Consider the following 72089-nt stretch of genomic DNA (forward strand, 5'->3'; position numbering starts at 1 on the left):
AAAAGAGGCGAACGGAAAAAGAGGGCGGATAAAACGGCAAGGGTGAAGTGGGGGAGAGGAAAACGAGAGGCAAATGGCAAATATGAAGGAAATATGCCCTAGAGGCAATAATAAAGTTATTATTTATTTCCTTATATCACGATAAATTTTTATTATTCATGCTAGAATTGTATTAACCAGAAACATATGTGAATACATAGACAAACAGAGTGTCACTAGTATGCCTCTACTTGACTAGCTCGTTGATCAAAGATGGTTATGTTTCCTAGCCATAGACAAAGAGTTGTCATTTGATTAACGAGAGCACATCATTAGGAGAATGATGCGATTGACTTGACCCATTCTGTTAGCTTAGTACTTGATCGTTTAGTATGTTGCTATTACTTTCTTCATGACTTATACATGTTCCTATGACTATGAGATTATGCAACTCCCGTTTACCGGAGGAACACTTTGTGTTCTACCAAACGTCACAATGTAACTGGGTGATTATAAAGCTGCTCTACAGGTGTCTCCGAAGGTACCTGTTGGGTTGGCGTATTTCGAGATTAGGATTTGTCACTCCGATTGTCGGAGAGGTATCTCTGGGCCCACTCGGTAATGCACATCACTTAAGCCTTGCAAGCATTGCAACTAATGAGTTAGTTGCGGGATGATGTATTACGGAACGAGTAAAGAGACTTGCCGGTAACGAGATTGAACTAGGTATTGAGATACCGACGATCGAATCTCGGGCAAGTAACATACCGATGACAAAGGGAACAACGTATGTTGTTATGCGGTTTGACCGATAAAGATCTTCGTAGAATATGTGGGAGCCAATATGAGCATCCAGGTTCCGCTATTGGTTATTGACCGGAGACGTGTCTCGGTCATGTCTACATAGTTCTCGAACCCGTAGGGTCCGCACGCTTAAAGTTCGATTACGGTTATATTATGAGTTTATGTGTTTTGATGTACCGAAGATAGTTCGGAGTCCCGGATGTGATCACGGACATGACGAGGAGTCTCGAAATGGTCGAGACGTAAAGATCGATATATTGGACGACTATATTTGGATACTGGAATGGTTCCGGGTGAGATCGGGATAATACCGGAGCACCGGGAGGTTATCGGAACCCCCCGGGAGGTATATGGGCCTTAATGGGCTTTAGTGGAAAGGAGGGGAAAGGAGAAAGGGAGGGGGCGCCCCCCCCCCAAGCCCAATCCGAATTGGGAAGGGGGCCGGGCCCCCCTTTCCTTCCTCCCTCCTTCCTCTTCCTTCCCTCTCCCTCTCCAAATAGGAAAAGGAGGGGTCCTACTCCCGGTGGGAGTAGGACTCCCCCCTTGGGCGCGCCTCCTCCCCTTGGCCGGCCCTCTCCTCCCCCCTTTATATACGGAGGAGAGGGGCACCCCATAGACAGAACAATTGATCTCTTGGATCTTTTAGCCGTGTGCGGTGCCCCTCTCCACCATAGTCCACCTCGATAATATCGTAGCGGTGCTTAGGCGAAGCCCTGCGTCGGTGGAACATCATCATCGTCACCACGCCGTCGTGCTGACGGAACTCTCCCTCAAAGCTCGGCTGGATCGGAGTTCGAGGGACGTCATCGAGTTCAACGTGTGCTGAACTCGGAGGTGCCGTGCGTTTGGTACTTGATCGGTCGGATCGTGAAGACGTACGACTACATCAACCGCGTTGTGCTAACGCTTCCGCTTTTGGTCTACGAGGGTACGTGGACACACTCTCCCCTCTCGTTGCTATGCATCACCATGATCTTGCGTGTGCGTAGGAAATTTTTTGAAATTACTACGTTCCCCAACCGTGGTATCAGAGCCTGGTTTTATGCGTTGATGTTATATGCACGAGTAGAACACAAATGAGTTGTGGGCGATACAAGTCATACTGCTTACCAGCATGTCACACTTTGGTTCGGCGGTATTGTTGGATGAAGCGGCCCGGACCGACATTACGCGTACGCTTACGCGAGACTGGTTCTACCGACGTGCTTTGCACACAGGTGGCTGGCGGGTGTTAGTTTCTCCAACTTTAGTTGAACCGAGTGTGGCTACGCCCGGTCCTTGAGAAGGTTAAAACAACACTAACTTGATGAACTATCGTTGTGGTTTTGATGCGTAGGTAAGAACGGTTCTTGCTCAGCCCGTAGCAGCCACGTAAAACTTGCAACAACAAAGTAGAGGACGTCTAACTTGTTTTTGCAGGGCATGTTGTGATGTGATATGGTCAAGACGTGATGCTATATTTTATTGTATGAGATGATCATGTTTTGTAACCGAGTTATCGGCAACTGGCAGGAGCCATATGGTTGTCGCTTTATTGTATGCAATGCAATCGCCCTGTAATTGCTTTACTTTATCACTAAGCGGTAGCGATAGTCGTAGAAGCAATAGTTGGCGAGACGACAACGATGCTACGATGGAGATCAAGGTGTCGCGCCGGTGACGATGGTGATCATGACGGTGCTTCGGAGATGGAGATCACAAGCACAAGATGATGATGGCCATATCATATCACTTATATTGATTGCATGTGATGTTTATCTTTTATGCATCTTATTTTGCTTTGATTGACGGTAGCATTATAAGATGATCTCTCACTAAATTTCAAGATAAAAGTGTTCTCCCTGAGTATGCACCGTTGCCAAAGTTCGTCGTGCCCAGACACCACGTGATGATCGGGTGTGATAAGCTCTACGTCCATCTACAACGGGTGCAAGCCAGTTTTGCACACGCAGAATACTCAGGTTAAACTTGACGAGCCTAGCATATGCAGATATGGCCTCGGAACACTGAGACCGAAAGGCCGAGCGTGAATCATATAGTAGATATGATCAACATAGTGATGTTCACCATTGATAAGTACTCCATTTCACGTGATGATCGGTTATGGTTTAGTTGATTTGGATCACGTGATCACTTAGATGATTAGAGGGATGTCTATCTAAGTGGGAGTTCTTAAGTAATATGATTAATTGAACTTAAATTTATCATGAACTTAGTACCTGATAGTATTTTGCATGTCTATGTTGTTGTAGATAGATGGCTCGTGCTGTTGTTCCGTTGAATTTTAATGCGTTCCTTGAGAAAGCAAAGTTGAAAGATGATGGTAGCAATTAACACGGACTGGGTCCGTAACTTGAGGATTATCCTCATTGCTGCACAGAAGAATTACGTCCTGGAAGCACCGCTAGGTGCCAAACCTGCTGCAGGAGCAACACCAGATGTTATGAACGTCTGGCAGAGCAAAGCTGATGACTACTCGATAGTTCAGTGTGCCATGCTTTACGGCTTAGAACCGGGACTTCAACGACGTTTTGAACGTCATGGAGCATATGAGATGTTCCAGGAGTTGAAGTTAATATTTCAAGCAAATGCCCGGATTGAGAGATATGAAGTCTCCAATAAGTTCTACAGCTGCAAGATGGAGGAGAATAGTTCTGTCAGTGAGCATATACTCAGAATGTCTGGGTATAACAATCACTTGATTCAACTGGGAGTTAATCTTCCGAATGATAGCGTCATTGACAGAATTCTTCAATCACTGCCACCAAGCTACAAGAGCTTCGTGATGAACTATAACATGCAAGGGATGGATAAGACGATTCCCGAGCTCTTCGCAATGCTAAAGGCCGCGGAGGTAGAAATCAAGAAGGAGCATCAAGTGTTGATGGTCAATAAGACCACCAGTTTCAAGAAAAAGGGCAAAGGGAAGAAGAAGGGGAACTTCAAGAAGAAGCAAACAAGTTGCTGCTCAAGAGAAGAAACCCAAGTCTGGACCTAAGCCTGAGACTGAGTGCTTCTACTGCAAGCAGACTGGTCACTGGAAGCGGAACTGCCCCAAGTATTTGGCGGATAAGAAGGATGGCAAGGTGAACAAAGGTATATGTGATATACATGTTATTGATGTGTACCTTACCAGAGCTCGCAGTAGCACCTGGGTATTTGATACTGGTTCTGTTGCTAATATTTGCAACTCAAAACAGGGACTACAGATTAAGCAAACACTGGCTAAGGACGAGGTGACGATGCGCGTGGGAAATGGTTCCAAAGTCGATGTGATCGCCGTCGGCACGCTACCTCTACATCTACCTTCGGGATTAGTTTTAGACCTAAATAATTGTTATTTGGTGCCAGCGTTGAGCATGAGCATTATATCTGGATCTTGTTTGATGCGAGACGGTTATTCATTAAAATCTGAGAATAATGGTTGTTCTATTTATATGAGTAATATCTTTTATGGTCATGCACCCTTGAAGAGTTGTCTATTTTTGATGAATCTCGATAGTAGTGATACACATATTCATAATGTTGAAGCCAAAAGATGCAGAGTTGATAATGATAGTGCAACTTATTTGTGGCACTGCCGTTTGGTCATATTGGTGTAAAGCGCATGAAGAAACTCCATACTGATGGACTTTTGGAAACACTTGATTATGAATCACTTGGTACTTGCGAACCATGCCTCATGGGCAAGATGACTAAAACGCCGTTCTCCGGAACTATGGAGCGAGCAACTGATTTGTTGGAAATCATACATACTAATGTATGTGGTCCAATGAATATTAAGGCTCGCGGCAGGTATCGTTATTTTCTCACCTTCACAGATGATTTAAGCAGATATGGGTATATCTACTTGATGAAACATAAGTCTGAAACATTTGAAAAGTTCAAAGAATTTCAGAGTGAAGTTGAAAATCATCGTAACAAGAAAATAAAGTTTCTACGATCTGATCGTGGAGGAGAATATTTGAGTTACGAGTTTGGTCTACATTTGAAACAATGCGGAATAGTTTCGCAACTCACGCCACCCGGAACACCACAGCGTAATGGTGTGTCCGAACGTCGTAATCATACTTTACTAGATATGGTGCGATCTATGATGTCTCTTACTGATTTACCGCTATCGTTTTGGGGTTATGCTTTAGAGACGACCGCATTCACGTTAAATAGGGCACCATCAAAATCCGTTGAGACGACGCCTTATGAACTGTGGTTTGGCAAGAAACCAAAGTTGTCGTTTCTTAAAGTTTGGGGCTGCGATGCTTATGTGAAAAAGCTTCAACCTGATAAGCTCGAACCCAAATCGGAGAAATGTGTCTTCATAGGATACCCAAAGGAAACTGTTGGGTACACCTTCTATCACAGATCCGAAGGCAAGACATTCATTGCCAAGAATGGATCCTTTCTAGAGAAGGAGTTTCTCTCGAAAGAAGTGAGTGGGAGGAAAGTAGAACTTGATGAGGTAACAGTACCTGCTCCCTTATTGGAAAGTAGTTCATCACAGAAACCGGTTCCTGTGACGTCTACACCAATTAGTGAGGAAGTTAATGATGATGATCATGAAACTTCAGATCAAGTTGTTACTGAACCGCGTAGGTCAACCAGAGTAAGATCCGCACCAGAGTGGTACGGTAATCCTGTTCTGGAGGTTATGTTACTAGACCATGATGAACCTACGAACTATGAAGAAGCGATGGTGAGCCCAGATTCCACAAAATGGCTTGAGGCCATGAAATCTGAGATGGGATCCATGTATGAGAACAAAGTATGGACTTTGGTTGACTTGCCCGATGATCGGCAAGCCATCGAGAATAAATGGATCTTCAAGAAGAAGACTGACGCTGACGGAAATGTTACTGTCTATAAATCTTGACTTGTTGCAGAAGGTTTTCGACAAGTTCAAGGGATTGACTACGATGAGACCTTCTCACCCGTAGCGATGCTTAAGTCTGTCCGAATCATGTTAGCAATTGCCGCATTTTATGATTATGAAATTTGGCAAATGGATGTCAAAACTGCATTCCTGAATGGATTTCTGGAAGAAGAGTTGTATATGATGCAACCGGAAGGTTTTGTCGATCCAAAGGGAGCTAACAAAGTGTGCAAGCTCCAGCGATCCATTTATGGACTGGTGCAAGCCTCTCGGAGTTGGAATAAACATTTTGATAGTGTGATCAAAGCATATGGTTTTATACAGACTTTTGGAGAAGCCTGTATTTACAAGAAAGTGAGTGGGAGCTCTGTAGCATTTCTGATATTATATGTGGATGACATATTGTTGATTGGAAATGATATAGAATTTCTGGATAGCATAAAAGGATATTTGAATAAGAGTTTTTCAATGAAGGACCTCGGTGAAGCTGCTTATATATTGGGCATCAAGATCTATAGAGATAGATCAAGACGCTTAATTGGACTTTCACAAAGCACATACCTTGACAAAGTTTTGAAGAAGTTCAAAATGGATCAAGCAAAGAAAGGGTTCTTGCCTGTGTTACAAGGTGTGAAGTTGAGTAAGACTCAATGCCCGACCACTGCAGAAGATAGAGAGAAAATGAAAGATGTTCCCTATGCTTCAGCCATAGGCTCTATCATGTATGCAATGCTGTGTACCAGACCTGATGTGTGCCTTGCTATTAGTTTAGCAGGGAGGTACCAAAGTAATCCAGGAGTGGATCACTGGACAGCGGTCAAGAACATCCTGAAATACCTGAAAAGGACTAAGGATATGTTTCTCATTTATGGAGGTGACAAAGAGCTCGTCGTAAATGGTTACGTCGATGCAAGCTTTGACACTGATCCGGACGATTCTAAATCGCAAACCGGATACGTGTTTATATTGAACGGTGGAGCTGTCAGTTGGTGCAGTTCTAAACAAAGTGTCATAGCGGGATCTACATGTGAAGCGGAGTACATAGCTGCTTCGGAAGCAGCAAATGAAGGAGTCTGGATGAAGGAGTTCATATCCGATCTAGGTGTCATACCTAGTGCATCGGGTCCAATGAAAATCTTTTGTGACAATACTGGTGCAATTGCTTTGGCAAAGGAATCTAGATTTCACAAGAGAACCAATCACATCAAGAGACGCTTCAACTCCATCCGGGATAAAGTCCAGGTGGGAGACATAGAGATTTGCAAGATACATACGCATCTGAATGTTGCAGACCCATTGACTAAGCCTCTTCCACGAGCAAAACATGATCAGCACCAAGGCTCCATGGGTGTTAGAATCATTACTATGTAATTAGATTATTGACTCTAGTGCAGGTGTGAGACTGAAGGAAATATGCCCTAGAGGCAATAATAAAGTTATTATTTATTTCCTTATATCATGATAAATTTTTAGTATTCATGCTAGAATTGTATTAACCGGAAACATGATACATGTGTGAATACATAGACAAACAGCGTGTCACTAGTATGCCTCTACTTGACTAGCTCGTTGATCAAAGATGGTTATGTTTCCTAGCCATAGACAAAGAGTTGTCATTTGATTAACGGGATCACATCATTAGGAGAATGATGTGATTGACTTGACCCATTCCGTTAGCTTAGCACTTGATCGTTTAGTATGTTACTATTGCTTTCTTCATGACTTATACATGTTCCTATGACTATGAGATTATGCAACTCCCGTTTACCGGAGGAACACTTTGTGTGCTACCAAACGTCACAACGTAACTGGGTGATTATAAAGGTGCTCTACAGGTGTCTCCGAAGGTACTTGTTGGGTTGGCGTATTTCGAGATTAGGATTTGTCACTCCGATTGTCGGAGAGGTATCTCTGGGCCCACTCGGTAATGCACATCACTTAAGCCTTGCAAGCATTGCAACTAATGAGTTAGTTGCGGGATGATGTATTACGGAACGAGTAAAGAGACTTGCCGGTAACGAGATTGAACTAGGTATTGAGATACCAACGATCGAATCTCGGGCAAGTAACATACCGATGACAAAGGGAACAACGTATGTTGTTATGCGGTTTGACCGATAAAGATCTTCGTAGAATATGTGGGAGACAATATGAGCATCCGGGTTCCGCTATTGGTTATTGACCGGAGACGTGTCTCGGTCATGTCTACATAGTTCTCGAACCCGTAGGGTCCGCACGCTTAAAGTTCGATGACGGTTATATTATGAGTTTATGTGTTTTGATGTACCGAAGGTAGTTCGGAGTCTCGGATGTGACCACGGACATGACGAGGAATCTCGAAATGGTCGAGATGTAAAGATCGATATATTGGACGACTATATTTGGATACCGGAATGGTTCCGGGTGAGATCGGGATAATACCGGAGCAGCGGGAGGTTATCGGAACCCCCCGGGAGGTATATGGGCCTTAATGGGCTTTAGTGGAAAGGAGGGGAAAGGAGCAAGGGAGGGGGGCGCCCCCCCCCCCCAAGCCCAATCCGAATTGGGAAGGGGGCCGGGCCCCCCTTTCCTTCCTCCCTCCTTCCTCTTCCTTCCCTCTCCCTCTCCAAATAGGAAAAGGAGGAGTCCTACTCCCGATGGGAGTAGGACTCCCCCCTTGGGCGTGCCTCCTCCCCTTGGCCAATGTGACGCCCCCGATTTGACCGTACACTAATCATGCACGCAAATGTGTACGATCGAGATCAGGGACTCACGTGAAGATATCACAACACAACTCTACAATATAAATAAGTCATACAAGCATCATAATACAAGCCAGGGGCCTCGAGGGCTCGAATACAAGTGCTCGATCACAGACGAGTCAGCGGAAGCAACAATATCTGAGTACAGACATAAGTTAAACAAGTTTGCCTTAAGAAGGCTAGCACAAACTGGGATACAGATCGAACGAGGCGCAGGCCTCCTGCCTGGGATCCTCCTAACTACTCCTGGTCGTCGTCAGCGGGCTGCACGTAGTAGTAGGCACCTCCAGTGTCGTAGGTGTCGTCGTCGACGGTGGCGTCTGGCTCCTGGACTCCAGCATCTGGTTGCGACAACCAGATAGAAAGGAAAGGGGGAAAAGAGGGAGAGAAGCAACCGTGAGTACTCATCCAAAGTACTCGCAAGCAAGGAGCTACACTACATATGCATGGGTATATGTGTAAAGGGGCATATCAGTGGACTGAACTGCAGAATGCCAGAATAAAAGGGGGATAGCTAGTCCTGTCGAAGACTACGCTTCTGGCCATCTCCATCTTGCAGCATGTAGAAGAGAGTAGATTGAAGTCCTCCAAGTAGCATCGCATAGCATAATCCTACCCGGCGATCCCCTCCTCGTCGCCCTGTTAGAGAGCGATCACCGGGTTGTATCTGGCACTTGGAAGGGTGTATTTTATTCAGTATCCAGTTCTAGTTGTCATAAGGTCAAGGTACAACTCCGGGTCGTCCTTTTACCGAGGGACACGGCTATTCGAATAGATAAACTTCCCTGCAGGGGTGCACCACATAACCCAACACGCTCGATCCCATTTGGCCGGACACACTTTTCTGGGTCATGCCCGGCCTCGGAAGATCAACACGTCGCAGCCCCACCTAGGCTCAACCGAGAGGTCAACACGCCGGTCTAATCCTATGCGCGCAGGGGTCTGGGCCCATCGCCCATTGCACACCTGCACGTTGCGAGGGCGGCCGGAAGCAGACCTAGCCTAGTGGCGTTCCAGTCCAATCCGGCGCGCGCCGCTCCGTCGCTGACGTCAAAAAGAGCTTCGGCTGATACCACGACGCCGGGATACCCATAACTACTCCCGCGTAGATGGCTAGTGCGTATAGACCAAATGGCCAGACTCAGATCAAATACCAAGATCTCGTTAAGCGTTTTAAGTAACCGCGAACGTCGACCAGGGCCAGGCCCTCCTCTCACCTAGGCGGTCTCAACCTGCCCTGTCGCTCCGCCACAAAGATCCACTTGCGGGTACTCCTACGAGCCGACCCGACTTTAGTCATCACATGTGTCATGTATATAGTATATAAGTATATACCCGTGATCACCGCCCAAGTGATCACGGCCCGATAGTATAGCACAGCAGACGGACAAGAATGTAGGGCCACTGATGGAAACTAGCATCCTATACTAAGCATGTAGGATTGCAGGTAAAGGTAACAACAGTAGAAGCAAGGGCAGGCTATGCATCAGTATAGGATTAACGGAAAGCAGTAACATGCTACACTACTCTAATGCAAGCAGTATAGAGAAGAATAGGCGATATCTGGTGATCAAGGGGGGGGGCTTGCCTGGTTGCTCTGGCAAGTAGGAGGGGTCGTCAACTCCGTAGTCGAACTGGGCAGCAGCAGTGTCGGTCTCGTAGTCTACCGGAGAGAAGAGGGGGGAAGAAACAGTAAATACAATGCAAACATAAGCATGACGATGCGTGACATGACAATGAGCAGTGCGAGGTGTGTCCTAACGCGACAGTAGGTGGTACCGGCGAAGGGGGGCACATCCGGGAAAGTATTCCCGCTGTTTCGCGTCTCGGACAGACGGACCGGAGGGGGAAAGTTGCGAGTTCGATAGGTTAGGGAGGTGTGGTGGATGAACGGACTGCGAAACCGGATTCGTCTCGTCGTTCTGAGCAACTTTCATGTACAAAGTTTTTCCATCCGAGTTACGGTTTAAAAGATATGAATTTTTAAAGATTATTTGAATTTCTAGAATTATTTGAATTTAGCAAAAATGAATTATGACATCAGCATGAGGTAACGCTGATGTCAGCAGGTCAACGGGTCGGCTGACCAGTCAAACCAGACAGGTGGGTCCAGTGGGACCCACATGTCATTGACAGGGCACTAACAGAGGATTAAACTAACTAAATTTAGATTAGTTAACTACTGGACCCCACCTGTCATTGTCTAATCATCTAAACTAATTAGTTTTAATTATTAAAATGTTTTAATTACCGGATTAAGCGGTGGGGCCCGCACATCAGTGGCTGGGGCCTGCCTAGTCAGCAGTTGACTGGGTCAACCCAGTCAACTGGGACCCACGGGGCCCACTGGCAGTGGCACTGGGGTGACCCCAAGCCAGCCACGTCGGCGGCCGGCGCCGGAGCGACTCCGGCGAGCCAAATCGCGGCGGCGCGCGGCGGGCTCGGCTCGGGTTTAGCGCACAGGGGGTTCCAGGGGCCGCGGTTGCTTGCGTTCGACGCGGCTCGACGCCGCGCGTCGAACGGTGGCGGTGCGGGGTGCTGGGGAGGTCGGAGCGGAGCGCCAGGAGCTCGCCGGCGGCGGGGTGGTTCGGGCGTGCGGCAGAGGCGGGGCTACGGTGCGAACTGGGGCAAACCGAAGAGCGGGGCGAGGCCTACACGATGCGGCCAAGGCAACGGAGGCACGAACGGGACCAAAAGGTCGCCGTGGCCACGCCGGCGACGAGGCCAGGCGGCGGAGGGTGCGGCCTAACGCGGCGCGGTGGCTACGGTAAGCTAGCGAGCTAATGGAGAGGGGGGAGGAGGAGCAAGAGCTCACAGCGGGGCGTAGCCGTTTAGAGCGGGCGCGGGGAAGGCGTGGTGCAGTCGGAACCGACGGCGAACGGCGGCGGGGATCCGACGAGGAAGAAGATGGCGCGGGGTCGATGCAGGGTTCCCGGGGCTCGGGCCCGTGGTCGAGGAGGACGGGCTCGACGCGGCGGAGCTCGTGGACACGTCGGGGAGGAGAACGGGGCTCGGTGGCCGCGGCTATGGCGCAGCCATGGCGACGGCGGCGCTCGGTTGCGGTGGGGAACGAGGTGGAGCTGAGGGAGGAGGGAGAGGCGCAGGAACCGAGGGCGAGAGTGGGGGCGAGTGGGAGGCGCGATCGAGGAGGCGGGGCGTGGCGGCCTTATCCTCCCCCGTCGCCGGCGAGGGGGTGCGGCGGGGACCTGCCCCTGTTCCGACCCCGGTCGGGGGAACAGGGAAGGGGAGGGAGCGACCGAGCGAGGTGGGCCAGGCCGGCTGGGCCTGGGGGTCGGCCCAGTTGGGCCAGGGTCCAGTGGGGGGGGTTCCTTCCCTTTTTTTCTGTTTGTTTTCTCTTTTGTATTTTCTTTTCTTTTATTTATTTTCTTTTCTGTTTTATTTCATTTAAAATATTTAGGCATTTTCTAAAAATATGTTTTCTCCACAATAATTATCAGTGCAATATCTGGCACCCACCGAACATTTTTGTTTAAATTTTTGAAAACTTTTATTATTGACATTAATTTGAATTTAAATTTTGAAACGGTTTCGAATCATCGCGAGGTTAACAACAGTAACCGTGGTGACGTGGCATCATTAGCGTGGGATTACTGTAGCTTAATTATCCGGGCGTTACAAATCTCCTCCACTACAAGAAATCTCGTCCCGAGATTTAGGAGGTAGAAGGAAACAGTGCGGGGTATTCATCACGCAGGCGATCCTCGCGTTCCCAAGTGGCCTCATCTTCAGAATGGTGCGACCACTGGACCTTGAGAAACTTGATCGCCTTCTGACGTGTGCGGCGTTCAGCTTGGTCGAGAATGCGGACCGGATGCTCCTTATAGGAGAGGTCCTGCTGCAATTCGAGCACTTCATGATCCACAGCTCGGATTGGGTCCTTGAAGCAACGGCGGAGCTGTGACACATGGAACACATCGTGAACCTGAGAAAGGTTCGGCGGTAGCTCCAGTTGGTATGCCACTTTTCCACGCCTTTCGAGAATAGTGAATGGGCCAATATAGCGAGGAGCTAGTTTGCCCTTGATTCCGAAGCGGTGGGCACCCTTCATTGGTGTGACTCGAAGATAAGCCTTTTCGCCAGGTTGATAGACCATGTCTTTATGATGACGGTCATACTGACTCTTCTGACGTGACTGAGCAGTCTTGAGATTCTCACGAATAATGCGGACTTGTTCTTCGGCATCTTGGATAATATCCGGACCGAAGAGTGGACGTTCCCCAGTTTCTGACCAGTTCAGAGGGGTTCGGCACTTTCGTCCATATAACACTTCGAAGGGGGCCATCTTCAGACTAGCTTGATAGCTATTATTATAAGAGAACTCAGCATACGGGAGAGATTCCTCCCATTTCTTGCCGAAGGAAATAACACAAGCTCGAAGCATGTCTTCGAGAACTTGGTTGACGCGTTCAACTTGCCCTTGCGACTGAGGATGAAATGCAGTACTGAATGACAGATGAGTTCCCATAGCTTCTTGGAAACTTGCCCAGAATCTTGAAGTGAATAAGCTGCCACGGTCTGAGCTGATAACCAATGGAATACCGTGGAGTGAAACAATCCTGGACATATAGAGCGTTGCCAGCTGACTAGCAGTGATCGTTTCTTTGACCGCCAGAAAATGTGCAACTTTGGAAAGCCGGTCAATGACGACAAGAATAGCATCATTACCTTTCTGTGATTTGGGAAATCCAGTGACGAAGTCCATCTCAACATGGTCCCATTTCCATTCAGGAATAGAGATAGGTTGCAGAGTTCCAGCAGGCCTTTGATGTTCTGCTTTGATACGACGGCAAACGTCACACTCAGCAACATAACGAGCAATGTCTTGCTTCATATTAGACCACCAGAATCTCTGACGGATGTCTTGGTACATCTTTGTACTACCAGGATGGATACACAGGGGCGTATCATGAGCTTCTTTCATAACTTCCTGTGTCATATCCAGGTTTTTCTCTGCACATGGCACCACTAGGCGGCCCTTGAAGTATAAGGTGCCATCTTCAGCAATAGTGAAGAATGAGGGCTTTCCTTCTGCGAGGTAGCGCTTAATCTTGTGGGCTTCAGAGTCATACTTCTGTAGCCTTTTGATGCTGTCCACGAGATCTGGTTTAGCAACTAGGGTATTGAGGGAACCCTGGGTAACAACGTGGAGGTTCACCTTGCCAAACTCCTTAGGAGGGGGAGCGAGTGCACCCGGAGGAACAATATGGAGGTTCAGCTTCCTGAATTCTTCAACAAGCGAGGGCTGAACTTTGTGAACCTGGAGGTGGTTGCAGTAAGACTTGCGGCTCAAGGCATCAGCCATTACATTAGCCTTGCCTGGCGTATAGGAAATACCCAAGTCAAAGTCTGCAACAAGCTCCATCCATCTCTGCTGACGGAGGTTCAGATCTGGCTGAGTAAACAGATACTTCAGACTTTGGTGGTCAGTGAAGATCTCGCAACGATTACCGAGAAGGTAATGTCGCCACTGCTTCAGCGCATGAATGACAGCAGCAAGTTCGAGGTCGTGAACTGGGTAGTTCTCTTCGTGAGGGCGCAATTGCCGAGAGGCATAAGCAATCACTTTGCGGTCTTGCATTAGGACACAGCCTAATCCTTGACGGGAAGCGTCGCAGTAAATGACGAAGTCCTTCTTAGTATCAGGTGGAGCTAGAACTGGGGCAGAAGTCAACTTGTCTTTGAGTGCCTGGAAACTTTCCTGACATTTGTCTGTCCATTGGAACTTGACGCCCTTATGCAACAGGTTAGTCAGAGGCCTGGCGATCTTGGAGAAGTTCTCGACGAATCGACGGCAATAGCTGGCGAGACCGAGAAAACTTCTGACTTGCTTAACGTTCTTGGGAGGAGTCCAATCAAGGATAGCCTGGACTCGTTCAGGGTTGACGGCAATACCATCCTTAGAGATGACATGCCCAAGATAGGTTACTTCCGGTAGCCAGAATTCACATTTGGAGAACTTGGCATATAGTTGATGCTCTCGTAGCTTTTCCAGCACAAGTCGAAGATGTTCAGCATGTTCTTCTTCGTTCTTGGAAAATACCAGGATATCATCCAGATAAACCACGACGAACTTGTCGAGGTAATCCATGAATATATAGTTCATCAGACGAGAGAAGGTGGCTGGAGCATTGGTTAAACCGAAAGACATGACGGTGTACTCGTATGAACCATATCGAGTCACGAAGGCGGTCTTTGGGATATCCTCTTCGCGAACACGGATCTGGTGGTAACCCAACCTCAAGTCGAGCTTAGAGAACACTGACGAACCCGCCAGTTGATCATACAGATCATTGATCCGAGGAAGAGGGTATTTATTCTGAATGGTAGCTTGGTTTATAGGACGGTAGTCTTGAACCAATCGGTTAGTCCCATCCTTCTTCTTGACAAAGAGAGAAGGTGCTCCCCAAGGAGAGCAACTTGGGCGAATGAATCCTTTGCGAAGAGAATTGTCGATTTCCTCCTTAAGCTCAAGGAGTTCATGCGGCGGCATCTTGTAGGGTCGCTTGGCTATAGGAGTGGTGCCTGGTTTCAAGTCGATGATGAATTCGACAGCTCTAGCAGGGGGAATCCCTGGAAGTTCTTCAGGAAAGACGTCGAGGAATTCACGCACGACGGGAATGTTTTCAATGCCCTCGAGTGGTGCAGCGTTCAATGCATTCAATGCATAGAGCCTTGCCTCGGCATTTTGCACCAGATGGGCTTGGTAAGTAACTATCTCATCTGAAGGGTGTAGCAGATGGACGGTCTTAGTGGTGCAAACGATTGAAGCAGTATGCGCTTTTAACCAATTCATTCCCAGAATGAGATCAATGCTACAAGACTTCAGTACGATGGGAGAGACAAGAAATTCCAGTCCTTCGATTTCAACGGGGACGTCGTTGCAAATCATGGAGGTTCGACATTGGCCCGCAGGGGTGTGTACTAATAGTGAAGCATTCATGTCTTCGCTTCTAATGCCATGCATGAATGCAAAATCTTCTGACATGAATGAATGTGATGCACCTGTATCAAATAAAACGGATGCTGGTACTGAATTTACGAGGAGTGTACCCATCACAGTAGCAGGCTGGTCTTGAGCTTCGTTGAGATCAACGTGGTTGGCATGAGCACGACCATAAGACTTAGCATTGTTGTTGCGGGGCTGGTTGTTACCACGGCCAGTTGCTGGAAGGGCCAGTTGATTCTGGTTCTGGTTGCATTCTCTAGCACGGTGCCCTGGTTGACCACACCTGAAGCACAAGCCATTATTGGGAGTGGGAACAGGGGCTTGGGACGGTGGGGCTGGAAGTCTTGACTGCCTAGATGGTGGTGGAGGCAGACGAGGTGCAGCATAGGTCTGCCTTGGGGCAGATGCATTTGGACGGTACATGCTGTTCGGGATCCATATCTTACGCTTCTGTGAGGGCGAGCCCGAAGATGAGCCCGTGTCACGGTTGCGCCTGTGAGAGCTCTGGTATTCCTGCAGACCAGTTTCGACATTGATGGCCTTGTTCACCAAGGTGGCGAAATCAGCAAAGTCATGCACTAGAAGTGCGAGCTTGATGTCAGCTTGAAGGCCATCACGGAACTTCTCCTGTCTGCGTGCATCAGTTGCAATGTCCTCTTCAGCATAGCGAGACAAGTCCAGAAACTCCCGCTGATAAGCTTCAACAGTTTTGTTGCCTTGGGTGAGGTTGCGGAACTCACGCTTCTTCCGGTCCATGACTCCCTGAGGAATGAAGCGGGCACGGAAAGCAGCTTGGAAGTCTGGCCAGGTGATGATTGTTCCAGCTGGCAGAGTACGCCTGTGGCTGTCCCACCATTGAGCTGCGGGTCCCTTCAGAAAGAAGGAAGCAAAGTTGACATAGCTGGCAGGGGCTACATCGGCAGACTCCATCTCATAGGTGATGTCACGGAGCCAGTCATCAGCATCCAGAGGCTGAGTTGAGCTGCGGTACACAGTTGGATTCAGGCGCATGAAATCCTGCAGAGTTACTGGGGTTGGTTGCTGGTCCATATTGGGGCGAGGAAACTGAGCCATCATATTTTCCATGAATTGGCGGTTCAGTTCAAACTGTTGGATCATACCAGCCATGTACTCAGGTGGTGGTGGGGCATTGCCACCACTACCACGACCACCTGGTCTAACCATCCTGCTAATATATAACAGGGGTAGTTCAGCATTGAGAAATTTGCAAAGACAAGAATCATTCATGATGAAACATGCATAATGAAAGGAGCACGATAGCTACTACATAGTAGTCGGCATAACTTACAAAAGGGGTCATGCATAGAGTTCAGTACAGAGTTCAGTACATAGACTAAACATCATAGGCGGCACACAGGCTCGCGGCGAATGCATCTAACACTACAAGCAAGCCTACATCAGTCCCAAGAGGTACTGTGGAGGTAATCGTAGCCCGACAGCTGGTAGTGAGGCAACGGATAGCCCTCCACGTCAGCAGACTGGGGGCCGCGGATACTCAGGTGTAGAGCCCGACGCTCAGGTGGCAGAAGAGGACCAAGTGCGGGAGAGTAGCCTCCCACCTCTGGCCAACCGACACCGTGGGGCATCACGGTCCTGGCTGGGTAGATCGCAGTACGCGGTAGCTGTCCAGATCGGACAAAGGGGTGCAGCAGCGTCAGAGCACGGTAAAGGTGCTGACGGGTGGTGTACATCTCGTGGCGAAGAGCTCGGTTAGCTCGATCCAGCCCATCAGCATGCAGAACCAGGTTCTGATGGTAGAAGGGCTCTCGGGTGACAGTGGAGTAGGCAGCAGTATAGTATCCCTCCGCACCAACATCAGATGCGATAGCAATGTGCCTGAAAGGGGAGGTGTCCAACTCCCGATACTCTCCACGAAGACGTGTCAGAGCAGCATAGGCAGCATCGTGGACAGCCATATCGATGGTCACACCAACACCATGTGCGGTGTGCAGCACAGTAGTGGAGTCATACTCCCGCGAGTAGAGGTGGACGATGGCACGGTACTGCTCCTGGTTAAAGTCCTGGTACTCCTCGTAGACGGTGTACTCAGGGTGCCAGCGATAACCCAGATAGGTCATCATCTCAGCTAGCACAGCCGGTGATCCCGAGGCACCAATGGCCGTCGTGTGGCGCACGACCTGCCTCGTGGGTTCCATCTGAAAGCAAAGACGTTTCAAAGGAGTCAAATGACAGTGTGTGAATTGTTCAAAATACTATTCTAAGAAACAACTATGGCTTATCCAACTTTGGGGTGAATGCGGTCACGGGATCCTAGTGTTAGAGTTAGTAAATTCGTTTAACCCGAGTAGAAGAGAGTTCAGAGTCCCAGAGTAAAGGTCGAGGAGTAAAAGATCCTAGTACCACCCAATGGCGACGTGGGCCCGTAAGACACACAGCCATGTTAGTAAAAGTTTTGTAATGTCTAGACTCGACTTCGGCCAAGGAGTGTGGAAAGGGGGATTCCTACAGGCAGTCGGCTCTGATACCAACTTGTGACGCCCCCGATTTGACCGTACACTAATCATGCACGCAAATGTGTACGATCAAGATCAGGGACTCACGGGAAGATATCACAACACAACTCTAAAACATAAATAAGTCATACAAGCATCATAATACAAGCCAGGGGCCTCGAGGGCTCGAATACAAGTGCTCGATCACAGACGAGTCAGCGGAAGCAACAATATCTGAGTACAGACATAAGTTAAACAAGTTTGCCTTAAGAAGGCTAGCACAAACTGGGATACAGATCGAACGAGGCGCAGGCCTCCTGCCTGGGATCCTCCTAACTACTCCTGGTCGTCGTCAGCGGGCTGCACGTAGTAGTAGGCACCTCCAGTGTCGTAGGTGTCGTCGTCGACGGTGGCGTCTGGCTCCTGGACTCCAGCATCTGGTTGCGACAACCAGATAGAAAGGAAAGGGGGAAAAGAGGGAGAGAAGCAACCGTGAGTACTCATCCAAAGTACTCGCAAGCAAGGAGCTACACTACATATGCATGGGTATATGTGTAAAGGGGCATATCAGTGGACTGAACTGCAGAATGCCAGAATAAAAGGGGGATAGCTAGTCCTGTCGAAGACTACGCTTCTGGCCATCTCCATCTTGCAGCATGTAGAAGAGAGTAGATTGAAGTCCTCCAAGTAGCATCGCATAGCATAATCCTACCCGGCGATCCCCTCCTCGTCGCCCTGTTAGAGAGCGATCACCGGGTTGTATCTGGCACTTGGAAGGGTGTATTTTATTCAGTATCCAGTTCTAGTTGTCATAAGGTCAAGGTACAACTCCGGGTCGTCCTTTTACCGAGGGACACGGCTATTCGAATAGATAAACTTCCCTGCAGGGGTGCACCACATAACCCAACACGCTCGATCCCATTTGGCCGGACACACTTTTCTGGGTCATGCCCGGCCTCGGAAGATCAACACGTCGCAGCCCCACCTAGGCTCAACCGAGAGGTCAACACGCCGGTCTAAATCCTATGCGCGCAGGGGTCTGGGCCCATCGCCCATTGCACACCTGCACGTTGCGAGGGCGGCCGGAAGCAGACCTAGCCTAGTGGCGTTCCAGTCCAATCCGGCGCGCGCCGCTCCGTCGCTGACGTCAAAAAGAGCTTCGGCTGATACCACGACGCCGGGATACCCATAACTACTCCCGCGTAGATGGCTAGTGCGTATAGACCAAATGGCCAGACTCAGATCAAATACCAAGATCTCGTTAAGCGTGTTAAGTAACCGCGAACGTCGACCAGGGCCAGGCCCACCTCTCACCTAGGCGGTCTCAACCTGCCCTGTCGCTCCGCCACAAAGATCCACTTGCGGGTACTCCTACGAGCCGACCCGACTTTAGTCATCACATGTGTCATGTATATAGTATATAAGTATATACCCGTGATCACCGCCCAAGTGATCACGGCCCGATAGTATAGCACAGCAGACGGACAAGGATGTAGGGCCACTGATGGAAACTAGCATCCTATACTAAGCATGTAGGATTGCAGGTAAAGGTAACAACAGTAGAAGCAAGGGCAGGCTATGCATCAGTATAGGATTAACGGAAAGCAGTAACATGCTACACTACTCTAATGCAAGCAGTATAGAGAAGAATAGGCGATATCTGGTGATCAAGGGGGGGGCTTGCCTGGTTGCTCTGGCAAGTAGGAGGGGTCGTCAACTCCGTAGTCGAACTGGGCAGCAGCAGTGTCGGTCTCGTAGTCTACCGGAGAGAAGAGGGGGAAGAAACAGTAAATACAATGCAAACATAAGCATGACGATGCGTGACATGACAATGAGCAGTGCTAGGTGTGTCCTAACGCGACAGTAGGTGGTACCGGCGAAGGGGGGAACATCCGGGAAAGTATTCCCGCTGTTTCGCGTTTTCGGACAGACGGACCGGAGGGGGAAAGTTGCGAGTTCGATAGGTTAGGGAGGTGTGGTGGACGAACGGACTGCGTATCCGGATTCGTCTCGTCGTTCTGAGCAACTTTCATGTAGAAAACATTTTCATCCGAGTTACGGTTTAAAAGATATGAATTTTCAAAGATTATTTGAATTTCTGGAATTATTTGAATTTAGCAAAAATGAATTATGACGTCAGCATGAGGTAACGCTGACGTCAGCAGGTCAACAGGTCGGCTGACCAGTCAAACCAGACAGGTGGGTCCAGTGGGACCCACATGTCATTGACAGGGCACTAACAGAGTTTTATAACTAACTTAAACAATGTTATTAGCAGGTAGGCCCCACCTGTCAGTGCCTATTTAGATTAATTAATTAGTTTTATTTATAAAAACATTTTATTTAGTTTACTTACGCGGCGGGGCCCGCATGACAGTGACACTGGGCTGCCCAGTCAGCAGTTGACTGGGGTCAACCCAGTCAACTGGGCCACCAGGACCCACTGGCAGCGACCCAGGGGGGCCCCACTTAGCCACGTCGGCGGACGGCGCCGGAACAGCTCCGGCGAGCCAAATCGCGGCGGCGCGCGGCGGGCTCGGCTCGGGTTTAGCGCACAGGGGATCCCAGGGGCGCGGTTGCTTGCGTTCGACGCGGCTCGACGCCGCGCGTTGAGCGGTGGCGGTGCGGGGTGCTGGGGAGGTCGGAGCGGAGCGCCAGGAGCTCGCCGGCGGCGGGGTGGTTCGGGCGTGCGGCAGAGGCGGGGCTACGGTGCGAACTGGGGCAAACCGAAGAGCGGGGCGAGGCCTACACGATGCGGCCAAGGCAACGGAGGCACGAACGGGACCAAAAGGTCGCCGTGGCCACGCCGGCGACGAGGCCAGGCGGCGGAGGGTGCGGCCTAACGCGGCGCGGTGGCTACGGTAAGCTAGCGAGCTAATGGAGATGGGGGAGGAGGAGCAAGAGCTCACAGCGGGGCGTAGCCGTTTAGAGCGGGCGCGGGGAAGGCGTGGTGCAGTCGGAACCGACGGCGAACGGCGGCGGGGATCCGGCGAGGAAGAAGATGGCGCGGGGTCGATGCAGGGTTCCCGGGGCTCGGGCCCGTGGTCGAGGAGGACGGGCTCGACGCGGCGGAGCTCGTGGACACGTCGGGGAGGAGAACGGGGCTCGGTGGCCGCGGCTATGGCGCAGCCATGGCGACGGCGGCGCTCGGTTGCGGTGGGGAACGAGGTGGAGCTGAGGGAGGAGGAGAGGCGCAGGAACCGAGGGCGAGAGTGGGGGCGAGTGGGAGGCGCGATCGAGGAGGCGGGGCGTGGCGGCCTTATCCTCCCCCGTCGCCGGCGAGGGGGTGCGGCGGGGACCTGCCCCTGTTCCGACCCCGGTCGGGGGAACAGGGAAGGGGAGGGAACGACCGAGCGAGGTGGGCCAGGCCGGCTGGGCCTGGGGTCGGCCCAGTTGGGCCAGGGTCCAGTGGGGGGGGGGTTCCTCCCTTTTTTTTGTTCTGTTTTCTCTTTTGTATTTCTTTTCTTTTATTTATTTCTTTTCTGTTTTACATCATTTAAATAGTTAGGCATTTTCTAAAAATATGTTTTCTTCACAATAATTATCAGTGCAATATCTGGCACCCACCGAACATTTTTGTTTAAATTTTTGAAAAACTTTTATTATTGACATTAATTTGAATTTAAATTTTGAAACGGTTTCGAATCATCGCGAGGTTAACAACAGTAACCGTGGTGACGTGGCATCATTAGCGTGGGATTACTGTAGCTTAATTATCCGGGCGTTACAGCCAGCCCTCTCCTCCCCCCTTTATATACGGAGGAGAGGGGCACCCCATAGACACAACAATTGATCTCTTGGATCTTTTAGCCATGTGCGGTGCCCCTCTCCACCATAGTCCACCTCGATAATATCGTAGCGGTGCTTAGGCGAAGCCCTGCGTCGGTAGAACATCATCATCGTCACCACGCCGTTGTGCTGACGGAACTCTCCCTCAAAGCTCGTCTGGATCGGAGTTCGAGGGACGTCATCGAGTTGAACGTGTGCTGAACTCGGAGGTGCCGTGCGTTCGGTACTTGATCGGTCGGATCGTGAAGACGTACGACTACATCAACCGCGTTGTGCTAACGCTTCTGCTTTCAGTCTACGAGGGTACGTGGACACACTCTCCCCTCTCGTTGCTATGCATCACCATGATCTTGCGTGTGCATAGGAAATTTTTTGAAATTACTACGTTCCCCAACAAAATAATGTAATGCGAGGGATAAGAGTTTGTGATGGGTACTTGGTATGTCTTGACTTGTGCGTAGACTCCCCGGCAACGGCGCCAGAAATCCTTCTTGCTACCTCTTGAGCACTGCGTTGGTTTTCCCTTGAAGAGGAAAGGGTGATGCAGTAAAGTAGCGTAAGTATTTCCCTCAGTTTTTGAGAACCAAGTTATCAATCCAGTAGGAGACCACGCTCGAGTCCCACGCACCTACACAAACAAATAAGAACCTTGCAACCAACGCGATAAAGGGGTTGGCAATCCCTTCACGGCCACTTGCAAAAGTGAGATCTGATAGAGATGATAAGATAATATGTTTTGTATTTTTATGATAAACACTAAAAGTAAAGAAAGCAAAATAAACGGCGAAAGAAATAGCTTGTTGATGGGAGATTAATATGATAGAAAATAGACCCGAGGGCCATAGGTTTCACTAGTGGCTTCTCTCAAGATAGCATAAGTATTACGGTGGGTAAACGAATTACTGTCGAGCAATTGATAGAATTGAGAATAGTTATGAGAATATCTAGGTATGATCATGTATATAGGCATCACGTCCGTGACAAGTAGACCGACTCCTGCCTGCATCTACTACTATTACTCCACACATCGACCGCTATCCAGCATGCATCTAGAGTATTAAGTTCATAAGAACAGAGTAATGCTTTAAGCAAGATGACATGATGTAGAGGGTTAAACTCATGCAATATGATATAAACCCCATCTTTTTATCCTCGATGGCAACAATACAATACGTGTCCTTTCCCCTACTGTCACTGGGATCGAGCACCGCAAGATTGAACCCAAAGCTAAGCACTTCTCCCATTGCAAGAAAGATCAATCTAGTGGGCCAAACCAAACTGATAATTCGAAGAGACTTGCAAAGATAAACAATCATACATAAAAGAATTCAGAGGAGATTCAAATATTGTTCATAGATAATCTTGATCATAAACCCACAATTCATCGGATCTCGACAAACACACCGCAAAAAGAAGAGTTACATCGAATAGATCTCCAAGAGAATCGAGGAGAACTTTTTATTGAGATCCAAAGAGAGAGAAGAAGCCATCTAGCTAATAAATATGGACCCGAAGGTCTGAGGTAAACTACTCACACATCATCGAAGAGGCTATGGTGTTGATGTAGAAGCCCTCCGTGATCAATGCCCCCTCCGGCGGAGCGCCGGAAAAGGCCCCAAGATGGGATCTCACGGGTACAGAAGGTTGCGGCAGTGGAAATAGGGTTTTTGGCTCCGTATATGATGTTTCCAGGGTGTATGAGTATATATAGGCGAAGGAGGTCGGTCAGGAGAGCTACGAGGGGCCCACGAGGGTGGAGGGCGCGCCCAGGGGGTAGGCGCGCCCCTGCCTCGTGGCCTCCTCGTTGATTGCTTGGCGTCCACTCCAAGTCCTCTAGATCACGTTTGTTCCGAAAATCACGTTCCCGAAGGTTTCATTCCGTTTGGACTCCATTTGATATCCTTTTCCTTCGAAACACTGAAATAGGCAAAAAAACAGCAATTTGGGCTGGGCCTCCGGTTAATAGGTTAGTCCCAAAAATAATATAAAAGTGTATAATAAAGCCCATTAAACGTCCGAAACAGAATATATAATAGCATGGAACAATCAAAAATTATAGATACGTTGGAGACGTATCAGTTGCCTTCAGTATTGTTAGAGATATGACAAGCAATACCGAGGAAGCTCAAATCAACACAGAGGATTCTAACATGGCCAACCCCCTCCAATGAGAAGGGTAAAAAACCACGGCGTCGGCGAACGAAATTTCACTATACCGGGTGTGTTAACAAACATCGGAGATTTATAACAATGATCTTATCTCATGTGGCAGCATAAAGAGGTACTCCCTCCGTCTAAGTTTATTGGGCCCCTTAGCCAAATCAGCGGGACAAAGGAGCCTTGTATGCAAAGATCTTTTTCGTTATATAGCCAATACTTATAGGGCATTAATTACGGACATGCGTTTCGGAAAACAACAAAGTTAATGTCTTTTCTTTGCGCGCACAGGGAAGCATGAGAGCAACTGGTTGACGAGCGCTCCTTCGGAAGCCTCACAACGATCACTTTGCAGTGGGCTGAGAGTGCACCGCTCTCAGCCGCCGTCACGTGTCGAACTCTAGGCGCTCCCTTCATATTTTATTATTTTATTTTTTCCATACGCGTTTTTTACTTTTTAGACGGTTTTTTTAGGGGTTTTCAACTTCTCGATTTTCCGCCTGTCTCTTTTAGCTTTTGGACAAAAATTTTGATTTATTTTTATTTTTTCAAAAAAAATGCCTTTTTTTCTTCCGCGAGAGGCACGGATTTGAAAAACATGTTTTCTCTTTTTTTCCTTCTGCGAAATGCACGGTTTTGTTCTGCGAAAGGCACGGCTGTGCCTCTTGAAAACGGAAAAAAAAAATCTGTGAGAGGCACGGTTTTACTTCCGCGAGAGGCATGGTCGTGCCCATCGCAAACGAAAAATACTCGTTTTCTTTTTTTTTCCAGAGAGGCACGGTTTTACTTCCGCGCCTCGTGCCTCTCCTAAATGAAAAAAGACGTTTTTCTCTTCTTTTTTCCTTCCATGAGAGGCACGATTTTGCTTCCGTGAGAGGCGCGGTCGTGCCTCTTGAAAACAGAAAAAAAAACATGTTTTCTATTCATTTTCCTTCTACGAGGGCATAGTTTTTTCGTCCGGCTTTTCTGAGAAAACAATAGTTTGTCAAAACCTACCAACATAGGATCTAGTTTTGAAGATCTCGACGCGAGAAATCCAACGGTCAAAATAATTTGAGATTTGAATGCACAGTTTAAAAGATAAAACGTTTTGATAAACGAATCTACGAAAAAATGAAAAATTCCATGTTACGACAAGTGGCGCACATGCAACGCGCTACTTGTCCCAACCTTTAAAGTGAAAAATGATCTTTGGAAGGACTACTCGGTTAGTGATTTCGGGGACGCGTGCATCCACACCGATTCCAATTGCATGGGCCCATGCATGCCTAATGGAAAAGAAAAACGCATCCATTGGTAAGTCGTACAAAGGCATTTTTCCTAGTTATGCACATATAATTGACTCAATCAAACATAAAAAGGAAAAAAAATACCCACATGAATCTCCGCATAAGATTAATGACATAGAACTGAGACTACCCATAATGGGAATAACATAGGTAGTAACATCACACATATCTAGATAAAATAAATAATGTGGCAAGCAATAAATGAAGAAAGAGAGATATATGGTAACATGGCTAGTTACTAGTAGTATGAGGCTAGTCATAGTGGGGTAACTTAGGTAGTAACTTAACACATCCCAAGATAATTTTGCTTATGTGACAAGTATTTAATGAGGAAAGAGATGCTTGTGGTAACATAATATGTTACTGTAACATAGCGCTTCCCGAGGCAAAATGAGTCTATGAGCTACTAAATGAAGCCATCTATGACACTACTAGTATGTTATTTTGCACTATAAAGGTAGTAACTTAGACTAGTGTCATATGCATAACACTAGTATAAGATACTTCCCACTATGACCAGCCTGAGTAACATCACACATATCAAGGCAAGATGAGTCTATAGCCTAATAAATGAAGTGTTGTATGTTACCACACATATGTTACTCCCCGCTATAGAAATAGTAACATAGAGTAGTAACATGTTACTACTCTATATTACTATCCATTGTGGTTAGTCTAAGATGTGCAATACTTATAACACATCTAAATGCGCTTTAGCAAAATTGTTCCGTTTTAATTACAGTGTCATTAATTACGCCAATTTAAGCAAGGAGGTTTCCTTTGCGGGCCTTAAAAAAGGGGGGCGTGCTTATATTGCCCACAGGCCTCATAAACCCATAAACTCGAACAAAGGGAGTAATATATAGCAATGGTAATCTAGGTTGATTGCCTCAAAAAAAAACCTAGGTTGAAACTGAATTCTCTATTAGAAGTTGGCCTCAATATGAATTTGAATCACAACTCAACAAATGTCATACGCTAATAGTGCATGAACATTCACACGCTACAAGTGTTTGTGCAACAACATGCATATAATAACATCAGCGCAATAAATGCAATTTTTGAAACTTCAAACTGTTTTAAGACATGCTCAATATACAATTCATCTTCACGGTCTGCTTTGTCTCGACAAGAGCATCATTACTAGATCTCATATGCGTAAGTTTCAATGGTAAAAATCAACTTACGAATTTGCCACCTAATGGTTAATAAAATTTTCAAGGTATTGGTATTGAAGTTACCATGTGGCAACTTTGATATAAAAAAAACACATCGGCAATTTTGACACAAACACAATGACATCTTTCTTTATCATGGAGCGACAAAAAATCCATCTTAAAAGTTCTCACCCAATAATTAATTAAGTTGCCATTGTGTTGATATCATAGTTGCCACATAGTAATAATGCCAACACGATGGAAACTTCATTTATCATGGGGTGGCAACTTTAGGGTAAAAAAAAAGGTTTGCAAAAACATTCACGAGTGGAATCTAGTTACGAAGCCCTTGACAATACAAAGCCAACAGCTTAAACACACTGTGAATTGGGCATATGGTTTGGTACACAAAACATTTTTTGGTTTAAAAAAAGTTGAAATTAGCTTGCATCATCACATGCATGTATGCAACTAACTACCCCACATGTTGTGGTTGGGTCGCTCCAGGGACGAGCTGAGCGAACGTCTGCTCATTATAGAATCTGTTAATATTACCGGAGATGGAGTTGCCATGACCTGTAAGGTGAAAGTGCTCTAGATAAATTTGTGCGTGAGTCTCACATTCATGTCAGACTCTAAAATCACGCTGCCATTCACCTTTGTATGCATTCTGTATATTTCAACGCTGTTCAAACCACATTTCTGCCTATGTTAGTTGTACAGGTTCAGTTAGTGAGCAAGTGGATGATCTTCGTGTGAATCATTTGGGACCTCTCCTTGACTGTCCAGTGGCATGTACTGTGCCATGATAGCTCTAATCTCAGAGTCCATGTATGACTGAAAAAACAACACAAAACAACCATGTAGAATTAGACATCTGTCAATGAAGCTAAGGAGAAGAAGCCTTAGTTAAAACATATTTACAGTATTGCTGAAACTCAACATCATAAGAGGGATTTGATGATATCGGCTTTCAAAACCATAAGCACAAGCTACAGCGGAATGTGGTCATTTGTTACCCTTCTACTCCCTCCGTTCCATCTTAAGTGTCGCTGATTAGTACAACCTTGAACTAAATCAGCGACACATAATATGGACCGAGGGAGTAGTTTTCTTTGCAGATGATGTGGGAAAATATTAACCACATGAAAGTTGTCATATTACATAAAATTTCAACCACTCTTGGTACAACAGCAACTAGGATAGAACTTTCTTTTTAAGAACAAGCAACTTCAGTTGCATGTCGTTTTCGTTAAGATAAAAGTGTGAAGTGTGACAATTACGAGAATGTGGGTATGCTAGTACATCTCAACGATCGCTTGATTAACCACATGAATCACTGGAGATGGCTTCTTGTCGAAAACACTCGTGTTGCGCTCAAGCCAAACCCTTCGCATCCCCACAATAGCCCAAGTAGCAGCCTCTCTCCCTCTCGGACCCTGGACTCTGTTGGGCATGTAGCACCACCATCTGACCGCGTGGCTTGATGGTGTTAGTGAAGCCATCGCTCGCGACCTGAGGAACTTGAACCAAAACTTCCGCATGTAGGAACATTTGACGAAAGATGGTCAATCGTTTCTGGCGCCTGATTGCAGATAGGGCACACCAGGGGACGAGGTAGGGCCTGCCACTCCAAACAGTCAGCCATCCAGCATCGATTCCTAAGCACCAAGCACACGTAGAACTTTTCGTTTGGCTGCACAATGTTTCTCTACAGGTTCCTGGTATTGTCCACTTGCTCAAAGACAAAGAAAAAGCCTCATATGCAGAGCTGGCTGAGTACTTCCTGTTGGCAGTGAGCCTCCACTCAAAGCAATCATCCTCATCTGAGAGCAAAAGCATGTCCTGGATTTCCCTCGATAATTCAAAGTATTCTGCTATCACTTGCATCGGGAGTTGTCCCCTAATATCCATGATTTACCTGTGATTAGCCAAAGCCTCGGCCACTGATCTTCTTGTCGCACCACACGCTTTAGCAAAGGAGAACAGTGTTGGTGCAATGTCATGGGCACTTCACCCATTAATACTGCTCGTGCCAAAACTGTGATCTGTCTCCTACGTCCATCGTGCATTGGGTAGCCGCCAAGAAGAGGGTTGTGGCTCTTTGCTAATCGGCACTTGCAGTCCTGACCACGCCCTCGGCTCCCCGACGCAACCCTGCCAGCTCCATCTGATCCTATGTGCCTCATTCAGGAACTGAGGATTGTGAATCCCAAGTCCTCCGAACTCTGTTTCACATTTGGTCCAAGCAAGCGCAACAGCCACCGACATCACCATGGGCACACCGCCAAGCCCAAGTGGACCCATGACAACCACACGTGCACGAGCCATCCAAACTGAGGTGACTTCACTCCTCTTTGAGCTCCATATACCTTGAATGAGACTTGGCTACTACCTCAAAGTGGAATCCTATGTGTGATTAGGTTTGTTGACGACCACCGTGGAAGCACGAGGAAGGAAGACCAAGTCCAAGACGAGGAGTGAGAAGACGAGGAAGATGAAGGAGTAAGGCGCGAAACCGGAATCGGAAACCCGAAGACTCCAAAGTTTGTCAAATCTAGTCTCTCCAGACCTGATCCGGACTCCATCAAGAATACGGCCTGTTACGCTTCATGCACTAGCCAACGCAACCAAAAGTCCGAACTGATGGAAAGGGATAGGCAATCCACATACACACTTCAATACCCCCTCTTACGTGTGACGTGGGAAGTTAACACGTGAATAGACTCAGAGGTATGGCTCAAGAGGCCTATACATGGACATAGAGGGGGCAGCATCAATTTTTGGATGTATTGTGAAATCCAAAACTTGAACTCAAGACCTTAGGCCCTGATACCATGTTAAGCTTCATGCACTAGCCAACTAGGACTTGAACTCAAGACCTTAGGCTCCCATAACATGTTAAGCTTCATGCACTAGCCAACGCAACCAAAAGTCCGAACTGATGGAAAGGGCCAGGCAATCCACATATACACTAGGTTTACAAATAAAACTATATGGATGAAGATAATATTTTGCACCAGCTAGCTTACCCTTATTCTGTATTTGTATACCACATAGCTTCCTGCCGCCACAATAACCAAGGCTACCAAGATCCCCCACACAGCAGCCCATGCTGCTTTAGCCTGAACTGTTGTCTTACCTACAGATTAACCATACAAGATTAAGTGATATGTACAAAAAATGATAGATATTTGTTACATAATCAAAGTCTAAAATTACTTATGCAAGTGTCGTGCTCCTTGATGTACAAAAGGTCGCCACTACAAGTACAATCATAGCCACCCCATGTATCTCTGCAGCTGCATTCAGGACACTGGCAAGCTTTTCTCTCCTTGCACTCGTCAATATCTGCAAAGGTAAATGACAAGTAAGCTACAGTTTAAGAACTATTGTACCTGCTGCATTGCACTAATTTTTTACTGCCTTTTGTCACAAAATATATAACGTTTTTGCAGAAAAATTGTTAATCGGAAAAATATTCATGGACAATTGTCCATATTCCAAGTATGTGTGAAGTCATTTGCATCTGCAAGAAAGACCTCTTTTTGTTATAGAAAAAAGAGAATCATTTGTATGTGCGAGAGAGAAGAGAGATTATCTAGAGAATAAAATTCAGAGCGAAAAGACGATCAGTGCAGTACAGGACCATTGGTAGAACATCACTTATTCTAAGATGCAGGTCAGCGGTAATTTCCTAATTTGTGTGTGTGATCGGGTGGGTGGTGTGGAATGGGGGGTAAGGCTAAAGAGTACCATGACATTTTTTAACACCGTCCCCTCGGAAACCAGCTGGACACTTGCAATTTTGATCTCCTGATTCCTGTAAAATAAAATTTGGGTACACGAATACTTATCAGAGTCAAGTAGAAGAACTGTAGAAGTTATTACTGTTAGAGTATACTATATACATATATAGCCATTTAGGCTTTTGTTTTTACCCCATTGTATAAGGGGTTTTCTGCATATTTCCTGCACCTGTACATGTATATATACTGGCCTATGACCCCATGGGAATACAAGTTGCATATTCCTAACATGGTATTAGAGCTAGGTCAACTTTTTCACACGCTGCAACTTGTGCTATTGATCCACCGCCGCGTCACCGCCATCCTCTGTGGCAGCTGTTGTCTTCTCTATTCTCCCGTTGCTGCCAGATTTCCCATGCCCGCTACTGCTTCTTGCTCCGCTCGACTCTCTCCCGTCTGCCTTCAACGCCTCTCTGCCCCGTCCCCTGCAGATCAACGCCCCAGGCCGGCTGCTTCATCCCACGCGTCCGCCGCTGGAGTGCTGCCCGCACCTTCACATCAAGCAGCTCGGTCCTGCCTCCTGCTCCGGTCCGTTGGGTGCAGCCGTTCAGGTCAGTGGCTGCTGGATCCCGTCAAGTCGCCATCAGCCTCAGGCCACAGCCGCGACCTGCCAGAGCCGTGACGATCGCTGGCCTCCTGCGCCCAGCAATCAGCGGCTGCTGATTTGCTAGCTCCAGTCCTGCCTGCCAGTCAAAGGCACAGCTGGCTGTGCCTTCTATTGAGTCAAGCCGCTGGCCACTTCTATTGGGGCTGATGTGGCTGATTGTCCTCTTGTAAAAAAAGAAGAGAAAAATAAAAGGTGCCTCCAGCTTGTCCTTCTGTGATGTTCAAGGGTGTTCCCTACACTGACCACATCTCGCACATGCGCTTTTCCTCGGTGCTTGGTGCTAATCCGCCTGTGATGTCATCCCTTCGGCGTCTTCCGCAGGCTGTGCTGGTCGATTTACAACAACTTCTCTCAAGACCTCCGCATATGGTGATTGTCGCTCTACACCAACTCATCTCGCTACTTTCACCGGTGATTGTCACTCTACACCGGCTCCTCTCGCGACTTTCACCGATAGTGCTGATGATGGCTCCATCGACTACGCCTCGCACACGCGCCTTCCCTCGACGCATGGTGATTGTCTGCATGTGACCTTGTCTCCACCACCGGCCTCTGCAGATGATATTGGTCATGCTACATCGCCTCTAGCAGCTTCCACGGCTGGTGGTGGCCGTGCCTTTTCCGATGCTGCTACGTTAACTACTCCAGTTGTGTCCTTCACTGAGTAGGAAATTTTGCGACTTCATGACTTGCTTATTGCCTCCGACACTTCCTTGTTGGGTGCATCTGTGTCTACCTCTTCAATTGAGCCCCTGACTGAGCAGGAGATTACACGACTTCGATGCTTGCCAGCCACATCCTCTGTTTCTTCACCAACTGGTTTCTGCTACCGACTATTTGGCATTGTGGGACCACCTTCTACACAGGCAGGTACATCTCCATGGATTCTTGATACCGGAGCATCTTTTTATATGACTCATGATTCATCCACTTTGTCCTCTATTCGACCTCTTGCTTCTCTTTTTCATGTTCTTACTGCTGATGGTACCTCCCTCCCGGTTAATGGCCGAGGCATTCTTAACACTTTGGCTTTTCATGTTCATCATGTTCCTCGACTTACCATGCAGCTCATTTCTGGTGGCCAGATTATTGACTCTGGTTGTAGGGTCATTCTCGACTTTGACTCATGTTCAGTTTTGGATCGTCACACCGGTGCTCTACTTGGTGCTGGCCCTAGACGTCGTGACTTAGGATCTCTAGGAGCTTGACTGGCTTCACCTTCCCTCCCCTGCCATCACCACCAGTCGTTCCGCTTCAGTTGCCTTGTCTACCAACTCTTTTCAGTAGTGGCATCATCGCCTTGGTCAATTGTGTGGCTCTCGTCTTTCATCATTAGTTCGACGTGGTCTTCTTGGATCCATCTCCGGTAGTGTGTCTTTAGACTGTCAGGGTTGTCAGCTTGGTAAACAGGTCCAATTACCTTATCCTCATAGCAAGACTCTGTCTCAGCGTCCTTTCGACATTGTTCACTCTGATGTTTAGGGTCCAGCTCCCTTTGCCTCAAAAGGAGGTCATCACTATTGTATTATCTTTATAGATGACTTCTCTCGACATACTTGAATATATTTTATGTTTTCTCGTAGTGAGGTCTTATCTCATGGTTCACACTCAGTTCTCCACGCCTATTCATGTGTTCCATGCTGACTCTACTGGAGAGAATATCTCCAAGTTGTTGCATGGAGTCCTTGTTGAGCAGGGTACTCTTGCTCAATTCTCTTGTCCTGGTGCTCATGCTCAAAATGGTGTGGTTGAGCGGCCCGTGCATTGATGACCGCCGCCTCTCTTCCGCCTCACTTTTGGGCTGAGGTTGTCTCCACTTCCACCTATCTCATCAATCTTCAGCCATTCACTGCTTTGCGGGGTGGCATTCCTTTCGAGTGACTTTTTGATTGTCCTCCCGATTATTCGACGCTTCGTTTGTTTGGTTGTGTTTGCTATGCTCTTGCCCCTCGTGAACGCACCAAACTGACCGCTCAGTCTGTTGACTGTGCCTTCTTAGGCTATCGTTTGGATGCGTATTTCTCAGGATGTGACTTTTGATGAGTCTCGTCCCTTCTACCCGCGTCCATCTTCCTTGACCTTTTCAGTGGATGATATCTCTTTCCTCACTTCTTGACACACCTATCACTTCCGTTGAGCCCTTGTCCATCCGTCATGCTGCCTCTGCTTCTACAACTATTGCAGATCCGACGTCGTCATCTCCCATGGTTTCCTCACCTCGCTTGTCACAGGATTCTACACCTTCATCCCCGGTGACTTCTCCGTCTCCCATCACTCGAGTCTACCTTGGTGATTCTCCTCGCATTCTTCCATCGCTTCCTCACTTTTATACTCGTCGTCTGCGTGTATGGATGCATCTAATGATGTGTCATCTACTTCTAATGTGCAGTCTTCCTCGTCTCAACCTACCTATGGCTTGCGTCCTCGTTCGCTTCCGCCTATTGAGCGCCTTGGTTTTCCATGCACTGGCGCTCGACTTCTTATCGTGAAGCTGTTGTTCATCCCGAATGGTATCTGGCGATAGCAAAGGAGCTGGCTGCTCTTGAGCGCACCGGCACATAGGATCTTGTTTCTCTTCCTCCAGGTGTCCGCCCCATCACTTGTAAGTGGGTCTACAAGGTTAAGACTCGTTTTGATGGTTCTCTTGGGTGTTACAAAGCTCATCTTGTGTCTCGTTCCTTTCAGCAGGAGCATGGTCATGATTGTTAAGCTTCATGCACTAGCCAACGCAACCAAAAGTCTGAACTAATGGAAAGGGCTAGGCAATCCACATATCCACTTCAACACCCCCTCTCACATGTGACGCGGGAAGTCAACCCGTGGATAGACTCAAGGGTATGGCTCAAGAGGCCTATAAGTGGACACAAAGGGGGGAGAACAATTTTTTGATAAATTGCGAAACTCAAGACTTGAACCCAAAACCTTGGGCTCTGATACCATGTTAAGCTTCATACACTAGCCAACGCAACCAAAAGTCCAAACTGATGGAAAGGGCTAGGCAATCCACATATACACTTCAACAGTGATTACGATGAGACTTTTGCTCATGTATCCATATGACCCACTGTTCGCACACTTCTTGTCGTGGCCTCTGTTCGCCACTGGTCTGTCTCGGCTTGATGTTAAGAATGCCTTTCTTAATGGTAAGGGCAACTCCAACGCACGACCCCAAACGGACGTCCGTTTTGTTCGAATTTTGTCTGTTTGGGGATGGCAATGGGGCGGCGTCCGCCCTGATTTTTGGATATGCCGACCGTGCGTCGAACACGCGGCCGCATTTCGGCCGCATCTGTCCGGCGGAGGCCCTTTATGCATTCTTTGAACTAAAATCAAGCATAGCAAATGGTTCATAATCAAATAGTTCCACATTCGAAATAGTCTTACAACCCAATCGAAATAAAAACAATATCAAATAGTCTTACAACCCAATCAAAATTGTTTTGCATGAAAAGATATTGAACCGATAGATCTACTGGTTGCCAATGTGAGTCCACATGTGCTCGACCAAGTCATCCTGGAGCTGCATATGAGTATGCCAATCACACATTTCACGATGAAATTGGGCAAACTGTTCAAAGGTTGCAGGTCGTTGGTGCTCAGGCTCAACATTTTCACCCTGAAAATCAAACCCTTGGTCGTAGATGCTATCACCACGCTCATCCTCCACGATCATGTTGTGCATGATCACACAAGCAGTCATCACCTCCCAAAGCTTCGGAGTGCTCCATGTCAATGCAGGGTTTCGAACTATACCCCATCGAGATTGAAGCACACCAAAATCACACTCCACATCCTTTCTAGCACTTTCCTGCATTTGGGCAAATCTCTGTCTCTTCTCTCCTTGCGGATTGGGTATGGTCTTCACAAGAGTTGACCACTGTAAGTGCATCTAGTGCCCCTCAGTGATTTTGGTGTATTGAAGACTTATAGGTTAAGGGACTAATGCGTTTGTGAGTGTACACAGGTCTATAAGTCTATGAGGAGTTTGATATTTACAGAGAAAGTCGACCCCTAAAAATGAATGACTTCAACTGAAGACTTTGAAAGTGAAGAAATTGGTGTGACCGTGAAGACTTGATATTCATGCGAGAAACATGAAGCGTGAAGACTCTTGTTTTCGTACCTTCATTTTCTCTTTCTTGAGTCATAGGAAACACCGTACTGTTAAAGGGGGTCGAGGAAAAACTAAGGAAAAGTTTCCAAGTGATGCTCATCTCAAAATTCTACACCTACCAATCCCTTCGAGTGAAGCCATTGAAAATCTCATACAGTTCAGTCAATTTCTTCAGTGACAGAGCGGAAGTTCTTCTGGTCTTTGAGGAATTTGTTCTGGCTGAGGAGTTAGGAATTCGCCAGTGCGGATTGCCTACAAGTGAGGAACATGATAGCCCTGAGGAATTTGAACCTCAAATTTCCGACCGTTGTTGTGCTATGCGCCAGCTGTACCAAAATATCTTCTCCACCTAACGGTCATATCATTGAAGGGCATTTATGTCTTATCATGTCGGGCTGCTCCCTAGGCTATAAATAGCCGCCCCCTACAAGCACTAGCTGGTTGGCTGCTCCGAGAGAAACTGACACTTGTCATTGAGAGTATCCCTTCCTCCGAGGACTTTGAGCGAAAATCATCAAGTGAGGAAAACCCATACCCAAACACGTAAAAACCCAAAGTGATTGAGCATCACTGAAGAGATTGTTCCTGTGTGGATCCGACGCTTGTTACCTTTGAAGACTGTGCATCTTCCACACGGTTAGGCGTCATGGTCTAGAGCATCCAAGAGGAAATTGTGGACCGCCGAGTGACCGAATTTGTGAAGGTTTGGAAGTCACCTGAAGACTTACCACGAGTGATTGGGCGAGGTCTATGTGATCTTAGCTCAAGGAGAATACGGTGAGGACTGTGTGTCCTCAGGTTTAAATACCTAGCCGCTCCAACCAGACGTACAACTGTCACAGCAGTTGGAACTGGTCTACCAAATCACTGTCTTCACCGAGCTAACTGGTTCTATTTCCTCAACCCTTTCATTTCCTCATTACTATGTTGTGTACTTGATCGTTACTGTTTGAAGACTTTCACAATTTCGCAGTTCAATTTCTTCAGTCAGTTTGACTTCAGCCTGCTGATCCTGTGTTTACGCTTTCTGTACTCTGTGCTTGTTTCCATTACATCATGATGACTGTGCTTCTGTACTGTTATGCTTGCATCTGAGTACTTATTCCGCTGCTAGCCGTTCGTGACTTAGGAATTTCCTCCTCACTGACGAATTTGTAAAAATCGCCTATTCACCCCCCCCCCCCCTCCTCTAGTCGATTTAACACACTTTCAACCACTGAGGATAGATACCATCAGCTAGGTAATATCCTTTGTTGTAATGGTGGCCATTGATCTCAAAGTTGACCTCTGGGGAGTGGCCTTCTGCAAGCCTTGCAAACACTGGAGAACGTTGAAGCACGTTGATATCATTGTGAGAACCAACCATGCCAAAGAAAGAATGCCATATCCACAGATCTTGTGAAGCCACCGCTTCTAGTATGACACTGACACCTTTCACATGCCCCCTGTACTTCCCCTGCCAAGCAAATGAACAGTTCTTCCACTTCTAGTGCATACAATCTATACTACCAAGCATGCCCGGAAAGCCCCTCTCAGCATTGATCACCAACAACCTCTCTGTATCAGCGGCAGTTGGCTCTCTCGAGTACTCAGGGCCGAACACTGCCACCACGGCCTTGCAGGAACTATACATTGAGAGGAGACATGTAGACTTACTCATACGCACGTACTCATCCACAACATTACCAAAAATTCCATATGCAAGCATGAGAATAGCCGCAGTCCATTTCTGGTAAGAAGAGAAGCCAAGCTTGCAAAGGGCATCCTCTTGGAACTCAAAGTATGGGTCATATCCTACCACTCCCTCCCGAATACGATTCAACACATGTCTCATTCGGAAGCGGCGATGAAATTGATGTGGTTTGAAGAGTGCGGTATTCTCAAAGTAATCGGCATAGAGTAGGGCGTGGCCGCTCTCCCTATTGCGGTCCAAGGTCGGAGCATGCCTCGTGTAACACCCGGATAATTAAGCTACAGTAATCCCCTGCTAATGATGCCATGTCATCATTTTCACTGTTGCTAAATCCCCCTTGGATTCAATCTGGTTCAAATTCAAATTCAAATTAAAGTCAAAAATAAAAGTTTTCAAATGTCAAAAATAAAATGTGCAAACTGGGGCAAATAATTCTTAAGTATTATTGGTGAAGAAACCAAATTTTTATAAGATGTTTAAATGCTCAAAAATAATTAGAACATTGGCTTAAACAATCATTTAAATGCCTTTTATAATTTCTAAAATGTTAAACTATTTTATTGGTCAGTGAGACTTTTTATGGCAGTAGCATATTTGGTAACATTAATTTAGGTGCTGATTAGGTGTTTTATAAAACTAAAATTAATAGATAATAAAACATAAGACAAATAAGCAAAAAAGTTAAAAGTAAAACCAATTTAGGTGTTGTCCCCATATTTTATGGACTGTGATATTTGGCACACGTGTGCCATATAAGCAAAACTGCCACACCTCTACTTCTTTCATTTTAAAGTACCATACGATCCCTCGTCCTTTGACCTCGCCTCCTCCCAAACGACCCTGCAGGCTCGCCCGAGAAACCTGCTTCTCCCGCACATCTCGCGCGCCCACCCTCGAGAAAACTGCCACTTCTTCATGTCTACCACATGATTTCTCCTCAGGACAAAGTTACCATGGTATTCGTAGGCAAGTTATCAGGCCTGTGTTGCGTAACTTACCGTGCTATTTACATAGAATGTACCAGGTACTATGCTTCAACAACTACACCCCTTCAAAGTTACCACTGTGTTTTGTACACAAGTTATAAGGTCTTCGATGTGTAAAATACCGTGGTACTTACACATAAGTTATCTGGGTATATGTACATCAACCTCCCCCCGGTCAAAGTTACCATGGGGGATTGTACATGAGTTACCGGGTCTACAGTTCGTATATTATCATGATACTTGCACCTAAAAACCTGGGTGTGTTTCAGTAGCTTTTTCCATAGGTCAAAAATTACCACGATGTTTTTGCGTAACTTATCACGCCTATAGCACGTGTGCCCCTCATGACACTAAACATTATGTGACTTTCCTTTGGCACGCCATGTGTTGTGTTTATCCAAGAGGCCCACGCGCGAGGCGAGTGTATGTTTTAAACAACTTATTTTCCTTTGGTAAAAAAATTACCATCATGTTTATATTGCAAGTTATCGGTTATGCGGTGCTTATATTATCATGTTATTTACACAAAAATTATTGGGGATGTTTTGAACAACTTTTTTCCGGGACAAAAAGTTATCATGGTGATTCTAGGTAACCTATCAAGCCCGTAGTGCTTAAAATATCATGCTATTTACGCAAAACTTATCAGGGGTATGTTTCAGCAAATTCCCCCCCACGGGTCAAAAACTTATCATGGTGTTTAGTTATCGCAGTGCATATGTTTTCATGCTATTTACACACAAAAATGCTAGGGGAGGGAGGTATACTACCGTGCTATTTACACAGAAGATACCAGAGTATCTTTTCAAAAAAAAAATCCCTACGGTCAAAGTTACCATGGGGTTTCTACCTCAGTTATCAGATGTGCGCTGCGTATATTACCATCTATTTACACATAAATTATCGGGTATCTTTTCACATTTGTCTTCCCCAATGGTTAAAGTTACCATGATGTTTGTATCTAAATTATCAGGTCTATGGCGTGAATGTTATCGTGCTATTTACAGAAATTACCGGGGGGCGGGTTCAACAAATTTATTCCCAATGATCAAAGTTACCACGATGCTTTCGCCAAAGTTATCACGCCTTCAGTGCTTATGACCATGCTACTTACACATAATGTACCGCGTGGTATACAAAAGTTATCATGTTGGTGGTGCATCATTTATCGTGGTGGTGATGGAGAATTTACCACGGAAAAAGTTTATGTGCCAGGTTTGATAGGTGAAACAAAAAGTTTTTCAGTGCTAACATATTAAAGGCAAAAACATGTCAAAAATAGCATTTCCCTTAGCTTATTCAACAATGAGTGTCATAGGTGAGGTGGTTAGCTCCCTTTGTTGATTACCTGCAGACCAGAGATCAAATCCTAGTCGAAGCATTATTTTTGCCTGAAAATCGGGAAGGCGTGCGGGAAAGGAAAGAAATCGGGGGAGGTCGGTCGGGAAGGACGTGCGGGAAAGGAAGGAGATCGGGAGGCGCGCGGGAAAGGAAAGAAATCAGGAGGACGTGCGGGAAAGGAAGGAGATCGGGAAGGAACTGACGGCGTTGGATGTGTGTGGCAGTTTTGCAATCGGGCACAGGGTTGCCAAATACATATTTCGATATTTTATAAATCTAAAATAAATAGATAGTAAAATAGAAAAGCAAATGTATAGAAAATAACTAAAAGCAAAACAATAGAAATAAAACAAAGCCCCCCCTCCCCCTCTAGACTTGGCCCACCTAACCACTAGGCCGGCCCACTTCCCCGCTACCCCCTCCCTCCCTGTTCACGGGGGGATCGTGGGCAGCGCCGATGCCTGCCACGGCACCGGTCGTCGCTGTGGCAGCCATCCAGCGGCCCCTCTTTGTGTCCCGCCGTAGTCCGCGACCGCGCAAGCCACTGGTTCGCGCCCCCCCCCCTAACCACTAGGCCGGCCCACTAGACTTGGCCCACCTAACCACTAGGCCGGCCCACTTCCCCGCTACCCCCTCCCTCCCTATTCACGGGGGGATCGTGGGCAGCGCCGATGCCTGCCACGGCACCGGTTGTCGCCGTGGCAGCCATCCGGCGGCCCCTCTCTGTGTCCTGCCGTAGTCCGCGACCGCGCAAGCCACTGGTTCGCCCCCCCCCCCTCCGCTACATACGCATGCCCGCCGCAGCCTTGTGCGCCTGCTACCGCCACCGTTGGCCGCCGCCTCTGCTTGCGCTCGCCCGCCTGCGCTGCTGCTGAGCTGCTAGCCGCTCCTCCGCCGCAGTTGCTGCCTGCGCCCCACCGGCGACCGCCCTCGCCCGTGCTCGCCCACGCCCCCTGTCGCCCGCGCCTTCCCGCTAGCCCAGCCGCGCCCCGCGCCGTCCTGCTCCGGCCATGGCCTCACCTCCCCACGCGCCCCGGCCAGCCGCTGCTGCCTGCGCCGGCTGCCCTTTGCCCCGCGCCTTCCCACTTGCGCTGGCTGCCGCCCGTCGTTTCCCCCTCCTCTGCAGCTCGCACAAGCCCCGCGCGGCCCCGCATGACTGCCCGCGCCACCGCCGCCTCCTGCTGATGTGGCGCGCCCGCCGCGGCTCCTGTTAACCGATGCCCCACTCCCTCTTTCGCTCGCCGCCCCTCGCTCGCTCGCTGCTGCCGTCTGGCCCGCGCGCTGGCCGCGCCGCGGCCGGCCTCTGTCGTCGCCGGCGCCGCCGCCCCCTGGTGGCCTCGGGCACACACGGGCGCCCACGCCCAGCGCCCGTAACCGCCACCCACACGCCCGCTATGGCCCTGGGCCACTGGCCTATGGGCCCCACGCCCCTGTTGTAAGAGAAAAGAAAAAGGAAATATATATATAATAAAAATAATTAACTTAATTAAACATATATATAATAAAAATAATTAACTTAATTAAACTAGTTTAATTAAGTCTAATTAGAATTAATTAGCCTAATCACGTGTTTTGTTGAAAACTGGATTAATTAGTCTAATCAGTCAATGACAGGGGGGCCCACGCCCTATTGACCAGTCAAACGTTGACTGGTCAACTGGGACCCCCTGCCCACCTGTCAGCCACTGGGTGCAGTTCTGTGTACCCTGTGCTGGGTGCATCTAGCATTTTAGTGTTTATTTTCGAATTATTAATAATTTCAGAATATTGCTAAAAACTTTAGAAAATCATAGAAAATAATCCCTAACTCGGATGAAAAAGTTTTATACATGAAAATTGCTTAGAAAAATATGACGATTCGGAATACGCTCTCCGTTCATTCGTCACGTGCCCCTAGCATAGCGAACATCGAACTTTTCCCCTCCGGTTCGTCTGTCCGAAAATGCCTAACTCCGGGAAAACTTTCCGGACGTTATCCCCCTTCGCCGATACCGTGTATCACCGCGTTAGAACACCCCTAGCACCGCTTAATGTCATATCGTGCATCTGTGTTGCATCTGTGTGCTTTATATTTATTGTTTCTTCCCCCTCTTCTCTCCGGTAGACCCCGAGACTGCTGCTGATGCCCCTGTGATCGACTACGTCGATGACGAACCTTCTTCCCTTTCAGCGGAGCTTCCAGGCAAGCCCCCCCTTTGATCATCCCGATATCGGCCATTCCATTCTCTCATGCTTGCATTAGATTTTGCTACTGTTATTGTTTGCTCCTATTCTGATGCATAGCCTGCTTTTGTAACCTGCTCATTGTACCTTACCTGCTTATCCTAAACTGCTTAGTATAGGTTGGTTAGTGATCCATCAGTGACCTCCACCTTGTCCTTTGTTGCCCCTGCTTCATCATCGACGACTCGATCAACGTGATCGATGACCAGAGCCCGACACCTCACATCACATCACGCCCCTTTTTGTTGCTCGACTCTGCAGAGCTACTATCGAGTGCCGAGGGTGCTCCCTCATAACGCACTCCTGATGATAATTCTGTAGTGTAGCTATTCGGTCGTGGTCATCGAGGGTGATTTCCTCTTTCACCATTCCCGATACGGCTCTGTCGTGCAACACCTCAAGTGTGAACCTCGAGGGTGGTCCCTCTTACGTTCACCTTGATGATTACATTGAGTGGAATCCACCGGGGGTGATTCCTCGGGTTTTCCCCTTGATGTCTGGACACACAGTTACCTTGACTTTACTTGAGACCGTTGTGAAAGCCGGGCGGGCCCGGAGAGCACCCGTGCGATGTGACGGTGGCGGCTGGCTGTTTAGCGGTATCACCCGGGAGGGGGTGATAGCTCCGGACTTGTCCCGACAGCCGTCACTTCTTTTTAATAATGCACTAACAGGTTTGGGTATTTGTTCTGAGTTGGCCTCTGGCCTTTACGCACTAACCACCACGCGAGAATAGTTATGGGCCTCAACGTCGCAGCATCAGCCAAAGCTTTGTCAGATGTCCAGTTCAGCATTGCGGCACGGTCGGATCATGCTGGCCATCCGAGGCGGTGCTGGTATCCACCCTGCTCGCAACGACCCGGAGTGCAACGGGCGATGGGCCCAAGACCCCGGAGTGCTTAGGATGTAGACCGGCGGGGACCTCTCTGCTGAGCCTAGGTAGGGCTGCGACGTGTTGATCTTCCGAGGCCGGGCATTGACCCCAGAAAGGTGTGTCCGGCCAGAGTGATCGAGCGTGTTGGGTAACGTGGTGCACCCCTGCAGGGAAGACATATATTCGAATACCGTGTCCTCGGTAATGGACATTCAGACTTGTATCCTGATCTTATACAACTAGAAATGGATACTTGATATGTGATGGATATGTGGCCCCGGGATTGCTTTCTCGCAGGGAGTCGAGGAAGGATCTCTGGGCCTTAATGTTACAACATGCTTGTTAATTAAACTGCTATTCTTTACTCTTCTACATGCTGCAAGATGCTTGGAGCTGCTTGAAGATGCTCGTCTTCGATAGGCTAGGCTTTCCCCTCTATTCTGGCATTCTGCAGTTTAGTCCACAGATACAGCCCTTCCATTTGATACCAACGCATACTTAGTATAGATCTGATGCTTGCGAGTACTTTGGATGAGTACTCACGGTTGCTTTGCTACCCCTTTTCCCCCTTCCTTCTTCTTTCCGGTTGATGCAACCAGATGGTGGATCCCTGGAGCTAGATGCCACCGCTGACGGATACTGCTACATGGAGGCCGCCGAAGATCAGGAGTAGTTAGGAGGTCCCAGGCAGGAGGCCTTGCCTCTTCGATCGTTGTTGTTTTTGTGCTTGCCTTCTTAAGGCATCCTTGTCTAACTTATGTTTGTATTCAGATATTGTTGCTTCCGCTGACTCTTGTGTTTCGAGCTTCTGTATTCGAGCCCTCGAGGCCCTGGCTTGTAATATGAAGCTTGAATTATTTTATTTTGTGTTTAGAGTTGTGTTGTGATATCTTCCCGTGAGTCCTTGATCTTGATCGTACACGTTTGCGTGTGATTAGCGTACGGTCGAAATCGGGGGCGTCACACCCCGGGATTGATCCCCTGAACCGAGGGCGCTGCCTACCAATGTGGTCATGGACGACCAATGCAGCCACCACAAGCTCTTCGTCATCCTAGGACGAATCATCCGATGAACAAATGAAGTTGTGAAAGAAATACTCATCCCCGCTATCCATGGTACCTTGTGAGCAAAGCGTCAAACACCACTGGCGACGACCCCGAGTATATTGCCTTTGTGAAAGGCGTCTTAGTGAGCAGTTTCTTATGTCTGATCTTGGCCCTCTTTGCAACTTTCTTGGGATCATGATCTCTTCTACCTCTCATGGCTTTTTTCGTTCTCAAGGAAAGTATAGCCAGGATCTTCTTGCTTGTGTTGCTCTTACTGATGAGCGAGTTGAGACTCCCATGGAGCTTAATGTTCACCTCCGTGATACTAATGGTGACCCCTTGTCTGATCCGCGAAACGTTATCGTCATCTTGTTGGGAGTCTTGTCTATCTAGTTGTCACTCGTTCGGGTATCTCTTATCCAGTCCATATTCAGTGTAGAGGCTGAGTTGCGAGCTATGGCTCTTTTGACAGCAGAGCTGACTTGGTTACTTCAGGAGTTTGGTGTTTCTGTCACTAGACCTACTCTGCTATTATTTGACAGTACAGGTGCTATTAGAATTGCACTCAACCTTGTGAAGCATGAGCTCACCAAGCATATTGGTGTTCATCTTTGTCGAAAAAAGCATATTGGTGTTCATGCCTTTTTGTGTGCGCTGGTGTGCAGGATCAAGTTATTGCTCTTCAGTATGTGCCTTCCAAGTTAAATTAGAGGATTTCTTGCGAAGGCCCAGACTAGAGGGGTGTTGTTGAGCCCAGACTAGAGGGGTGTTGTTGATCCACCATGAGTTTGAGGAGGGGTGTTGAGTACTATATATAGCCATGTAGCCTTTTGCATTTACCCCATTGTATAAGGGGTTTTCAGCATATTTCCTGCACATGTATATATACTGGTCTATGGCCCCATGGGAATACAAATTGCGTATTCCTAACAATTACATGTACTTGTTACGTGCCTAAATGTACCTGACAAGCAGAGAATGTTTTTCCATTGCGAGTTTCATGCCAGCACCCACCATGGTTTATCAAGCATTTTCCAGGACCAGCGGCTGTAGATAAAATGGTTATTCAGTATAAACTTCTCACGCTGTTAATCATCCACTACACACACAAAAAAAACACTTGTGCAGTTCACAGCATGTGTCATATAATCATGCAAATCGAAACAAATTGTGCAATTCTAAGATGCGAATGTCAACATTACACAGCAGCTACTTCTGAAAAGAACAAATCTTAGAACCACAATCATGATTTTTTAACTAATTCATCATTCAGTGCTTAGTGCCCTGCTAACCAGCAAATGATTAGTACAGGACTGTAGGAATATATCGTATTTCCATGAAATAATACTATATGATTTGGGTTTCATAAACTGGGAGTTGGACAGTTAGCTAGAGGTGCACAGTTGCATGCACCTAACCCACCAAGGCGCCAGTTTTTTTATATTTTCGGGTCTTAATAGGCACATTATGTCACCTTCAAGCATGGCCATCGCCATACAAATTTATAAGACCTTTAACTGAATAAAATGAAGCTAGCAAGTAGACTTAGAAGTTAGAGACGGTCGGTCACAACTCACAACAGCAATACATAGAAGAGTTTATGTAATGTAATGAGATGAAATCCCGATCCTACGCAAGGCCCTGAAATCTGTTGCGCTGCTAGTGCCATGAATGGTTTGGAAGCACAGGAACAGCTGCGTCTTCGACAATGCAACACCATCCTTCAACACGCTATTAGATAGAATTAAGGACGAGGCCCGCTCTTGGGCTGCAGCCGGGGCACCTGGCCTCCGCCTTGTGCTGCCACAAACCTGGGACGTGCATTAAGCCGGATGTAACCGACGATTGTAACTGAACTTCTCCCTTTTCAATGAAAAGAAACGCAAAGGTCTTTTGCGTTTTCTCGAAAAAAGAGTGAAAAAGAAGCAGGGTGCATCGTATGTGATTGTTGTTGTGGAAGGTAGCTAGGGGAGTGCTAGGGGTGACGCACGGTAAGAAGCAAGAACCCAAAGACACGTGGTGGTGGAATGAAGATGTCCAAAAGGCTATCAAAGAGGAGTGCTACAAGAGTTGGCACCATGATAGAAGCACCAGCAATGTGGAGAAATACAAAGAGGCAAAGAAGAAAGCAAAGTAAGCTATGAGTGAAGCAAGGGGGTTAGCCTATGATGAGCTATACCGGCGACTAGACACAAAGGAGAAAAGGACGTTTACAAGCTGCTAACACGTTAAGTATCCCGCCTGGGGAGTACGTTCGCGTAGCGAGAATGGGATTTCCACAACGATCGCAAACCCTTCAGATAGAATCTGAGAATAAAACTCACAAAAATCATGAGAGGAGGACAAGGGACCTCAACCAAGTCCAGTGCATCAAGGACGAGGCAAATCGACTCCTAGTGAAAGATCAGGAGATCAAGAACAGGTGGAGAAAATACTTTGACAGGTTGTTCTATGTGGGGAATGAGAACACTATGCCTGAGCTAGATGACCCCTTTGATGAGAACAATAATAGACGGTTCGTGTTGAGGATTCAAGAGCTCAAGGCTAATGAGGCCCTAACAAGATGGAAGGAGGAAAGGCCTTGGGACCAGAAGGTATTTCTATTGAGATGTTGAGGTGCCTTGTGAAAATGGCAGTAGTATGGCTAACTATGCTATTCAACCATATTTTTCAAACAAGATGCCCAAAGAGTGGAGGAAGAGTACACAAGTACTACCTTCATGAATAAAAGAGATATTCAAAGTTGTACTAATTACCGAGGAATTAAGCTTATGAGTCATACTATGAAGCTTTGGGAGAGTGATTGGGCATCACTTAAGAAGAGAGACGGATGTCATGAAAAAACAATTTGGTTTTATGCCCAGAAGATCGACTATAGAAGCGAGTTTTCTGCCACATTAGCTCATGGAAAGTTATAGGGAGCAGAAGGATCTTCATACCATTTTCATCAGACTTGGAGAAGGCATATGACAAGATACCAAGGACAGTCATGTGGGCACTAGAGAAACATAAAGTCCCGACAAAGTACATTACCCTCATGAAGGATATGTATGATAATGTTGTGACAAGTAATCGGACAGGTGATAGTGAGGCCGATGCCTTCCCAAATACTAAAGGACTACATCAAGGATTACACTTGAGCCCATACATTTTTGCCTTAGTGATGGACGAGGTCAGAGAGGATATACAAGAAGATATCCCCTAGTGTATGGTTCTTGCCGATGATGTGGTAATAGTTGGCGAGACTAGGTTGGGTGTCAATAGGAAATTCGAATTGTGGAGACAAGACTTGCAGAGTCCAAGGGCTTAGTAGAACCAAACCGAGTATATGAGGTGTGACTTTAGTGGTGTTAGGTGCGAGGAAGGAGATATTAGTTTAGAGGGGCATATAGTGCCTGAGAGGGGCACCTTCCGATACTTGAGATCACTGCTACAAAGAAAAGGTGGTATCGATGAGGATGTTACTCATAGAATCAAAGCAGGGTGGATGAAGTCGCGGCAAGCATCTGGCATCCTCTGTGACAAGAAGGTCCGACAAAGGCCCAAAGGTAAGTTCTATAGGACACCAATCAGACTTGCGATGATATATGGAGTCGAGTCTTGGCCTACTAAGAGACAACACATCCAACAAATGAGTGTCACTGGGATACACATGCTAATGTGGATGTTGGCCATACACCGATTGAAGAGAAGCTTGTCCACCGACTAGGCCTGGGCATTTGGTCTAGCTAAGCCGATCGGTTAGGTTCCTCGGGTTATTGAGAAATACAGTTATCAAATATTCATGACCGATCGGTCATTTGAGAAACTGCTAACCAAGGCTTCGGTCAACCAAAAAGTCAGTTCGGTCCTCGTTTTAATTCGAATGGAACCGGTTCTCTGAAAATCTGAGCTATGGAAGAAAGATAGGAAGGGAAAAATGTATCGTACAGGCAAGAACACCTAGTGTGTCCTAATGAACTACTTATGAGGACGTGAATCCATCAAAAAGCAATCCCAACGAGATGGTAAAGGAGATAGGTAAAGAAAAGAAGATGCAGTCTCCCAAGGAGACACAGGAGACACGAAGGAAGGAAAGAGATAAGGCGTTGGGCGCCGGTTGCCGGGCGGCCGAGGCACCTCCACTACCGGAGCTGGCTGCAGCGCTCACTGCTGGCCGAGGATGAGACGAAGGAAGGAAAGAGAAAAGGCGTTGGGCGCCAGTTGTCGGGCGGCCGAGGCGCCTCCATTGCTTGCGCTGGCTGCAGCGTTCACTGTAGGCCAGGGATGAGACCGGGAGTCTAGGAAAGAAACACCTGTGGTGGCTACGTTAGAAATGGAGAATCGGAAGTTGTACTCGCGTGGGGGTGGGGCTGCTGTTGCTGTCGAGCAGCAAGGGTGGGTTGTGCCTGTGCGTTCTTTTTTTAGGATCCAGTACAATGTGTGCTTTAATTGGGCCACATGGGTTGCTGGGCTTTGCTAGTCTTTTTGGGCCAATGCGTAGCATTTCGATGTATTCGGTCAGTTCAATCAACCCTGGATGGAAACCGAGATCACCGAATAAATTTCGGTTTTTCACACATCAGGACCGTATAAAGCACCGAATTTTTGGTCTTCGGTCTATTCGGCTTCGATGTCGGTTTTCGATCCTCGATTTTTTTGCCCACCCCTGCCACCGGCTAAGATGATTTGGACATATCCAACATAAGGTATTCTAAAGAGTAGCGAAAATACTAGGAGCGTCAGGGCGACCAAAGTTGACATGGGAGGAGGCAGTAAAAAGAGACCTAAAAGACTGGAAAGTACCCAGGGATTTGGCTCTTGATAGGGCTCTTGATAGGACAGCATGGAAATCAGCAATCCATGTACCAGAACCTCAATTTACTTTCATTCACTTTGTTTTGTTAAGCTTCATGCACTCGCCAATGCAACCAAAGGTCCAAACTGATGGAAAGGACTAGGCAATCCACATATACACTTCAACACCCCCTCTTGCCTGTGACACAGGAAGTCAACACGTATATAGACTCAGAGGTATGGCGAAAGCTAGGACTTGAACTCAAGACCTTAGCTTCGATACCATGTTAAGCTTCATGCATTAGCCAACGCAGCCAAAAGTCCGAACTGATGGAAGGGCTAGGCAATCCACATACACACTTCAACAGCTTGTACTCTCTCTTTTTGGGGGCATTCTGACAGGTTCTATAGGGTTTCATCTCTAGCATACCCAACATTCTTGGGACAACAATAGGCTTCATTGTTGTTGTTGTTGTTGTTGTTGTTATTGTTGTTGTTGTTGTTATATTACATGGACTCTTCCCTCCACATTAACCTGATTTTACGCCTGCTTGTTGACTTCACAAGTTGCAAGGGTTCTTCATTATCTTGTTCATGCAATAATTATGTCATGGATGGTAAGGAGTTCCCAATTATTTGTTGTTTAATGGCACTTGATCGATTTGTGCATTTTCTTCAAGTGTTTTCAGCGGAGCCCAGAGCCGGCAATATCAAATAGGTGCCTAGGCTGTGATAGTAAAGATAGATCCGGTTGGTAAAGCAACTAGCGAAGAAGTCTAATAAAAAGGTTGCAACGTCTAGCAAACATAAAATGCTGGCCAAACTGAACTTATTTCAATTATGAAACTCCTATTGCCATATGGACTGCACTCTTGATTTCCTAAACCTCTTCCGCACTTCCATAACTGCAGACTTTGTGGAGCTCTACTGTCTCGGCACACCATTGGCATCTCTCGCTTTCCGACAGCAAGAGTCCTACAGGCTTGCAACAACTCCTTGTCATTATCAAAGTTCTCCATCACGCCTCCTCTAGTATTTTGTGATGTCCCCCGATACGAACTCATAACATATACAAACAGAATGACCATGACAATATACCAGCACGGTTTCATAGCCCACAGTGGTTTACATGCTTCTTAATGCTTTAAGAGACACACTAGCATACATATAAATAACTATATTGTAGCGAACTGAGTGTAGCTCAGATGGTTAGATCCCTTGTGGTGGAACCAACCCATCAGGATTCAAGTCCTAGACTTCGCAGTGGTGGTCACAGTTTCCTGGATTTATTTCAGGCTTCCGACGATGTGTGTTCATTGGGAGGAGACGTTCCCGTCGACTATGAAGGCATCTGTGGCGACTTTGTCAATCTCAAGATGACGGGTCGGCTCAGTCTCTCGAAGGTGCTCATCGGGGTAGGGTGTGCGTGCGTTCATAGGGGTGAGTGTATGTGCATATGTATGAGCGTCTGCATCTGTACTGTGCTAAAAAAACTATGTTGTACATGTATTTCTTCAAGAATGGGGGGGAGGGGGTGTTCAAACTTGTAGTAATTACACTGGAATTAAGCTGATGGACCATACAATTAAGCTATAGGAGAGCCATTGAGCACCGCTTAAGAAGAATGACAAGCGTCACAAACATTGGTTTGGTTTCATGCCCGGTAGGTCGACCATGAAAGCTATCTTCTAGGTAACTTATGGAGAGATGTAGGGAGCAAAACAAGGACCTGCATATGGTATTCATTGATTTGGAGAAGGCCTATGATAAGATATTGTGGAATACCATGTGGTGGGCCTTGGAGAAACACAAAGTCCCAACAAAGTACATTAACCTCATCAAGGACATGTACGATAATGTTGTCACAAGTATTCAAACAAGTGATGGCGACAACTTTCAAATTAAAATAGGACTTCACCAAGGGTCAGCTTTGAGCCCTTATCTTTTTGCTTTGCCGATTGATGAGGTCACAAGGGATATACAAGGAGATATCTCATGGTGTATGCTCTTTGCGGACGATGTCGTACTAGTCGAGGATAATTGGACGGGGATTAATAGAAAGTTAAAGAGTTGTGAAGCAGACTTTGGAATTGAAAGGTACTAAAGTTGCACCATGTAGTAATAGAGTTGCACCATATAGCACCAAATTTGGCATCAAAAATATTCCATCGAAACATACTCATGCGGGATGTAGTTTTAAAGATCTCATCGCGAGGATTCCAACGGTGAAAACGGATCTGAATTCCGACGCACGGTTTGAAAGATATGGATTTTAAAAAAAATGAAAACCCGAACAAATGCACGTACACATTCATCAGACATGGAATTGAAATGTGTTGTCAGTATGTGCCACGTCAGATGAATAAAGACAAATTTGGACCATGTGACTGCATGCATGCGTGTGTGAGGCGGCCGCTTGCTTCTCCCAAATCCTGCGCATGCACGATTAAGAATTTGGGTTTGATATTGGGGTCAATGCTGCAAAAGGATGGTGATATCCATGAAGATGTGAGCCATCGAATCAAAGCTGGATAGATGAAGTGGCGCCAAGCTTCTGGCGTACCCTGTGACAAGAGAGAGCCACAGAGGCTAAAATGCAGGTTCTATAGGACATTGATTCAACCTGTGATGTTGTATGGCATAGAATGCTGGCCAACTAAATGGCGACATGTTCAATAGTTAGGAGTAGCAGAGATGTGCATGCTGAGATGGATGTGTGACCACACAAGAAAGGATAGGGTCCAAAATGATGATATATATGGTTGGGGTAGCACTAATTGAAGAGAAGCTTGTCCAACATCGTCAGAGATGGTTTAGGCATATACAACGCAGGCCTCCAGAAGTGTCCGTGCAAAGCGGAAGGATAAAGCGTGTTGATGATGTCAAGAGAGGTCAGGATAGACCAAACTTGACACGAGAGGAGTTTGTTAAGAGACTTGAAGGACTGGAATATCACCAAATAACTAGCCATGGACATTTGTGCATGCAAGTTAGCTATCCACGTGCGTGAACCATAACTAGGTTTCGAGATCTTATGGGTTTCAATTCTAGCCTACCCCAACTTGTTTGGGATTGAAAGGATTTGTTGTTGTATACATGTATTTCTTACACAATTTAACTTCAGTATATAGCAAGTTTTAACAACAGAACTTACTAGCCAAAAGAATGTTGATCAATCATAGTTTCACTACTAGCCCCTTACTGACGCAAGCAGTGTTAAAAAGGAACTGTAAATTGCAAACTGGAAGATAATTGTTTCAACAGTCATTCATGTACAGAAGTTGCAAAGATAGCCAGAAAGAATATTACGTTCACAGTTGCTGTAGCCATCTCCTTTAAATTGCACGCCATTGAATGTGGGGCATTCACACACTCTGCCACGAAAAGTGTCCTGGACAAGTATTGATCACAGCAAATTAAGAAAACCAGAGAATGTTTAAGAACATAAGACTGTGATGTCCAGTGAAAATCATCAACCTATTCATACATACCCTACAAGCTGTTACATTAGCAGCTTTGTCTTGCCAGCAACCTCCATTATCGCTCAGACACTCGTTTGTTTCCATGTCTGTTAAAACAACTCAGGATTAGCACTCGATATTTTAATAAACACAGGTACATAAGGAAAGGTGTAATGTCTTGTCCTTACCATCACTCAGACAAACATTTGGCTCAGTAGTTTCCTCAAAGCCAGCACAAATAGCTTTGAGGACAGCTTTCCTTCCTAGCTTTCCTGTTCTTTTCAAGACTAAAATCAGCTAGAGCAGGTGCAATTTGGTTACATCCTTACATTAGATCTTGTGGAACATTTACCTCGATATTGTCGATTGTTCACAACAAGAGTAGGCAATATGGTAACATCTCCTCTTGACCCTTTCCCAATCTATCTAACATCATAGATCATATTAAACCCCAGGATACAAAAGTGTATTTAAGTTGATAAATTGAATTGATAATAGTCTACAGTGTTTCAGTTTTACTTATAAATTTCACTTGACTAATTCTATAAGGTCAGTTCACCTGAGAGTCCTGCTCCATTTTAAGTAAAGGGTGGTCAGAATCATCATTTGGATCTCCCATGCACTTATCAATCTTCTTCACTTCCAAACCTGTTGAAGTGTAAAATGACTATTACCTTCATGCTTAAATTAGTGATGCCACTTTAACTATCAGCAAGGTCTCTGATGTCATACAATGCAATTTCTACAGATTATGTACATACGCATGTGAATTCAAATGCATACGAACTTATGTGCATTTCTTAAAAACATGAATGTGTTATGTTAATTGTAATAAAACAAGCGCAATTAATTACAATGAACATGTTTATTGCTGAGTGATGGTAAGTCTCAGAAAGAAAAGAGGAGCCAACCTAGTGATTTAATGACTGTTTCTGCGCACTTTTTGTTATACTTCTTCTCCTTCATTGGGCACCTTATGTGAAAATCAGTCACATAATCCCACCAGATCCATGGCTTTTTTATCTCATTTGCAACATTAAACACACAAAGCTGTCTCAAGTTCTCTACAACAACATCTTTTCCATCATAGCCAGTACTAAAATCTTGTTCTGGATCAGGTGCACAATACCTTCCATGGTTTATACACTGGGACTTGCATTGTTTGCTGACAACAAATGCTTGAGGGCAATACCAAGTAATATAATGGGGTGTGAACTGACTATAACCACCTTTTTCAAGTAACTGCGCAGCTCCCTTAAATTCCTTCAGAAAATGCATAAGCATATCACATTTAGGCCCACATTCATCATTGCTATTTGTCCACAACTCATACTCAACTCGGTTATCAGGATGTGGGACAGCCTCCCTCCAATCAAGATTCACATTTACCATTTCACCATCTTTAACAGCCTTCTTCAATTGTTCTCCAAATTTCTTATCAATTAAAGCAGAAGGAATGGATATGTTCTGTATATATTTTGCAGCCTCATCATCTTCCTGAAGTAAGTCCATTGTTATCAGTGGCTCATCCTTGTCATCAACTACAAGCACTGCTGAGGCACCAGCATATTGTGCATTCCAGACCTTCTTAGCAAACAGGCAATCTGGATAACATACATGGAGAAAACAACATTAGCCTTTTCTTTAAGTTGCTTAAGTGGCTAAACAAGATGAATACTCCCTTTTCAGTTTAGGGCATCTCCAATAGTTTGTACATAAGCATGTATGTATAGACATCCACATCATCAACCAACATTACAACATATTCTACTCCAATAGCTTGTATGTAACACTAACGGACTAACCCATACTTATATACTCCCTCCGTCCTTTAAAGAGTGTACTTCCAACTTTGTTGGAGGATCAACTATCTCAAAGTTTGACCGAATTTATGCAAAAATATATCAATATTTGTGAAATCAAATAGGTATATGACGAAAGTATATTTTATCACGAATCTAATGCTACTAATTTGATGGCATAAATGTTGATGTATTATTATATAAACACGGTCAAATATAAAAAAGTTTTGACTTTCCAAAAAAGTTGGATGTACACTCTTTAAAGGACGGAGGGGGTATTCTATATTATTTCTGTTCTTTCATGTTATAGTCTTCTCTCTACTTTTGCCTTGGCTTGCCTGTAGCTATGGTCATGAAGTTATACCAACAATGAACCAACTCTCTCCTAACTATTACTCCGCTCCATATAGGATTTAGCTGATGTGGCAAAAGCTAACTAACGATGACAAGACATTGTTGGAGATGCCCTAGAACCATCTCAGAAATCACTGTAACCAAGAAGGATCTAATAAAGTGGTGGACCACGTATTAATGCAGCATGGCCACTTCTCTCCTTCATAAACTGTCAAGATGGGAATGGGCCGGGTCGACCGACGCGACCCAAAATGTCAAGGCCAATGGGCCAAGTGGGTTGGCCTTAAATTATACATGGGTCAATGGAGCCGGCACCATGCGACCCGATGGATCAGATGGGTCGACCCAGTCAATTCGCTATGCACTAGTCGCTGCTGGCCGCCCCCGAGCGTCTCTGCCGCCGGCCGCCCCGAGCATCTCTGCCGCCGCCAGCGTCCCTCCCGCTCCTGGTGCGCCTCTTGTTCGCCGTCTTGGTCACCATCGAGCTTGGCGTCCCGCTGCCCCGGCCACCATCGAGCTTGCCGTCCCGCTGCCCCGGCCACCATCGAGCTTGCCGTCCCGCTGCCCCGGCCACCATCGAGCTCGCCATCCTAAACGCCGTTCTGTTCCTCTCGAACTTGGCCAGCTCGCCGTCTCAGTGGCCTTCCAAGTCTCCGGATTTTGCTCACTCTTCCCGGCTTCCTCTCCTTCCCAGCGCAGCTGCAAGCCAAGCATAGGCTAGACTACTACTGTTTTGGTTCTTGGTCAGTAAGTATATGTGTAGATTCTGTAGTAGGAGTTCCAGAGTTTCAGTAGGTGCTTTCTGCACAGGTGAGACAACTATAGCTTCAGTGTAGATTTTGTAGTAGTTTCAAGTGTTGGTTCTGCAGTAGTCCCGGTGCGTATATGTGTAGGGAGTTTTTGACTCTTGTAGACTGCAGACATCGAATATTTAGGTTGACCTGTAGGAGTTCTGTAGTAGTCGGGAATATTTCAGTGTTGGAGTTTGGGATGTCCTGTGCATACGTGACAAGTTTTGTCAATCTTGATCTTCAAAGTAGGCTACACTAAAATATTCTTCTGTTCATAAATATGACAGTGTCTTCGGGGCAACAATTTGCTGAACTTTTGGGTCGGCCTCATGTACCCAACGGGTCAGTGAGGCCACAAATTTCTGATGAAATAGGTCGACCCGTGGCCTCATATATTGACCTTGGGGCCACTGGGCCAGGTCCGGGTCGGCCCATTCCCATCTTGAATAAACTGGTTGGTTCCACATCCAGGCTCTCCTGCCTGCGCAGTGAGAGGGTCAAAGGCCCATGTATCTTTTCCCTTTTGCCTCTAACTTACCCCATCGTGAGGGAGACTAGAAATACTCTTCCACCACCTCCTCTCTAGGATTAGCTTAGAATAGAACTTTTTCCGGTAGAACTTAGCTCCACCTACCTCCCCTTGTGGGAACAAGGCCACCTCCCGGTGAAGACTCCGAGAAGTACAAGATTGTTAGCCTGAGCTGTGAGTGCTCGGGGCCGAACTATGAGTACTTGGGGCGCTGTAAGCAGCTAGAAAAGGAGTTATGGACTAGCGAGAGAAACACTTGATTTCTGCTGAGAGGAAGCTGTATTCTATTGCTAGCTATTGGGTTATATTTATAGTACAAAGGGAGGGTCGGATCCTGATGTCTAAACCGACTATGTAGCTGCTAGTACATGCAAAACTACATGTCTAGATGCATTCACTTCCTTACTAACTAAGAAGGCTCTAGCCGACATGACTATTGCTTCCTAGCTAAGTAATATCTAAGTCCGCTATCTGCAGACAGTGGTGGAGCCCACAATCACCCCCTCAACCCTGTCGGAGGGGCTTGATGTCGACGATCCTGACCTTGCCGCGCAGGTCCTGGAAGCGTACACGACCAAGAGGCTTTGTCAGAATGTCTGCCTTTTGCTCACTGGTTCCGACGAACTCCACAACCACCATGCCCTTCTTGACACACAGTCCCGTATGAAGTGGTAGCCGAGATCAATGTGCTTGCTGTGGTCGTGAAGTACCGGATTTTTGCACAGCGAGATGGCGGACTTGTTGTCAACGTAGAGGATCGCAGGGGTAGCATCTCGTTTTAGTAGCTCGCCGAGAAGACAAGCCAACCATATCCCTTGGCACGCCGCTGTCGCCGCTGCAATGTACTCGGCTTCGCACGAAGAGGTGGCGACGACCTTCTGCTTATGTGATTTCCAGCTCATTGGACTGCTCCCGAGGGAAAACAGCACGCCTGAGGTGCTTTCTAGAGTCCACGCCACCGGATGTTACATGACAATTTCATCATCTTACATGACAACAAAATGTCCCTACCAATTTATAGAAGTGCGCCACAACATGCACTTATTCACAACCAATTGTATATATCAGTCAATACTCTTTGTGACGCACACAAATGCCCACAAAACTGAATTCGTTATTATCTACAGTATGGTGATTCGGCCCGCAATGTTGTACGGCGTTGAGTGTTGGCCGACTAAAAGGCAACATGTTCAACAGTTAGGTGTGGCGGAGATACGCATGTTGAGATGGATGTGTGGCCACACAAGGAAGAACCGGGCCCGGAATGATGATATATGAGATAGAGTTGGGGTGGCACCGATTGAAGAGAAGTTTGCCCAACATCATCTGAGATGGTTTGGGCATATTCAGCGCAGGCCTCCAGAAGCTCCAGTGCATAGTGGATGGCTAAAGCGTGCTGATAATGTCAAGAGTGCTCGTGGTAGACCGAACTTGACATGGGAGGAGTCCGTAAAGAGAGATCTAAATGACTGGAGTATCACCAATGAATTAGCCATGGACAGGGGTCCGCGAAATCTTGCTATCCATGTGCCAGAACCATGAGTTGGTTGCGAGGTTCTTATGGGTTTCAGCTCTAGCCTACCCCAACTTGTTTGGGACTAAACGCTTTGTTGTTGTTGTATGGCGATTTTAGCCGAAAAGGCCACTCTAGCAGAGTCGCCATCGGGCCCCTGATCGCCATTATTTATGGAGGGGACTCCATATGGAGCCTGCAAGCCTCCATATTTGGAGGTTGTGGGGCTCCGGTTTGGAGGTTGCTCCATCCGCCAACTGCTCGCACGAGAGGGCAGTTTCACCTCCCTCATCAGCCTACCGTGCGTCCCATCTCTCCCTGCCAATTAATGGCGGTCGCCCACGTGCCAACTGCCCGCGGCCATTCCCACCACATTTTTCTGCCGCCTTTTTCCTGCCGCGTGCCATGTTTTGCTGCCGCCCGCGCCTACAAAATGGCCATAGCTCATATTGCCGCCACCCATAGCCTTTACTTCCCTCTGCTCTGCCCGCAGCCTCCACTTCCCTTCCCGTGGCTGGACTGGGTGTCACTCTCAAAGGAGGAGAGGCGTCCGCTCTCATCGCCGAGGAAGAGGAGGAGAGGGATCAACAGCATTGTTCAAAATTATGCTAACCATTAGGTGGGATATCCATGTGGATGTTTGCCTTAATTTCGAGCATTGTCGACGGAATCGAGTCGCCGCCGCCGAAATCATCCTCGCCCCTCACCATCGTGCTCGTGCCCCCCCCCCCCCCCCTCGCCGCTTCTGTGACCGACGGCAACGGCGGCTGCGACCATGGTCGTGCCATGGGCGCCACCGGCCTGTTGATGATGTCAGTGAAGCAAAATAGAAGCTTCCAAATTGGAGAATAAGTATGTGGTCAATGACATATGGGTCTCATATGGACCAAAATTACGAAGTCTGGGATATGGCTGACTCTGACTTTGCACGGCGCATGTTCAGCCTCCAAAAGTATAATGTGTGGTGTGTGCAATACAGCGACTGCGAATATGATGACTCTGCTAGAGTTGCTCTAAAGCAGCTCACACTGCCGACTCCTGCAAATATATCAGCGGATCCACCAGAACCGCAAGCGAACCACATAACATCGCAAAACTGCGGAGCAACGGTGACAGAGATTAAAATCAGGAGAAGGCATCACTCACTTCCGCGGTCTATGAGAAGGAAGCTGGGGAGCGCTCCAGGCTTGGTGCGGAAGAGGTGCTCCTTCCTGCCGCTGTTGAAGGCCTCGCAGGCGTCTGAGTTGCCCTTGGGATAGACGACGGCACCAGCCATGCTCCCGCCGTACTGCGGGATGCCGAAGTTGCCTATGGCGCTATCGTGCCGCCCCCGCAGAGCTGTCGGCGACGTGACCATCAGGCTGTTCTTCTCCACCACAAACCGCGCCTCCAGCTCCACCGCCGCCGCGAACGCCAGCAGCAGCAGCAGCAGCCACCTAAACCCTAGCCCCCACATCGCGCTCGTGTTCAACTGCTCTGGTGGCGGCGGGGAGCGAGGGGACGAGGGTTCAGATCGGAAGCGGAACTGGACTGCCGAGATTACTGGGCGATTTGCCGGTTTCTCTGTCTCTCTCGTGTCCACGGCTCGCTTGTTGAAGTGCGACTGAGATTAGTGTGTGACGCTGTCAACTGACTTCGTTGAAGAAGGTTCGTGGACCAGGTGCACCGAGCAGCTGTATATCGGGCAGGCACAGCAAGCTATAAGAGCAGATTAGCAGATGCCGTATAAATCTGTCCTGCAAAATTGTTAGATCCTTTTAAGTGCTCCATGGTGTACAGATTTTAAGCGTGTCACATAGACAAAAAAATAATGTGGCAAAGCAATTAAAAAAACATTATGATGATCTCAAAAGGAAACGGTGCTAAGCACATGAACCTATACAAAATGACTATACAAAAGAGTTTTTAATTGTTAAACAATTCAAAAGGAAACTTAGCTACAAAATCTAAAGCACTTATGCAGTGTGGAGACTACTCCAATTGGGCCTAAAACTATTTTAAAAAAACTATGGCCCAGTCCATAACAGAACCTACAAAAAGCATACGCAAAATTTAGAAACTTGGATAAAAGTTGCATTCCGCTACATAGTTCGTCCAAAACACACGGGAGATCATCTTTAGTAAAACTAAGACATAGATAAGGTAGATTTAGCTTGACGTAGAGGGCGGCGGCTCACGGCGTAGTACCCGTTCCCTCATCTCATGAGTATGTTGGCCAGCTCGTACTCTTCCTTCGCCGCCTCGAGCCGATCGGCGGCGCCATCCTAACCGGCCACTACCATGTCCTTCGCGACGGCGAGCTCAATCTCCGCCTCGCGCAACCTCTTGGTGGTTGGCCAAAGAGCGTCCCTGATCTCATGGAAGCGAGCCCACACGCACCGGCCGCCACTGCAGGGTAGCGTGTCGCGTTCACGCGCCTGCTTCGAGTGCCATGACTCAATGGCGGGCCCGCTGGAGCTGTTGTGCTAGGTGCGCTTGCGCGGCGGCAATCCCCTCCCTCCGCCTCGACCACCATGCTAGTGCCCTCCCGCCATGGCTCTGAAGGAAATGGATGGGCTGCCGCAAAATCTCTCGCCGGAGTTTGGAAAGGGGGGCGACTGAGGAGAAAGGAGACGACGGAGGAAGTGAAGGACGTGAACCCTATATAGCGGCTCGGGGCGGTTTTGCGGGTCGCTCGTATATTTTTATGGAAAGGGCCAAATATACAACATTTGTTCGGGCCGGAAAGTGGTCAAATATGCTAAATCCGCTGGAAATATGCGGGCGGGGAGGTTATAGCGCATTTGCAAGAGTTGCTCTAATAAGGTGATGTTAGCGGGCAATAAGGATTTAAATAATACTCCCTCCATCCCAAAATAAGTGACATTGATTTAGTACAACCTCCCTCCACCCAAAATAAGTATGTTTTTGCTGAGTTGGAAGAGAGAGAATACGGGAGATGAAAGAAGCGGGTTGTATATCTATAGTCAGTTGTAGCACATGCTTCAAAAAGTTTTGTGAGACGAAAGGTGCGTCGTATGTTAATGAAATAGTAGCACTTTCTTGTAGTTAACTACAATACGTGACTATAGTTGACATGGCAAGATGCTATAGTCAGCAGCTGCCATATTATTAACCATGCTCAAACATTCCCACTGTCTTATTTATCTTGACATATAGTTTATCCACATCATTAAGTAGGTCCATCATATAAAAACACTTTCCTCACTAAATTTTCTTGCACATATTCCCACTAGCTGCTCGGATCTACACCGTCGGTGGTCCGCCGGCAGATACACGAATGGTGGTCGGTCGGGCTCGGTGCTAGCCCAAAAGCTCGTCGGCGCACCGTTGCCACTCATTAAGTGCGATGGCCGCCCAAAAAAGGTCGTGCGTCGCGTGTATACAACACCGGAATATCTCGGATGGGTGTTCATCAAGTGCTTAAACGACGGGGTATGTGCTACTTAGCTTCGATTATGCTCTCGGATTTGACTAGTTGCGCTAACTTAAATTTTTATTGTGTAGAATGGATGCAAGTTTTGGTTTTGAGAAGAAGAGTACATTGATATATTGATAGAGCGCAATTTAGTAGATGTTCGTGCATGTTTAGCTAGCATAGAGGCCAGAGATGAGACTAATGCACTTGTTGCTAGAATAGAGGCTAGACATGAGACTAGATGCAAGAAAGCAACGTCTAATTCTTTAGACTCGAAGAAGAAAGAAGCACACAAGATGGAGCCTCCTCGGCAGATCAACAATGAATGCATCCAGAAGGCACTAATCCAACTTACAAGAGCAGTTATGGAAGTTGGATATCTTCTAAAATGTATTCTTGTGGTTCTTGTTTTCTTTGGTCTTGCTTTTCTAGTCAAAAATTGATGATGTATTCCATGTACCGAAAATCAATGATGAAAAGTTATGGACTTGCAAAGAAAAGTGTACGCGGACAGGATGCGGCCGGGGTGCGTCCGCGCGTTGGGCGCACGGCCACCGCATCCCAGAAACTGCCAGGACACGACCCCATTGCCCTACCCAAACAGACAAAATCCGGGCAAAACGGACGTCAGTTTGGGGTCGTGCGCTGGAGTTGGCCTAACTGCTCCTCCGTGCTGTTGTGCGCCGCTGCCGCTTTGCACTGCTGTTGCCCTCGCTGGCCGCAGCCGCTGTCGCGCCTGCCTCCGGCCGCCGCTCCCCCTGCTCACTTCGCGGGCGCACCCCATTGCTCACGGCTGTGCCTGCCTCACGCCGGCCGCGCCCCGTGTGCGTCCCCACCACGCCAACCCGCGCGGTGGCTCCCCTGGTCGTGCCTGAGCCACACCCCGCGGCACCCCGCTGCCGGCCGCACGTGCATGGCCTCTGCGCCTGCCGGCGCTCGCCGTGTGTGCCTGTGCGCGTGCACAGTCATGGCCACATATGGCTTTGTGCCACTGACCTATGGGCCCGACCTTGTTTAGATTAGAACTTATTTTGGTTAGATTAGTTTAGTACCTAATTAATCTAAATGGCCCTATGACGTGTGAGCCATCCCCTGTTAATTAACCTATTTGAAAACAAATAAAGCCATGTTAAAAGAATGTGTCACACACACGCGGGACCGACATGCACTATTCACGTAGTTGATCAGTCAAATGATTGACATGGTCAACTAGGCCCACTGGCCCTACCTGTCATCCACTGTGTCTAGTCCAGTGTGGGTATAAAATGTATTTTACTATCTATAATTCAAATTAATAAATAAATCCAGAAATATCAGAAAATGCAATAAACTTGGGAAATTCATATAAAATAATCCGTAACTCGGATGAAAAATAATTTATACATGAAAAATGACCAGAAAATAAGACGAATCCGAATATGCCATCCACGTACCTGTCACATGCCTCTAACATAGCAAACATGGAACCTTGCCCTCCGGATCAATACCGAAGAAATTGGCCGGAACCGGGAAAATATTCTCGGATATTTTCCCGCTCCATCTTTAACACTCAGCGCTGCATTAGTGAAGGAAATATGCCCTAGAGGCAATAATAAAGTATTATATATTTCCTTATATCATGATAAATGTTTATTATTCATGCTAGAATTGTATTAACCGAAAACATAATACATGTGTGAATACATAGACAAACAGAGTGTCACTAGTATGCCTCTACTTGACTAGCTCGTTAATCAAAGATGGTTCTGTTTCCTAGCCATAGACATGAGTTGTCATTTGATTAACGAGATCACCTCATTAGGAGAATGACGTGATTGACTTGACCCATTCCGTTAGCTTAGCACCCGATCGTTTAATATGTTGCTATTGCTTTCTTCATGACTTATACATGTTCCTATGACTATGAGATTATGCAACTCCCGTTTACCGGAGGAACACTTTGTGTGCTACCAAACGTCACAACGTAAATGGGTGATTATAAAGGTGCTCTACAGGTGTCTCCAAAGGTACTTGTTGGGTTGGCGTATTTCGAGATTAGGATTTGTCACTCCGATTGTCGGAGAGGTATCTCTGGGCCCACTCGGTAATGCACATCACTATAAGCCTTGCAAGCATTGTGACTAATGAGTTAGTTGCGGGATGATGTATTACGGAACGAGTAAAGAGACTTGCCGGTAACGAGATTGAACTAGGTATCGAGATACCGACGATCGAATCTCGGGCAAGTAACATACCGATGACAAAGGGAACAACGTATGTTGTTATGCGGTCTGACCGATAAAGATCTTCGTAGAATATGTGGGAGCCAATATGGGCATCCAGGTCCCGCTATTGGTTATTGACCGGAGAGGTGTCTCGGTCATGTCTACATAGTTCTCGAACCCGTAGGGTCCGCACGCTTAACGTTACGATGACAGTTTTATTGAGTTTTGATGTACCGAAGGAGTTCGGAGTCCCGGATGAGATCGGGGACATGACGAGGAGTCTCGAAATGGCCGAGACGTAAAGATCGATATATTGGACGACTATATTCGGACTTCGGAAAGGTTCCGAGTGATTCGGGTATTTTTCGGAGTACCGGAGAGTTACGGGAATTCGTATTGGGCCTTAATGGGCCATACGGGAAAGGAGAGGAAGACCCCAAAGGGTGGCCGCACCCCTCCCCATGGGCTAGTCCGAATTGGACTAGGGAGGGGGGCGCCCCCTTCCTTCTTTCTCCTTCCCCCTTCCCTTCTCCTACTCCCACAAGGAAAGGAGGAGTCCTACTCCCGGTGGGAGTAGGACTCCCCCCTTTGGCGCGCCTCTCCCCTTGGCCGGCTGCCTCCCCCTTGCTCCTTTATATACGGGGGCAGGGGGCACCCCAGAGACACAACAATTGATCTATGATCTCTTAGCCGTGTGCGGTGCCCCCCTCCACCATATTACACCTCGATAATACCGTTGCGGAGCTTAGGCGAAGCCCTGCGTCGGTGGAACATCATCATCGTCACCACGCCGTCGTGCTGACGAAACTCTCCCTCAACACTCGGCTGGATCGGAGTTCGAGGGACGTCATCGAGCTGAACGTGTGTAGAACTCGGAGGTGCCGTGCGTTCGGTACTTGATCGGTCGGATCGTGAAGACGTACGACTACATCAACCGCGTTGTGATAACGCTTCCGCTGTCGGTCTACGAGGGTACGTGGACAACACTCTCCCCTCTCGTTGCTATGCATCACCATGATCTTGCGTGTGCGTAGGAATTTTTTTGAAATTACTACGTTCCCCAACAGTGGCATCCGAGCCTGGTTTTATGCGTTGATGCTATGCACGAGTAGAACACAAGTGAGTTGTGGGCGATATAAGTCATACTGCTTACCAGCATGTCATACTTTGGTTCAGCGGTATTGTGAGATGAAGCGGCCCGGACCGACATTACGCGTACGCTTACGCGAGACTGGTTTCACCGTTCGGAGCACTCGTTGCTTAAAGGTGACTGGCGGGTGTCTGTCTCTCTCACTTTAGTTGAACCGAGTGTGGCTACGCCCGGTCCTTGCGAAGGTTAAAACAGCACCAACTTGACAAACTATCGTTGTGGTTTTGATGCGTAGGTAAGAACGGTTCTTGCTAAGCCCGTAGCAGCCACGTAAAACTTGCAACAACAAAGTAGAGGACGTCTAACTTGTTTTTGCAGGGCATGTTGTGATGTGATATGGTCAAGACATGATGTGATATAATTTGTTGTATGAGATGATCATGTTTTGTAACCGAGTTATCGGCAACTGGCAGGAGCCATATGGTTGTCGCTTTATTGTATGAGATGCAATCACCATGTAATAGTTTTACTTTATCACTAAGCGGTAGCGATAGTCGTAAAAGCAATTAGTTGGCGAGACGACAACGATACTACGATGGAGATCAAGGTGTCGCGCCGGTGACGATGGTGATCATGACGGTGCTTCGGAGATGGAGATCACAAGCACGGTGCTTCGGAGATGGAGATCACAAGCACAAGATGATGATGGCCATATCATATCACTTATATTGATTGCATGTGATGTTAATCCTTTATGCATCTTATCTTGCTTTGATTGACGGTAGCATTATAAGATGATCTCTCACTAAAATTTCAAGATAAAGTGTTCTCCCTGAGTATGCACCGTTGCGAAAGTTCTTCGTGCTGAGACACCACGTGTTAATCGGGTGTGATAGGCTCTACGTTCAAATACAACGGGTGCAAAACAGTTGCACACGCGGAATACTCAGGTTAAACTTGACGAGCCTAGCATATACAGATATGGCCTCGGAACACAGAGACCGAAAGGTCGAGCGTGAATCATATAGTAGATATGATCAACATAGTGATGTTCACCATTGAAACTACTCCATCTCACGTGATGATCGGACATGGTTTAGTTGATTTGGATCACGTAATCACTTAGATGATTAGAGGGATGTCTATCTAAGTGGGAGTTCTTAAGTAATATGATTAATTGAACTTAAATTTATCATGAACTTAGTCCTGATAGTATTTTGCAAATTATGTTGTAGATCAATAGCTCGCGTTGTTGCTTCCCTGTGTTTATTTTTGATATGTTCCTAGAGAAAAATTATGTTGAAAGATGTTAGTAGCAAAGATGCGGATTGGATCCGTGATCTGAGGATTATCCTCATTGCTGCACAGAAAAATTATGTCCTTGATGCACCGCTAGGTGACAGACCTATTGCAGGAGCAGATGCAGACGTTATGAACGTTTGGCTAGCTCAATATGATGACTACTTGATAGTTTAGTGCACCATGCTTAACGGCTTAGAATCGGGACTTCAAAGACGTTTTGAACGTCATGGACCATATGAGATGTTCCAGGAGTTGAAGTTAATATTTCAAGCAAATACCCGAGTTGAGAGATATGAAGTCTCCAACAAGTTCTATAGCTAAAAGATGGAGGAGAATCGCTCAACTAGTGAGCATGTGCTCAGATTGTCTGGGTACTACAATCGCTTGAATCAAGTGGGAGTTAATCTTCCAGATAAAATAGTGATTGACAGAATTCTCTAGTCACCATCACCAAGTTAGTAGAACTTCGTGATGAACTATAGTATGCAAGGGATGACGAAAGTAATTCCCGAGCTCTTCGTGATGCTGAAATCGACGAAGGTAGAAATCAAGAAAAACATCAAGTGTTGATGGTTAACAAGACCACTAGTTTCAAGAAAAGGGCAAAGGGATAGAAGGGGAACTTCAAGAAGAACGGCAAGCAAGTTGCTGCTCAAGTGAAGAAGCCTAAGTCTGGTCCTAAGCCTGAGACTAAGTGCTTCTACTGCAAAGGGACTGGTCACTGGAAGCGGAACTACCCCAACTATTTGGTGGATAAGAAGGATGGCAAAGTGAACAAAGGTATATTGGATATACATGTTATTGATGTGTACTTTACTAGTGTTTATAGCAACCCCTCGGTATTTGATACTGGTTCAGTTGCTAAGAGTAGTAACTCGAAACGGGAGTTGCAGAATAAACAGAGACTAGTAAAAGGCGAGGTGACGATGTGTGTTGGAAGTAGTTCCAAGATTGATATGATCATCATCGCACACTCCCTGTACTTTCGGGATTAGTGTTGAAACTAAATAAGTGTTATTTGGTGTTTGCGTTGAGCATGAATATGATTTGATCATGTTTATTGCAATACGGTTATTCATTTAAGTTAGAGAACAATTGTTGTTCTGTTTACATGAATAAAAACCTTCTATGGTCATACACACCAACGAAAATGGTTTGTTGGATCTCGATCGTAGTGATACACATAATCATAATATTGAAGCCAAAAGATGCAAAGTTAATAATGATAGTGCAACTTATTTGTGGCACTGCCGTTTAGGTCATATTGGTGTAAAGCGCATGAAGAAACTCCATACTGATGGGATTTTGGAATCACTTGATTATGAATCACTTGATGCTTGCGAACCGTGCCTCATGGGCAAGATGACTAAAACGCCGTTCTCCGGAACTATGGAGAGAGCAACAGATTTGTTGGAAGTCATACATACAGATGTATGTGGTCCAATGAATATTGAGGCTCGTGGCGGATATCGTTATTTTCTCACCTTCACAGATGATTTGAGCAGATATGGGTATATCTACTTAATGAAACATAAGTCTGAAACATTTGAAAAGTTCATATAATTTCAGAGTGAAGTGGAAAATCATCGTAACAAGAAAAATAAAGTTTCTACGATCTGATCGTAGAGAAGAGTATTTGAGTTACGAGTTTGGCCTTCAGTTAAAACAATGTGAAATAGTTTCACTACTCACGCCACCTGGAACACCACGGTGTAATGGTGTGTCCGAACGTCGTAATCGTACTTTATTAGATATGGTGCGATATATGATGTATCTTACCGATCTACCACTATCGTTTTGGGGTTATGCATTAGAGACAGCTGCATTCACGTTAAATAGGGCACCATCAAAATCCGTTGAGACGACGCCTTATGAACTGAGGTTTAGCAAGAAACCAAAGTTGTCGTTTCTTAAAATTTGGGGTTGCGATGCTTATGTGAAAAAGTTTCATCCTGATAAGCTCAAACCCAAATCGGAGAAATGTGTCTTCATAGGATACCCAAAGGAGACAGTTGGGTACACCTTCTATCACAGATCCGAAGGCAAGACATTCGTTGCTTAGTATGGATCCTTTCTAGAGAAGGAGTTTCTCTCGAAAGAAGTGAGTGGGAGGAAAGTAGAACTTGATGAGGTAACTGTACCTGCTCCCTTATTGGAAAGTAGTTCATCACAGAAATCTGTTCCTGTGACTCCTACACCAATTAGTGAGGAAGTTAATGATGATGATCATGGAACTTCAGATCAAGTTATTACTAAACCTCGTAGGTCAACCAGAGTAAGATCCGCACCAGAGTGGTACGGTAATCCTGTTCTGGAGGTTATGTTACTAGACCATGACGAACCTACGAACTATGAAGAAGCGATGGTGAGCCCAGATTCCGCAAAATGGCTTGAGGCCATGAAATCTGAGATGAGATCCATGTATGAGAACAAAGTATGGACTTTGATTGACTTGCCCAATGATCGGCGAGCCATTGAGATTAAATGGATCTTCAAGAGGAAGACGGACGCTGATAGTAGTGTTACTATCTACAAAGCTAGACTTGTCGCAAAAAGGTTTTTGACAAGTTCAAGGTGTTGACTACGATGAGATTTTCTCACTCGCAGCGATGCTTAAGTCTGTCCGAATCATGTTAGCAATTGCCGCATTTTATGAAATCTGGCAAATGGATAAACAAAACTGCATTCCTTAATGGATTTATTAAAGAAGAGTTGTATATGATGCAACAGAAGGTTTTGTCAATCCTAAAGGTGCTAACAAAATATGCAAGCTCCAGCGATCCATCTATGGACTGGTGCAAGCATCTCGGAGTTGGAATATACGCTTTGATAAGTTGATCAAAGGATATAGTTTTATACAGACTTGCGATGAAGCCTGTATTTACAAGAAAGTGAGTGGGAGCACTACAGCATTTCTGATAAGTATATGTGAATGACATATTGTTGATCAGAAATAATGTAGAATTATTCTGCAAAGCATAAAGGAGTGTTTGAAAGGAGTTTTTCAAAGAAAGACCTCGGTGAAGCTGCTTACATATTGAGCATCAAGATCTATAGAGATAGATGAAGACGCTTGATAAGTTTTTCAATGAGTACATACCTTAACAAGATTTTGAAGTAGTTCAAAATAGAACAGTCAAAGAAAGAGTTCTTGCCTGTGTTACAAGGTGTGAAATTGAGTAAGACTCAAAGCCCGACCACGGCAAAAGATAGAAAGAGAATGAAAGTCATTCCCTATGCCTTGGCCATAGGTTCTATAAAGTATGCCATGCTGTGTACCAGATCTATTGTATACCCTACACTGATTTTGGCAAGGGAGTACAATAGTGATCTAGGAGTAGATCACTGGACAGCGGTCAAAATTATCCTTAGTGGAATAAGGATATGTTTCTCGATTATGGAAGTGACAAAAGGTTCGTCGTAAAGGGTTACGTCGATGCAAGTTTTGACACTAAATCTAGATGACTCTAAGTCTCGGTCTAGATACATATTGAAAGTGGGAGCAATTAGCTAGAGTAGCTCCGTGCAGAGCATTGTAGACATAGAAATTTGCAAAATACTTACGGATCTGAATGTGACAGACCCGTTGACTAAAATTATCTCACAATCAAAACATGATCACACCTTAGTACTCTTTGGGTGTTAATCACATAGCGATGTGAACTAGATTATTGACTCTAGTAAACCCTTTGAGTGTTGGTCACATAGAGATGTGAACTATGGGTGTTAATCACATGGTGATGTGAATTATTGATGTTAAATCACATGGCGATGTGAACTAGATTATTGACTCTAGTGCAAGTGGGAGACTGAAGGAAATATGCCCTAGAGGCAATAATAAAGTATTATATATTTCCTTATATCATGATAAATGTTTATTATTCATGCTAGAATTGTATTAACCGGAAACATAATACATGTGTGAATACATAGACAAACAGAGTGTCACTAGTATGCCTCTACTTGACTAGCTCGTTAATCAAAGATGGTTATGTTTCCTAGCCATAGACATGAGTTGTCATTTGATTAACGAGATCACCTCATTAGGAGAATGACGTGATTGACTTGACCCATTCCGTTAGCTTAGCACCCGATCGTTTAGTATGTTGCTATTGCTTTCTTCATGACTTATACATGTTCCTATGACTATGAGATTATGCAACTCCCGTTTACCGGAGGAACACTTTGTGTGCTACCAAACGTCACAACGTAAATGGGTGATTATAAAGGTGCTCTACAGGTGTCTCCAAAGGTACTTGTTGGGTTGGCGTATTTCGAGATTAGGATTTGTCACTCCGATTGTCGGAGAGGTATCTCTGGGCCCACTCGGTAATGCACATCACTATAAGCCTTGCAAGCATTGTGACTAATGAGTTAGTTGCGGGATGATGTATTACGGAACGAGTAAAGAGACTTGCCGGTAACGAGATTGAACTAGGTATCGAGATACCGACGATCGAATCTCGGGCAAGTAACATACCGATGACAAAGGGAACAACGTATGTTGTTATGCGGTCTGACCGATAAAGATCTTCGTAGAATATGTGGGAGCCAATATGGGCATCCAGGTCCCGCTATTGGTTATTGACCGGAGAGGTGTCTCGGTCATGTCTACATAGTTCTCGAACCCGTAGGGTCCGCACGCTTAACGTTACGATGACAGTTTTATTGAGTTTTGATGTACCGAAGGAGTTCGGAGTCCCGGATGAGATCGGGGACATGACGAGGAGTCTCGAAATGGCCGAGACGTAAAGATCGATATATTGGACGACTATATTCGGACTTCGGAAAGGTTCCGAGTGATTCGGGTATTTTTCGGAGTACCGGAGAGTTACGGGAATTCGTATTGGGCCTTAATGGGCCATACGGGAAAGGAGAGGAAGACCCCAAAGGGTGGCCGCACCCCTCCCCATGGGCTAGTCCGAATTGGACTAGGGAGGGGGGCGCCCCCTTCCTTCTTTCTCCTTCCCCCTTCCCTTCTCCTACTCCCACAAGGAAAGGAGGAGTCCTACTCCCGGTGGGAGTAGGACTCCCCCCTTTGGCGCGCCTCTCCCCTTGGCCGGCTGCCTCCCCCTTGCTCCTTTATATACGGGGGCAGGGGGCACCCCATAGACACAACAATTGATCTATTGATCTCTTAGCCGTGTGCGGTGCCCCCCTCCACCATATTACACCTCGATAATACCGTTGCGGAGCTTAGGCGAAGCCCTGCGTCGGTGGAACATCATCATCGTCACCACGCCGTCGTGCTGACGAAACTCTCCCTCAACACTCGGCTGGATCGGAGTTCGAGGGACGTCATTGAGCTGAACGTGTGTAGAACTCGGAGGTGCCGTGCGTTCAGTACTTGATCGGTCGGATCGTGAAGACGTACGACTACATCAACCGCGTTGTGATAACGCTTCCGCTGTCGGTCTACGAGGGTACGTGGACAACACTCTTCCCTCTCGTTGCTATGCATCACCATGATCTTGCGTGTGCGTAGGAATTTTTTTGAAATTACTACGTTCCCCAACAATTAGGTCATCCCTAATACAACATATTGCCAAGTCATGCATTGTGATGCATTTGTTTGCTTTGTATTTATTGTTTCTTCCCCCTCTTCTCTCCGGTACACCCCGAGATCGACACTGCTCCCGAGTACCACTACACTCTTGAAGACCAGCCCCTTTCAGCAGAGCTTCCAGGCAAGCAAAACCCCCTTGATCATTCCTATATCACCCATTCTTTATCTCCCATGCTTGTATTAGATTTTGCTACTGTTGTTCGATAGCTCCTAGTGTGATGCATAGCCTGCTTTAGTAACCTGTCGTTGTTGCTTTACCTGTTATCCTATATGACTAGTATAGGTTGGTTAGTGATCCATCAGTGACCCTGCACCCTTGTCTGTGTTGCCATGCTTTACTTCCGGATGACTCGATCAATGTGATCGACGTGCAGAGACCGAACACACACCAGCATCCCCCTTAGTTGTATGCACTACAAAAAAACTTTCGTGATGATATGTGTTTGTCACGGTAGGTCACGTTTTCTGTCATGCATGTACATCCATGACGATTTTATGACAGAATCAAGATAGTCATACCTATGCTGTCATAGAAGTGTTCCATGACATTACCAAAATTATCATCACGGAAGTGTCCACTTCCCTGACGATAAATGGTGCGTCATGGAAGTGCTTTCGTCAAGGGTAACCGACACATGGCATCCATCGTAACGGGTCGCCGTTAAGCTATCGGGTCTGATTTTGGATCCGATAACCCGCTAACAGCCACGACCAATGCCGATTTTCCACGTGTAAAATTCTTATTGGCCGACGGAACCACGTGTCAACTCCGTGTTGGCACAAATGTCACTCATCCAATGGGCGAGATGCGCCTATGATATGTTGACACGTGGACCGGCCCAAAAGTAGCCCATGAAGATTAAATGGGCCGGCCCAACTAAAGGCCCACAATATTTTGCAGACCATAATGGGCCATCCCAGCTAATGGGCCATCCCAGCTAAAGGCCCACAAGATTTTGCAAACCATAATGGGTCGGCCCAGCTAAAGGCCCACAAGATTTTGAAGACACTAGTGGGCCGGCCCGTTAACACGCTGCCATGTTTTGGGCCAAATGTCGACCCATATTTGATCCAGTCCATTAACAGCCTGCCACGTTCTGGGCCTAATAAGGGCCCATATGAGATCCGGCCCGTTAATAGCCTACCATGTTCTGGGCCATATTACGGTCCATATCAGATCCGACCCTTTAAGAGCCTTTGGGCTAAATTATGGCTCATATCAGATTCGGCCCGTTAACTGGACGTTGTGCTTTTGGGCCCACTTGAGGTTCGATTAGGATTTCTGTTTGCTAAAGGCCCATTTAGTAATACGTCCTGATATTAGTTCCGTCCTGTTAAAGGCCCGTTTAACATTTCGGCCCTATATTTATTTCGGCATTTTAAAAGCCCGTCATATAGTTGGGCCTAACTATGGCACGCTTTGCATCCGGCCTGCTCACAGTCGATAATCTGACTGGGCCAAACAAGGACCGAGACAATTTTGGCATGTTAACGGCCCGTGATGTGATTGGCACAATCATGGGCTAGGGTCTATTTCGGCCTGCTGTCGGCCCGTGAGCTATTCGGCACATTTCAGGCCCAACCTACTTTTCAACCTACTAAAAGCCCATTGAATTTTCTTGCGAAAATAGGGCCGGCGGTTTACTTGGCCTATTAAAGGCCCGAAACTACTAGTGGGTCAGTTTACATTTAGGCCTGTTAATGGACCAAGATGACTGGGCCCATGATGCGGCCCATACATAGTGATTTGCATGACGGCCCGATTATGTACCGTAATTTTATGGTTTGCCCGGTTTACTTTTCATGGAGCAAAGACATGATATACAATAGCAAACATGAATAAGAAAAATAACTGCAACATCGTGAATAAGAAAAAACCTAGACTATACAATAAAGAAATTACGGCATATTACATCCACCGGGCATCAAAGTTCACCACTATGATAATAAAGCACAAGCAGACAGCAGATTACATACATTGGGCATCAAAGATCGCCACTAGTGCAAATAAACACGCCAACAAAATAATATACAAAACCGACAGCACTTTAATAGAGTTCAAGAAAGGTTAGCTCTGCTCAGGAGCTACAGTGCAAGCAGCTGAGCAAGCTGATGAGACTGCACTTATTTGACACTTATATCCTCCTCACTCTGAAAGAGAAACAAGCAGACAGATGACAGGTTTTGCACACATAAGTATCAGTGCTGACAATTCATCACATTTCTTACTAACAAATAAAGTGACATAGTTTAAAATAGCATTAACACAATATGGCATTGTTCAGGTTAAGACATGGAAGGAAATGACATTGTGAAGGAGTTGGCAGCTTCACGACACCACTGGATTACATATCAAGAACTC

At 46.7% G+C, this 72089-nt stretch overlaps 1 protein-coding gene across 3 annotated transcripts; it reads right to left on the minus strand.

Moving 5' to 3' along the window:
* Positions 1–26535: 26535 nt before the first annotated feature.
* Positions 26536–57787, minus strand: LOC123180817 (vacuolar-sorting receptor 1). Of its 3 annotated transcripts, XM_044592957.1 has the most exons (12): positions 57294–57784; positions 52070–52762; positions 51718–51806; positions 51511–51580; positions 51347–51430; positions 51189–51265; positions 51007–51088; positions 43886–43968; positions 29984–30050; positions 29450–29578; positions 29260–29369; positions 26536–27064 (listed from the first exon to the last, which is right to left on the minus strand). In XM_044592957.1, exons 1-12 carry the CDS (start codon positions 57601–57603, stop codon positions 26957–26959), a joined length of 1902 nt encoding a protein of 633 aa, XP_044448892.1. In that variant the 5' UTR covers positions 57604–57784; the 3' UTR covers positions 26536–26956. The 3 variants fall into 3 exon arrangements, 2 of the variants coding, with proteins under 2 accessions (XP_044448892.1, XP_044448893.1); XR_006491258.1 differs by lacking the exon at positions 29984–30050 and having other exon boundaries at positions 57294–57787; XM_044592958.1 differs by lacking the exons at positions 29984–30050; positions 43886–43968 and having other exon boundaries at positions 57294–57786.
* Positions 57788–72089: the final 14302 nt, after the last annotated feature.

Source organism: Triticum aestivum, chromosome 1D, assembly GCF_018294505.1.
Source record: "Triticum aestivum cultivar Chinese Spring chromosome 1D, IWGSC CS RefSeq v2.1, whole genome shotgun sequence".
Classification (NCBI taxonomy): domain Eukaryota; kingdom Viridiplantae; phylum Streptophyta; class Magnoliopsida; order Poales; family Poaceae; genus Triticum; species Triticum aestivum.

What these genes read in the sequence shown, in the direction of transcription:
- LOC123180817 (XM_044592957.1), bottom strand. Translation starts at nt 57,603, where the DNA reads ATGTGGGGGCTAGGGTTTAGGTGGCTGCTGCTGCTGCTGCTGGCGTTC. An exon ending in CTAATGTAACAGCTTGTAGG is followed by an intron (nt 51,089 to 51,188) that starts GTATGTATGAAT and finishes ATACTTGTCCAG; the next exon opens with GACACTTTTCGTGGCAGAGT. An exon ending in GGAGCACGACACTTGCATAA is followed by an intron (nt 29,370 to 29,449) that starts GTAATTTTAGAC and finishes GTTAATCTGTAG; the next exon opens with GTAAGACAACAGTTCAGGCT.